This window comes from Phyllobates terribilis, unplaced genomic scaffold (assembly GCF_046119375.1).
Source record: "Phyllobates terribilis strain yellow unplaced genomic scaffold, ASM4611937v1 Scaffold_3__8_contigs__length_932513732, whole genome shotgun sequence".
NCBI lineage: Eukaryota > Metazoa > Chordata > Amphibia > Anura > Dendrobatidae > Phyllobates > Phyllobates terribilis.
The window spans coordinates 70,874,715-70,946,803 of NW_027362763.1; the positions used below are offsets into that span (position 1 = coordinate 70,874,715).

Here is a 72,089-nt window from a genome sequence, read left to right on the forward strand (position 1 = left end):
CGTCACCAAGCAGCCTCTTGAGCTGGTAGCTCTGGACCATGTCAAATTGGCTCCAAGCCGGTCGGGATACGTTTATGCCCTGACAATCGTGGACCACTATTCCCGATTTCTAGTGGTGGTCCCGGTAAAAGACTTGACAGCTCAAACAGCGGCCAGAGCCTTCCAGCAAAACTTCTGCTGCCCACACGGGTATCCGGAACAGGTCCTGAAAGACCAGGGTCCAGCGTTCGAGGCTGAAATCTTCCAAGAGTTCTGCAACCTCTATGGCTGTAAGAAGATTCGGACAACGCCTTACCACCAACAAACCAACGGGATGTGTGAGAAAATGAACAATATAGTCATTAATCTCCTGAAGACATTGCCCCGGGAGGAACACAGCCTGTGGCCAGAAAAACTGCCGGACCTGATAGACTTATACAACCATATCCCGGTGAATGCTACAAACTGCACCCCGGCTTACCTGATGCGAGCCAGACCAGGTAAGCTGCCCATAGACCTGGAGATGGGAGTCCTAACGCCCGAGGACACCTCCCCAGACGCAGACTGGGATACGGAAAGGCGACTGCAGTACAAGAAGGTACAGGAGAGTGTAGAGAAGAGCCTGGCCCAGGCGAGAGAAAAGCAAGAGAGGCTCTTCAACCAACACGCCCCTACTGGTCCCCTAGAACCTGGTGAGCAGGTCCTGAAGCGAAAGAGAAGGCTTCACAAGCTGGACGACCAGTGGGAAAGGGAACCCTACACAATACTGTGGTCTGATCACGACAACCCGAAGGTGTGCGTGGTCACTAAGGATGGAGGAGAAACCACTAGTACCATCTCCAGAGACCACCTAAAAAGGTGCCCCGAGCAACTACGGAATGCAGAAGAGGATCAAAGTGACCTTGAACAAGCAGAGGACAAAGAAGAAATGATCCGCACCATTCTCGGAGAGTTCCCCCGGACCTGGACTCGGATAAACGATGCCATAGTGGTACCCGTCCTGCATTTCCTGCAACCAACTCAGCAGCAACCTACACCAGAGCGGGAAAGTGGAGAGGAACAAGCAGTTCCAGAGGCAGAAGAGCCTGTACCAGCAGCCCAGGAGAGTCAACCCTCTGCTGACAGTGAGCCTGCCATGCCTGCGGTAAGCCAGAGGACCCGCAGACAGCTGCCTGCCCTGCCTGTGAACCCAGCTAGTAGCTGTACCCTTTATACTAGTGGGGAAAGCCAGGTTAGACCACCACCAGACAGTGGGTTACGGAGGTCAACCCGGAGCACTAGGGGGCAAATGCCAGCTCGCTGGATGATCTAAATGGATAACGTATATATTTAATGTGTTATGTTTGTTTGTTACCCTGGTTATTAATACTGTTTTTCCAGTTTTCTAGATACAATGGACTGACAGGTTATGGATGGTGAATAACCGGAACTACCATGTAGATAGTTGCACTTGGTGCCTCTTGCGAAGACGGTCACGGAAGAAAAACCTGTCTGGCATGGCCCCGTGTGGTCCAAAGTAGGCAGTTTCGCCTTGCAGCCACGCCCAGGGCAAACGTTTGGGGTTTGCTTTGGACAGGTCCCCACATCGCTCAAAGACTTCGCCTTGTTGAGTGAAATGGACACCTGGTCGCGGAAGCGCCGGGGCCTTAAGGACAAAATGCACTTGTACATAGGTTATGTTGTTGTTTATAACCTGTATTGGTACTTCCTGTTAGTCGCGGAGTACTAAGTTTTACTAGGGGGGAATGTGTCACCCTGGCCTGGATGCCACAAATGTATAATAAAGCTGTGTCTGAGAGCAAGGGGGAGGTTCTCTGGTCAGGGACCATTAGCATGCAGCACCTCCTGTCCCAGGCCAGTAGGAGGAGCAGGCTGCCCCTATAAAAGCTGGAACTGGGGGCAGGGTTAGAGAGTTCTTGACGACCTGTCTCTGGAGTGAGAGGTGTCCCAGAGAAGGGAGAGTCAGTTCAGCTGTAGCTGAGGAGGTCTTGTGGCAGCAGAGGAGCCACGAGCCAGGGACGGAAGGCGAGGGGAGCCTGTCGTGGCTGAGAGAGAAACTGAACTGCCGGACTTTGGTGTCCGAGGCTGTTAGGATTCCAAGTCCTACAGCAAATAACCAGTCCGCAGGGGATTGTATGTCCCTTGGCCTAAGAAGCCCGGAGGTTCCGCCACAGCAGAAGGGACCAGCAAAGCTGCACCAGGCCAAAAATAGAAAGGAACCCAAGTTGCAAGCCATACGGGCGAGAAGACAAGTCGAGCTCAGGAACGTGGGCTGTTACACCACCAGGAGGGAAATAGCCAGAAAGAGCGCAGAGAATACGGTAGGCCTTCACCCTCACCCTGACCAGGGCCAGCTTCCCACTTGTTCTCAGACATCCAGGCCCCCTCCTAGCCGGGACTGTTTTTGGGTCGTCTCACCTGTTCTAATAAAGACCCTGAACTGTTTAAGAGGCCTCCGTCTCCTGGCTATTGCGATCGGAATCATCCCCTCCACCATCCATCTATATACTGCCTTGGGGCCACACTCCTCCCGTGGGGAGTTATACTACTTAGTGCTGCACACCTAAATCTGCCCCAGCGGTCTGCACTGCAGCGGCGGTTAACCCTGACCGCAATCCACGGGTGGCGTAGTCGGACATTTAAAACCATACAAATAGACTGCCACAACGTTTGGTCTGACCACCCTGAGCCACGGACCGGGTTGCCACTACTACCCCCATTATTGCCCTGTTGCCCGGCTCCGAGTGCCCCACGGCCCATGCTTCATGGTTGGGACGCTGTTCTTGGGGTTGTACTCATCCTTTCTCTTTCTACAAGGACAGCGAGTGGAGTTGATACCAAAAAATTCTATTTTGGTCTCATCTGACCAGATGATCTTCTCCCATGCCTCCTCTGGATCATCTAGATGGCCATTGGTAAAATTCAAATGGGATGGCATGAGCAGGGGGACCTTGCGTGCCCTGCAGGATTTTAATCCAAGACGGTATAATGTATTACGAATGGTAATGTTTGAGACTGTATTCCCAGCTCTCTACAGGTCATTGACCAGCTCTTCCCATGTAGTTTTGGGCTGATCCTGACCTTTCTCAGAATCATCCTTACCCCATGAGTTGAGACCTTGCATGGAGCCCCAGACCGAAGAAGATTGTGTCTTGTGTTTCTTCCATTTTCTAATAATTGTGCCAACAGTTGTTGCCTTCTCACCAAGCTGCTTACCTATTGTCCTGTAGCCCCTCCCAGCCTTGCGCTGGTCTACAATTTTGTCCCTGGTATCCTTAGACAGCTCTTTGGTCTTGGCCATGGTGGAGAGGTTGGAGTGTGATCAATTGAGTGTGCGGACAGGTGTATATTATACAGGCAATGAGTTCAAACTGGTGCAATTAATACAGGTAATAAGTGCAGAGTAGGAGATCTTCTTAAAGAAAAACTAATAGGTCTGTGATAACCAGAATTCTTGCTGGTTGGTTGGTGATCTAATACTTATTTCATGCAATAAAATGCTATTTAATTATTTAAAAATCATACAATGTGATTTTCTAGATTTTTTTTAGATTCTGCCTCTCACAGGTGAAGTGTACCTAGGATAAAAATTACAGACTTCTCCATTCTTTGCATGTGTGAAAACTTGTAAAATCTGCAGTGTATCAAATACTTATTTTCCCTACTATATATTATAACGCGGTAAGGGCGTTGCAGGGCGGCATGGCAGTGACATAGATGGTAACTGTCCATATAAAGAAACATTAGGCTTTTATTTTCAGCCAAAATGCATCAAAACAACAAAGACTTGCCTGGCTAACTAACATACCATACTGCTTACTCATGCTACCAGGGATGTATGCAGTCTAGGATTTTCAGCAATTCAGAATATAACACATTAAATCACTGTGCATTACTCCCTCAGGAACACCTGTCAGTCTGTAGGCAGTCCCTCTAATGAAGTTTTTCCTTCAGCCTTTTCTGTGTCTCTAACGTGACAACCCCTCTCAGCTGAGCTGGCTAAGCCTCCAGTACTGACTGTACTGGAGCAGGAGTGGGAGTGATGAGTCCCACTGCCAAATCCTACGTCACGTTGCACCACAGACTGTCTAGAAGTTGGCGGATGCTTTAGTCCAGGTCTGGGAGGAGATCCCACAGGAGACCATCTGCAACCTCATCAGGAGCATGCCCAGGCGTTGTAGGGAGGTCATACAGGCACGTGGAGGCCATGCACAATACTGAGCCTCATCAGGAGCATGCCCAGGCGTTGTAGGGAGGTCATACAGGCACGTGGAGGCCACACACAATACTCAGCCTCATCAGGAGCATGCCCAGGCGTTGTAGGGAGGTCATACAGGCACGTGGAGGCCACACACAATACTCAGCCTCATCAGGAGCATGCCCAGGCATTGTAGGGAGGTCATACAGGCACGTGGAGGCCACACACAATACTGAGCCTCATTTTGACTTGTTTTAAGGACATTACATCAAAGTTGGATCAGCCTATAGTGTGTTTTTCCATTTTAATTTTGGGGGCGACTCCAAATCCAGGCCTCCATTGGTTAATAAATGTGATTTCCATTGATGATTTTTGTGTGATTTTGTTGTCAGTACATTCAGCTTTGTGCAGAACAAAGTATTCAATGAGAATATTTCATTCATTCAGATCTAAGATGTGTTATTTGAGTGTTCCCTTTATTTTTTTGAGCAGTGTGTATATATATATATATATATATATATTTATATATATATTTATATTTATATTATACACACTCTGACCAGTCTGATGTCATGCTGCTGTATTATCACTTTATTTTATATATAATAAGAGAGGACAGTGTGTACTAAGAAAAAACGCTATTCGTTATAAGGGAGGTTGTCTTACAAGCAAGAATATTACTCCTATCATGTCTCTGTGAGTTATGCAATGTAGAAACAGAATAAAACTTTACATCCAGTAACTTGCTGGTGACACCTCATCTGATATAGACATAATGAATCTATGTTGTGTCCTCTATACCACGCCCAATTCATTGTAAATCTTTGTTCTGTGTACGCCCTCCCTCCCCCAATTCATTATAAGTACCCATACAGTATCTTCTTTTCCAATTCCCCAAATTCATTATAAGACCACTTGCATTGTGTTCTTTTTCTCCTCATCATGTGAACGTAACCTTAAGGATTTGGTCATACTATCAGTATTTCACATCAGAATTTGTAAGCCAAAATCAGGAGTGGGTCAGAAATACAGAAGTAGTGACGTTATTTTGACGCGCCCCCTGGGCCGCGCAGGGAACCCGGAGCCGGGCCCTTCTGTGGAATGCTGTGGGTTGTAGTCACCGTGGCGGCGACCCGGTCCCGTGGCTCAGGGTGGTCAAACCAATGGCAGTCTATTTATGGGGTTTTTGTGGTTTAATGTCCGACTACGCCACCCGTGGATTGCGGTCAGTGCGAACCGCCGCTGCAAGGCAGACCGCTGGGGCTGAAGGTGTATGCAGCTGAGGTAGTGTAACTCCCCACGGGAAGAGTGCAGCCCCAGGGTAGTGTAGTAGATGATGGGGGTGATAGTGCACGGGCGTCCCAGCACTAGTAGTGCTGGTGCGGCAATGAAGCACAGAAACGTGGGGTTGCAGTTCAAGTTCTTTACTCACAGTTCTTTATATTCCCAGTCACTCCGCCGACAATGACTGCCCAAGCCGTGCTGCGTCCACCAGATGCGGGGGCTCGATCAACCCCCAGGCAACTCCAGAGTGTGTCACAGGACTCCCTTCTATTCCTTTCTCTGGCCATGCCCCACCAGTGACACTACGTCTGTCCAGCTCCCGCGGGCCTTCTCTTGGGAGGGCTTCGTGCTCACCTCCCTGACCCTAGGTGGTGTGCCTTTCTAGTAGGTGTAGTGAGGGGTCGTACAAAGATATGATCACGACCTCCGGTTCTTGGTTAAGGATTAGTCGCCTCTACCAACTTGGGATCCGGTACCCTGTTCTGCCAACCCGTCACCCGCAATCTCCTGGGCCTTTAGGGTTCCTTTTGCTTTCGTGTCTCTGGGCCTTTCTACACTTTGGGTGCTTCGCTTTCCTTTGCTGTTCCTTTCCGTTTCTGTTCCTTTCTGTTTCTGTTCCTCCTGGCCCTGGCCTTCACTCTAGGCCTGCCTCGTGGAGCTGGGCCCAGACTGAGCCACAGCTCCCTGTCAGCCCTCTTGGCTGAACTCCTTCTCTTCTCCTCCTGACTGAACTGACTGTCCCTCTAAGATGGTGCCCACCTTATATACCTCCCTCTCTGTGTATGAGCCGAGGTGACTTGCAACCAATGGGCTCCTACCTATGCCCAGAGACCTTCCCCTACATCGCTGAATTTTCCTCCCCCCTCCCCACTCCAGCCAGGGACAGAACCTGTCGTGCCTGCATTACTGTCTAATGGGAGCACCGTTGAGCTGTCCCCCGGAAATGGGGTGTGTGTGGTGCATGCAGCTAACGGAGCCCTGGTCCATACTCCATCCTTACCTGGGAGTGGAATATCACACCTCTGGTTGAGGTGCAATACCCCTGTAGCGGCCGAACCCTCGGGGCGCTACAATTTTATTATACTATTTCTTTGATTGTTCCTCATCTGATTTTGGCTTACAAAAACTGATGTAAAATACAGACCAAATACTGATAGTGTGAATGTAGCCTAAGTCTAAGTTCCCACAGTGAGTTTTTGACACTGTGTATTTTCATTGCATCAAAGACGCAGTGTTTTACAGTTCCAGCAAAGTGGAGGTGATTTATAGAAATCTCACACCCACTCTAATTTTTTTTCTTACTCAGTGTATACTGACCTGCAGCGCGCGTTTGAAATCCAAAACATGACAATTTCTCTTGTGAGTGCGCTGAGTTTTATGTGCATATTTTTCTCATATACTTAGATTGGATGCAGAAAATCTGCAAGTAAAAAAAAGCATGCTATAGGGGTTTTTAGTGCTTTTCCATGGTGTAAACGCATAAAAAATGCAGATGATTAGAGCATGATTATAGCAAGGGGTAACTTTTCTCCTGGCAGAGAGTGACATATTAAGCATGTCAAGATGAGGAGACTTTTTAAGCCACAATGCTCCTTCAGATTGTCTCTTCAGAGAGGAAGAGAACTAGAACTCTAGTGTCACCTACAGGAAGTAGCAATCCTAAAAGTCAATATTGACCATTTAACAAGCCTTGTCACATGACTTAGGTTAAATGCCAGAACCAGAAACTCAATTTTCAGACACTGTGTTTCGGGGTACGGGCCCTCGTCAGTGCAAAGTGTGAGTTCTGGTTTGGCTGGGTAAGTCACGTAATAAGGCTCGTTACAGAGTCAGTATTGACTTTTAGGATTGCAAATTTTCTAATCCAGGTGTCACTAGAGTTCTAGTTCTCTTCCTTTCTGAAGAGACAATTTGATTATAGCAATAAAGTTTAGTCAAAGAGAAATAAAGCAGCTTTAAGACATGACATGCCAAAAAGAGATAAAAACGCGATAAAAGCACATGTAAAAAATGCACTAAAAAACACCATGAAAAAATTTGAATAACTTAATGTACCTAAGAAGGGCAGAAATGATGCAGGAAACCTGTAACATTAAAAGCTCATCATATGCACGTAGCATAAAGGGCTCATGATGAGTTCAATACAGCACTGATGTTACAGGCAGATGCCAGCCGTGGTACAGACTTCATGCAATATTGTATTATCTTTAAATGATTAGACAATGGAGTGCTTATCAAAATGTGTAAATGTAAGAGATGGAATCATTTGTGTAGAAATATATATAAAGATGTAACAAATATAATATTACAACTGTTCACTTTTCACTTATTAAAATATGTCATGTAATGGTTGTCCTGTAGAAAGATCTGAAAATGCAGAAATAATGCAACCCCAGAGAGTTAACTAAAAATTGTAGCTCTTCTATATCTGCTGTCTTCCGTGACAAATTCTTATTACGCAAGATGGGAATGAATCAGGATTATTCTCAGCCTTAATTTCTCCATTGTTGCAGTCAAGGCATTGCTAATTATTTTGATGGCAGTCATGATGGGTGAAGAATGGACGTGGAATGTACAAGAGAAAATCCCTTAATCCCACAATTGTTCTGAAGCTTAAAAAACATTGAGCTCAGATAGGGTGATCACCGTGGTAAGGCCTTTACCTACAGTAGTGTTAAGGAGGCATTGAAACATAAAAGGCAGTTTGTGATCATGTTGATGGGGTGACAAAGGCAGCGCCATTTCGCTGTCTAACTGTTTAGATACTGAAGTCACTTTTGACCTCAGTATCTGAAGGGGATGAACTACCAGGATCAGAATTAGCTCTAGTTTTGGCTATTCCTGCAGAATATTAGCTGTATTACACCATGACATTTAGTAATGGGAGGTATAAGCGACGCGCCCCCTGGGCCAATGTTGTTTGGGGGATACCCGGAGCCGGATCAGATGGGGGTTGTAGTCTCCGAGTGGCGGTGACCCGGTCCGTGCCCAGGGTGTCAAGCTCAGTGTGTGGCAGTCCTACAGATGTTACTGGATGTTCTTTAGTGTCGAATACGCCACCCGTTGATTTGCGGTCAATACGGCCGCCGCTGCAGCAGGGTCCGCTGAGGCTGGTGGTGTGTGTGCAGCTTCTGGTAGTATAACCCCCAACGGGAGGGGTATAGCCTCAGGGGGTCAGTTGTAGAGGGTGGTGGTTGTGGTGGTGCAGTGAGGATGGTATTAAGACTCAGAGTCGGGCTGTGCAGTTCAGGGTTTTTACTTACTGCTGTTGTTCTGGTCACTCCGGCCTTGAGTGACCGCCCGAGCCGCGCTGCGTCCACCAGGTCCTGGACTCGGCCAACCCCCAGGTGATTCTGGAGCGTGTTCCTGAGCTCCCTTTCTGACTTGTCCTTCTCTCTGGCCTTCCCCACCAGGGATCCACCTAAGTCCGGCTCCCTCGGGCCTCTTGTTGGTAAAACCCTTGTCTCTGGGTTCCCTGACCCTATTCTTGGTTTGCCTTCCGGGTGGATTTAGTGGGTGGTCGTGGCAGATCCTGCCCACGACCTCCGGTCTCTGGCTAAGGATTAGTGCCCTCCACCAGCTTGGGATCCGGTACCCTTGTGCCAACTCTTCACCCTCTGGTCTAATCCTGGGTTCTTGGAGTTCCCTCTTCTCCCCCTCTGGGTCCTTCTTCTCTCCTCTCTCTCACTCTCTTGGCCTTGGAGCTGGCTGAGCTGCTCTGCTTGTCTGACCAAACCTCTACAAAAGACCCTGTTCTAAGATGGTTCCCACCTTATATACTCCCTCTATGTGTGAGCTCAGGTGACCAGCACCCAATGAGCTCCTAGCATTACCCAGACTGCTCCCCCTATCTGCCCCTACACTACTGGGATGTTCCACCCCCCTCCCACTCCAGCCAGGGACAGACGCTGTCGTACCTGCACATAAACTGGTGGGAGTACCATTGGTCTGTCCCCCGGAAATGGGATGTATGTAGTGTATGCAGCCTACTGAGCTCAGTTCCACACTCCATCCTTACCCGGGAGTGGAATACCACACCTCTGGCTTGAGGTGTAATACCCCTGTAGCAGCCGAATCCTCAGGGTGCTACATAAGCACACAGGTCCCTATATACAGTATGTGCCCACACAGATCCCTATATGCATGAGCCTCCCCTATACTGTATTCGCTCACTCACAGGTCTCCTCCTATATACAGTATGATCCCACACACAGGCCCCTATATACATCATGAACCAAAGCAGGTTCCTATATACAGCATAAGCCTCTCTTATATACAGTATGGGTGCACTCACATGTCTCCTCCTATATACAGTATGATCCCACACACATGCCCCTATGTACAGCATAAGCCCCCACAAAGACACCCTATGTACAGCATGAGCCCCCACAAAGACACCCTATGTACAGCATGAGCCCCCACAAAGACTCCCTATATACAGTATGAGCCCACTCCCAGGTTCAGCCCAATATACAGTAGAAGCCCCATATATTCTCACACATTAAAAAAAAACAAAAATCACATATCTTGTTATTTCCTCAGCACTCTTCTCTGGTCTTTGCCGCATGCACTGACACTCCGCACAGCAGATGCGCTATAGTGACGTCATTGCGTCTGCTGTCTCAGTCACACATGCTGAATGGTGCAAGAAGGAGCAGACAGCTGCCTCCTCCACCATCGTACTCAGTGCCATCTGCATCCTTCAGCTTTCTCGGTCCTCCAGAGGGCCGGATGTGGCTCATGGTTTGCACTTTTTCCACGTCTGGATTAAAGGCATTTTATTATATAAACAGTTATTTCTATGATCATTACAACAACAGGCACCTGCTACTTAATTGTAGACTTTAATGTCTGACTCATGGAACTTATCACTTGATATTGTTAAAGTAGTTCTCTGTGATGGGTAAATAAACTCCAGAAAAGGACTGTCCAAGTTAAACTGAACGCAAGGTCTTTTGCTTCTAGATCCAAAAATCGGAAAGTCGAAAATCAAAAGGAAAGTCACTTAGCTAAAGAGAAGCTACAAATTAATTTCAATGAGCGTCAACTAATGCTTCATTTTCTCAGTAGAAAGGAAATTTGTTTTTTTTCCCCTTGGAAGCTAAAAATTATAAATTTTTAGTTTCCAAGGAAAAAAAAAATGTTTAATTTTTCTTTCAACTGGGAAAACAAAGCTGTAGTTGACGCACATTGAAATTTGTAGCTTTTCTTTAGCTAAGTGACTTTCCTCTATTATTGCTCTAAATAGGGTCTTTGAACTTTAGTCTTCTAAATCAGACAACTTTTTTAGCTGCTTCTGAACTATTCAAGTCCTAATTGCACGCACCATGTCCCACACATTCCTCACTGTAATTGTACTTTATTCTGCATTGTGTTCCCTTATGGAATTTGCAGGTAATTGATTATTTCAGTCATAAACTGTCTAGAATAGAATAAAGGGGGGGGGGGGGAGGGTATGAAAAAAGGGGAAAAAAGGGGGGAAGGGGGGGGAAGGGGAAAAAAGAGGGGGGGAAAGGGGGGGAAAGGGGGAAAAAAGGGGGGGGGGAAAAAGGGAAAAAAAAATGCGGTCCTATTTTCACAGACAGACTGAATGGAGAAGATTGAGAATTTCATTTTTCTTATTCTCTTCATCAGGGATAATCAGAGCACACTACGATCAATCTCTGAGCAAAGTGTGATTAGCATAAGCAGACAGATTTTCTGAATGAGAGAAAATCAAAACGTGTGACCCTAGCCTTAGTGTCACCTCGAATGCTGAAACTCTGGAGGTGGAGATGACAAAGTTTATTTATAGCCTGGTTTCCCCCAATTTTGTATCAGTTGCAAAGGGAATGGGAAGAGGGTAGGAGCTATGCTGCCTGTTAGAGCCTGCAACTTGTAAATAGGAAGTGGTGTGTCATCCCAGGTTACAGAGGAGAGATTACATCTGTGACTGTCCCAGGCAGAAGAAGCCATGTCAGCATGTATGGAAAAGAGGAAACAAGCACTCAGAGTGTGAGCATGAGGAGCATAGTGAGGATGCCGCTTGTAGTAAACTTACATCTCAGGTGAGGGACCCATGTGCTGTATCACCCAATAGGTCTGTGTGTTCATGGATGGTGAAACACAAACAGTAAGGAGTTTGCCACTAAGGCATTTTGACTGAGTGAGTGTGAGAACCTAATAAAAAAAGATTGAGGGAGAGAAGTTAACAGTCATCAGAAAAAACAGCCTGAAGTGTGAGGTCTAAAGAACTGGACAGTGGCAAGTGTGAGTGTGTGAGTCCTGTTGTAGTGAAGTGGTCAGAAGACACCTGTTTGGGAAATGTGTCTACAAAGAAAATGTAAATTTGCTGTGACTGTAAAATTTGAGCAAACATCTCATCAGAGTAAACATTTCACTGTTAAAAAGACTCATGTCCAAGCTTCCTCACCACCCCAATAAAAACACTACTAACCTGCAGATATGGGGTTAATCTGTAGATAAATAGCATTGTGAACCTGCGTGGCATTTAGACCCACACTGTCGGGACCAAATAAACTTTATTCCTTCCTGCAGCCTTCGGGTCCCAGTCAAAGGAGAGGCTCCTGTGTATGGAGAGCAGTGGCTGTAACATCACCCCCGGCACTGACTGACAGCAGCTCAGCATTAGACCCGGCTGTCAGTCAGTGCCGGGGGCGCAGAAAGAGGCACCATTCTCTATACACAGAGTAGTGACTGAACCCGCTTTGGTGCCACCCCTATGACTGGAACCTAAACGCTGCCTGCAGGATAAGGTTAATTTCCTTCCGGTAGCATGGGTCTAAATACCGGCACCGAACAGGTTCACAACACTATTAACCCCATATCTGCAGGTTAATAACATTTTTTTCAGGTGACAGATTCACTTTAATGCCTGAACATGCTGTATCTTCAAGGCTCAAAAACAGCATTATATCTTTTGTATTTTCTAGAGCCATAACATTTTGACCCTCTCCTGACACAGCCAGTTTTTGTTTTTCTTTCAGTACGATTACGGTAATAATAAATAACGGGACTGCTGTCAATCATTGCTGCAGCGCGGTGGGATCATGCCCAGAACACATAACATAATAGTTGGGGATTTGATACTGATTTTACATTGAGGTTCAGAGGTTTTAAATGGGGCCTCTGCCTTATAAATATATTTGAAGAATAATTGATATGTAACAATGTGAATATGAAAAAAGCAGCAGTTTGAGCATCTGATAAAACAGAACGTGAATTTCAGACGACCATAGGCACTGTACCTTGCAGCCGAGCTTGAGTCACCTAATAAGAAATACTGAAAAGATTTACGTATTCACTTCAAATATGTAATTATAATGTTCCTAAACATTCAATTTATTATCATAAACTGTGTTTATGATCACTAGCTCAGATCTGGACTATGGAAGGTCTCCAACCTTGGTTCTCTAGTTGGGTTAGAACTTTCAGTCTCTGCTTGCCTGGAGAACATTGGTCTACAATACATATATTTATCACACAAGCTACTTCACTAGATCATCATCTCTGTCTTCATCTGTTCCTCGGCATTGATTGCTTTATTACAGACATGTCCTTAAGAACGAGGTATGGCCTGAATCAAATAGGTCATAGGGGGTGTTGTGAACCCAAGAGCTGGTGTAAGGTCCAATTCAGCACCAGGGGGAGCCTGAAATGTGAAGTTCTGAAGCAATCTTGTAAAGAAGAGGAACAACTCCATTTTTGCCAAGTTCTCCCCGGCACAACTTCTCTTTCCTGAGAAAAGAAAATGACGCCACAGTAGAAATGTGTGAATTATTGACTCATATATATTATTATTGTACTTCTGATACATATCGACAAAGGGTAATATGCTAAAAGGCTTCTCTTCACCACAGTTCTGCCTTATCCTTACCGGAAGTACAAGAAAAAATTACAAGTGAGCTGTAAACTACTATAATGAGGAAGAGTAGGGGGAATGCATGGTGGGATTTCAAAGCATTTTGGTGGGCTTTAGTTGTCACCTTGTGGCCATTATGGCAGAAACTTGTGGTTCACTTTAGAGGGCTCACTGTGGTTAACACCAAATGGCGATTACACTGGGATGTGATTGCGGATGACACTAGTGGGCATTGTGACAGGTTTATGGGAAAACTGACTTAAATTGTATAAGGGCACACTGCGGTTAGCAGTTTATGGGGTCACACAATTGCTTTACACTTTAAATCTTCTTCTTGAAAGTGATATCTTCATCATATAGTGTTATTAAGTAAGCGAAAGAGTTTATATAAGGAGTAGTTGTCTGGCTGGCTCTTAATGTAATGGACAGGGTCAAAGAAACCTCTGACCCCAGCCGTTTAACATTATGTCATCTAAGGAGGTAGAGGGAGAAAGCTCCCTCAGTCACCTCATCATTTCCCTTGCTCATGTAAGTAGTGCGTGCTTACATGTTATCCCCATAAGGATACCGCTATTTTGGGCCTTAAGGACACAGTATATTTTTCTCCATTTTTTTTTTTTTTTTTTTTTTATATACACACTATAGTCTTCAGAGTCAGAACGGTTTACTTTTTCAATTGATGTGGCCAAATGAGAACTTGTTTTTAGAGAAATGAAAGCACGACTAATTTGTCAAAATATTGTGTTGAAAATATTTTTTTTTTCGAGGGAGGAAATGGTAAAATAACCGCAGTTGTTCTGCAATCTGGAGAGATTCTATATTACGCATTTTGTTCATGGTGCTGTGCCTACCAGTACACAAGCCCAGAATAATCCTCTAGCAAAAATTGGGTAGTATGAATTTATTTGAAACAAGCATTGCCTCTAATGTTTTTGTCTAGTTTTTTTGCCTTTTTGTTTGCAGCCAATTCATTATTCTACTTGTGCCTTTTTTTAAGCCCATTTTACATATAGTTGCCTGTTTTTTTTTTTGTTTTCAGCTTTGTTGGCGTAGTTCAATGATTCCAAATATTTTCGCCTAATTCACCAATTGCAACTTTCTTAAAAGTATCAAAAGTTTGACGTAACTTCACTCTAGTCCTCACCAACCCCTTGTATAATTTTGAGTGCACCAAAAATTTGGCACAATTTCTCCAATTTTTGGCTTTAAGTGTGACTTTTTGGCATAAAAAAGTTGCAAAAACAGTTTGTAAGGTGGCTAATGGTCAGGTAGTCAATGAGAGGTATGTGTCACACAGATGGCTGGTCTCTCTGATGTAACCTGGAGTGTTTCTCTAGTGCACATAAGCACTAAGAGGATCGTTTGGTGCACCTGAGAGCCAGGTTACGGGTAGCTAGGAGAGAATGGGCGGGTCCAGCTACCCACATACCTCACCTCTGGGTGTGGTTAACAGTCAAAAAATGGAGGCTGCCATTTAGCACATGGTCTGTGTTTGGAGGGAGCAGGCCTCCTGTGTGTGTTGTCTCTAGACTGAGCTGTGTGCTGGATGCTTACCAGCCTGCATGGCCACAGGTCCGGTTTACCAACGACTTTGCTTAAAGGACTGTTTTCTTTTGCTTTTGCCTGCCCTAAAGTCTGTTTGTTTGCATTTTAACTTTCTGACTGGTTTATGAAGCCAATAAACCGCTATGAACATTTAAGGTAACATGCCTCCTGTTTGCCTCACACCGCACCTGAGTGAGTACAATCCCTACAAGTTCAAGGCAGGAAAACAAACTTTTTTGAGTTAATGAATCGCGTGTGCCATTTTGATGAATTTGACGACAGAAAGTGCAACTAATACCACAAGAGAAAAAAGGAAAGTGACTTAAGGAATCGTGGCAATCCGTGTCAATAAAGGTATGCAACCTTATAGTATACACAGTGTACATCCATGTATGTACTAAAGCTTCTTAGCTTACCTGCTGAAAATGGCAAAAATGCTTCTTTCTTTACAAAATTCCCTTTGGAGTCAAGAAAATGCCCAGGGTGAAACTCATTTGGTTTCTCAAAATGGGCCTCATCTCGAAGCACGGAAATCAATAAGGGCATAACGTATGTGCCCTGTAAAAAGAACATATTTAGATAAAAACTGGAATGACAATGAGAGCAGTAGGGTCTTAGCCATATTACAAAGGAAAGAGTAAAATGGGATTTGTTCACCTGGGAGGGTTGTTAAAGTCACAACCCTTTTATTAGTTTTTAAGCAAAAATGGCTGCTGCAGCCCCCCCAAAACAGATGGTAAGCAAATTTGGAGATGAAAGTGGATATAAAACCCGGGCTGCCAAGGATCCAATATACGATCGGAAGCCAGATGTGGTATGGATGCAGTTGTCAACGCGTTTCAAGATGATCTTACATCTTCATGAGGACTTAATGAAGAGGTATGATCACCTCAAAACGAGTTGACAACTGCAACCATACCACATCTGGCTTCCGATCATGTATTGGATCCTCAGCAGCGCCTGTAAAAAGAATGCTCATCAAGATTGTAACCCACATACATGTTGTAAAATTATACACACTTACTGTATATCTAGAGTTGAGCAAACAAAAGATTCACAGAAGTCTGGTTCAGTGGCCAAGTACCCAGACCAGAGCCCTGCGAACATCCTACTACCTGCAAGCAGTTCTAGCTCTGCACTTGGGTTTCACTAACAATGGGGGGGGAAACTGTTGCAGGAGATTGTTTTGAAAAGCAGAGCACTTAGAGGAGTCAGGAGCTGACCAATCACTTCCATCATCTGTACTCCAAATGAATACGTTCTGATATTGAGGCAACTGAAGCCAGGCATACAGCTTAGTGAAAAGCAGAGGTTTGAAAGTCATATATGATTTTTTTTTATATAGGAATACAGATAGATATCCGAATACATTTTTAAAAAAAGTTTCATAACTTTCCATTCTGGAAATTTTTTTTTTAAAAAGTTAAGTTACCCTTTATCAGACCATTTTCTAATCAATAATTTTGACTACAACTTATAAGTAGTTAAAACATAGTTAACTCACTTTTGGTATGAAATACCCTTTAAATGTGACATCCTGGGCAGTGGCGTGGGGGAGATTAGTTGGAATGATGTTGGCGAATCTTTGCACCTCATGGATGACGGCATCTGTATATGGCATTAACTTCCGGTGCTCCGATTGAGGTTCAGATGACCCAATAACTTTTTCTATTTCATTTTGTACATTTTCTGGGGGGAAAAAAAAAGTGTCAATTTTTTATTTTATTCATTTTCACTAGAATTGTTATTATATCTAGAAATGAGCGAATTTTTTGAAATATAAAATTCGTCAGACTTGCAAAGTTTTTCCATGAGATTTGTGTCGCTAAAAATCAAAAGTACTTCAAAGTTTCTAATTGCCCTAAAAAAACTGTGACACCATTCTCTTTTTTTTTCACATATTAATCTTCTTCACTGCTGTGCTGTCACACTCTTGGTCTCTACTGTTCTTCAGTGTTTTACAGCTTTAATCACCCTATCCATATGGCTAAGCTGGGAGCTGTGTGGTCCTCTCACTGTCTAGATCGGCGAGTAAATGGCCACTGCATTCCCTGCCTCTGCTTTCATACAGGCTGTGATAGTTAATCTTAGTTGGTTGTGCTATAGCATTAGATGTGATAGCTGTAATGAATTTTGGGAAGTCCACTTCAATCCACACTACAGCCAATGATTGGCCACATATTGACAGATATAGCATAGACATATTATTTATTTTTAGAGCACCGTTGATTTCTGTACATAAGGAGTTACATACAAGTTACAAATATAGAATACGGTTAGAAAACTAACAATGACAGAATGGTACAGAAAGGAGAGGGCCCTGCCCTTGTGGGCTTACAGTCTACTGGATAATGGTGGAGAAGACAGTAGGGTAGGGGGTTGCAGAATATACTGACAAAGTATTGCAAAATCATGGGGTTTATTTTTCAAAGCTGGTAATCTCATACCATTCTTTTCAAGAATTGTGAAGCTGAAAGCAAAGGTTAATGTCAGTTTACCTAGACTGACCGGTGGCACGATACAGCCGCCAATCGGTAAACTTTTACCCATGGGAGGTCGTTTGAATGCATACCAAAGTAATAGATGCATACTAGGCAATTTATACTAGATCGCTCAGTGCACATAGGCTATGTAGCCCTTGGTAGAGCAAGTACTCTTTAAACAGAATGAAGTACGGTGATCTTTTGTGCTGCACAAAAGATTATTTCACCATATGAACAAGCGATTTGCTAGTTCAGGTGATCGGCAGGTTGTTTACATAGAAAAATAACTGTGAAACAAGCGATTTTAACAACGCTTGTTCTCAATTATCTTACAGTATAAAAGCCCCTTAAAAGAAGTGACTGCCTAAATGGCCTTCAGGGTCCTCAGCATAAACTCAAAAGGAATCTCTTTAAAAATGTATTATTTATTTTACTCACTTATTTAGAGTCATCATTTTCCACAGCTCCTATAGACTTAATCCTAGCTGTTCCCATTGGGGCTCATAATCCAAGTTCCCTTCTCAGCATGTCTTTGGAGTGTGCGAGGAAACCAGAAGAAACCCATGCAAACACTGGGAGAACATACAAACTCCCTTGGTGGGATTTAAACCCATGACCCAAACATTGCAAAGCAAGAGTACTAACCATTGTGCGGTCCATAAACATTATTTTTTATCATCAAATGGCTAAAAGTTATGTTCACCATTAAGATCTAATTTAGGTAAGATAGAATTGTTTTTTTTTTAACCAGAACTAATTGTAGGATTGTTTGAATAGTTTCTTACTTTGTATCTCTGGATATTTCATCATTAGAAGAAGACCCCAACGTAGAGTGGTCGAAGTGGTCTCCATCCCAGCAGCAAACAGGTTGCTGACGAGCATTACTAAATTTTCATTGTGAAAATATGATGCAAAGTCAGATTTTTCCTAAAGCAATTGCAAAAACATGTGGATCATAATAGTAGTAAACAGATATTACGCAATGGGAATATCAAAATCTTCAATAGAATCCTCAAATAGGAAACATTGTGGAATATTTAAGACTACACTTGTGGGAAAAAAAAAAACTTTTGACATCTTTTGGAGACATGTCTGAATTTGGATTGGTGGATGTACGGGTACTGAAACCCTTCAGATTGCTAAAATAAAAGGAGCAAAAATGCATGGCCGAGCATTGGTCTTCTTTGACACTTAAGGTTTGTGTATCATCAAAAAAATGTGATGTATTAATGCTTACATTTAAAAAAAAGTGAAAAAAATCATGGTACAAAGTATGAAAAATTATTAAAAGCTAGAAATATATATATTTTTAAAACACTAAAAGGGAGCAGCTTCCACATTTAACATGAAAACCAAGTGTACTTACAATATGGCTACAGTAAAAGTGGGCAGGATCTGCTCTCATGTAGCTGATATTACTCCTCTTTGCAACAGGAGGGGTGTGGGATAAAGTTTAGGATCACAGTGCAGAACCATTTTATTGATGACTGCAATGTGATACAGAGATGTGGACAGTTTCACTTAGGAACGCTGGTGCTAAAGCAAAAATTAAAATGGCGCCCCTCCCCAACAGTGCAGAATAAACGTGTAATGAATAGATGCAATTCCTCCATTGTTTTATGGGTTTTGCTTTTACAGTGTTCATTACACGCTAAAAATTACCTGGTAGTTTGATTCTCCAGGTCAGTACAATTGCAGTAATACCAAACTGTTTTGTTTTTTTTTTACTGCGAAGTTAAAAAAAAAAAAAAAAAAAAAAGAAAAATCATAAGGTTGTTAGGTTTTTTATTTTTCCATCGATGAAGATTTGTGAGTGCTTGTTTTTTGATATCTTGATAGACCGAATGTATTGATACCAGTTAGATTTGTTTTTTTATTCTTTGCTTTTTATTGGTTGGAATATTGAGGGTTTAATTTAATTTTTTCCTTAGCGGCGAGTGGCAACCACGGCTGGCTCTGGATGGGATGGGGCGCAACTCGTAAAACCACCATGTAATGCCTTTTCTATTGTTATTAGGTTCTTCAGTTGCTGTAAGTTGTATGTGTTAGTGGGAAAGTTGGGTCCTTGGGGAATCTGTTCCTTGGAAAACATGCCATCAAGCTTTTCCAGTAATAGTAATAACTAACAGCGACTGAAGAATCTATCTATCTATTCCTGGTGGTTGGCAAGCTTTCCCAGAAACAGCTAGGTCCTTCAGCCACTGTCTGTGGTATCTGGTCTTGGAAAACCTGTTTCTTGGAAAGATCATCACCCACAGCATTCAAAGATCCTAATAACATAAGACAGAGGTGTTAGAGGGGAAGCATATCCTCAGCCCTGGTCATTGCTCAGTGGTCCATAAAAGTGATCAAAGTGGAGCAGTCATATAATTTCCAACTGCAGCACTCTGATCACAGTACTTACCGGTGTGCATTGAGCACAGGTCAGGGTATTAACGCTGCGCCGGTAACTTCAGCTAGTGACTTATCCTTACTACTGTCTGAAGTTACTACTGCAGTTCTGGTTCTTGGACATTTGATCACCTCATACCTGTAATTACTGTGATCCAAGTGTTGAGAACCACAGTAAGTAGTGGTGGCAGAGAGAAATTGTAATTCAGAGCACGGCGCTGGGCTACAATAACCTGATAGTAAACAACTAGCCGTAGCCGTTCGTAGCATCAATGTTTCATCAATGATTTTCTCGCATGCAAAAATTCAAAAAAAATTGCAAAGCTTCTTCTAGCCACCCATGTGCTGTCTGTGATTTTTATGGACATATAGACTTGAATGTGCGATTTTGATGTGTGTCTCCAATTTTAGGCTGACATGTCTCCAGGATTTTTTCGCGAACATACAGACCCATATACTACAATGGGCGCATGTTCTATTCATGAAAAATATGGCTAGAACCTGTACATGAAAACAGAAGTCTGAAGGAGTCTTTAAGAATGTTCTATGTACAATACCTCTTGTTGCTTGACAAGAAACGTGTCTATCAGAGTCCTTTGATCGTTTACGTCTAACTGCGCCTTGTGCTTTGTGAAGGTCTCTGTAATAAACTTTTGGGTTTCGACAGCATTTTGATTGACTTTTCTGTGACCTCCCGGTAACCAGCGAATCAGAGATGTAAAAGTATTATACAACTGTATTGGACAAACAAAATGAAGCCGTTATTTTCCATGAATCCCATCAATCATTTCCCATAATTGTTATACCTTGTTTTGGTGAGACATTAGAGATTAGCAAATCTCTTGAAACTTATTTCAGTCTGGTCCATTCTAATCAACTAGCCGATAGATTAGAGTCAGTCTTAATACTTTTGGTTTGAACTAAGAGTGCCAGGAAGGGTTTAAAAATAATAAAAGATTACACTCACCTATCTTAGTCCTGCCTCCCACCTGTCCTGCAGTGACAGCTCCTCACTTGGTACACTTGTCACTCCCTCGTCTCATCCTTGAATTGGTAATGTCTTCCAGTGTTGACTAGGCCTGACATCATTGATATGCTGGCTACTAGTGTTGAGCGAGTATGTTCTATTAACCCTTTCGCCAAGTATGCTCGAGCCGAGCTCCGAGTGTTTACAGCTGCTCGGTGATTAGGTTAAATTGCTCTCATGTGCATGATTTGCAACTGTTTGACAGCTTTATTACATGGGAGGAATGTCTATTTCTTACACATTCCTCACATGTAATAAATCTGTCAAACAGTTGCAAATCATGCACACGGGAGATATTTAACCTCATCACCGAGCAGCTGTAAATACTCGGAACTCGGCTCGAGCATACTCGGACAGAACATAATCACTCAACCATACTGGCTACACAACTGGCTGCCATTTTGCTTGAGTCGTACAAATCAAAGCCTAAAAATTTGGGATTCAGGCAAATTTTTACAACAAATTTAATTCTTTACAAATTGATTTACTTATCTGTACTAGCGGTCACAAACATTGTCCAACAACAAGTTTAGTATGAAGCAGTTAACAATTTGGGGAATGCTTAGGCTGCATATACATATGGTAGAAGTCTAAAATTCCCATAAAGATGCAGACTTGGATTCATCCAGCATGTATGATTACTTAAGAAGGGAGGAAGAAGGATCAGCCATTTTGAAATCTAACATCTTTTCTTTCTCAAGTGGGCTGACGTTATTGAAATATTGAAGTACTTGATGGGACAGAATTGGTGGTTTGTGATCTTGCGGTGACAATAAGGCACTTTACTGGCCTAGGAAAGAGAACTAAATCTTTGGTCCACTAGAAGGCTGGCCTGAAATCTTTACCATTACATTGTTGATCAATCCTGAAAAAATTGATGGGTTTGACCAACATTTCAACAATGAATATGAGCAATTAATCTCCTATGTAACAAGTTATCTCTCGTTGATCTTCCAGTATTGTTTGTGTAACAATAAAGCTGGCCATTCACACTAGATAACAGTCGGTCCAACAATGCTTTGGTCAATCATTCGGCCGACAGCCATCTCAGTCAACTTTACTGTAAACAGTAACGCTTGGTCAGCTGAGCACTCCTGTATCCTCTATGAGAAAGCAGCTGGCTGACACATCGGACAGCGCCTTATTCCCAGTAGAACAAAGTGTTCTGCAGTCCAGAATTGGACATCTCTTCCAACTATCAGTCACCTCCATACACATTATACTGTTGTCCAAACCCTTTGATGTTGGAAAGTTTGGCTGACATTACTCTAATGTGTATGAGGAGCTTAACACTTTAACTCTGAAGAATTCTCAAGTTTGAAAGCTCAACTGGAATAGGATAAAGATGAAATAAATATGTATGATTGGTAAACTAAAGTGTCAAATAATGAAAGAATTACACAGTAGGGCGACCTTTCAGTTTACAATTCACCAATTGAACGATATAATTTGGCAATTTACAAGAACTTACCATGACCATTGGGGTTCCCGCCAGCCTTATGTTCTCATTTATATAACTCATTAGCCTTAAAAACACTGGATCGTCATAGTCAAAACGATGACCCAGTAATATGGAGACAATGATATTGGCGACTGCTGCATTCATTATCATTGTGTTCTCAAATGGTTTTCCTGGAAATTGTAGAAAGAGAAAGTATCAAGTATAGCATACTATGAATTATGTCCACAGATGAAAAATACTCTTTACATATCATTCAAAGTATTTTTGGCGTTAAAGCCTGTAGATCCTTAAACCACTAGCCCCTCTCTCCAGGGAGAGCCAAGTAGAGGTGGAACAAGGGTCATCTAAGCACTTGTGCCCTCTTGCTTGAGGAATCAGACAGGGTCTGTGCCCCAGTCCCAATCAATCAAAACTTCCACTATGTGATTATTTTGGTCTCTGATCTGCAAGCAGGATGTTATAAAGCAGGAGTAGCTGATCAGATTGATACACATTTTTCTGGGAAAAGATGCAGAAAAATGTAATTGTTTGCATTGCAGTGCATTCTCTGTATGACTTGTCATGCAGAGATAGTTGTCAATCAATGAGTAGGACCACCCACTAGACTCATATGCACTGAGGATTTCAATGAATGAATTATAATTTATACTGAATCTTTTCCAACAAATCTATATATCATTCTGCTCAGTTTCTCCTTCTTTATACCATGCTGTCCACAGTTTGTACAACAGGTCAAGTTTTATTAAAAATTGATAGATACATTCCTCTGGAAGGTATTGTCTAGAAAACTAAGTTTAAAGGAACTTGAGTGAAGAGCAGGTCCCTACATTGAGACTTTAATTAGCAGAGTAGACAGAAATGGCAAAAGACAATCATACATAAGCATTATTAGACAGCCAAGCAGTCATTCTGCAGTCCGCCAACTCTTCCTAATCTCGGCATACACATGAATATTCAACTCCGCCAGACGTTCAAATACCTTCAAAGGAGAATCAGAGGAAGCCACTATCAGAGCTGTCTAGAAGAACCCAAGTCTTCTTTAGGTCATTAAAATTCACACTTTCTGACCCTTATCATCCCTACCATTATCTGTCAGGGGAGAGTCAGGGCCCCCATGCACCTTCGACTAAAGGGCCGATCCACCAGATAATGATGAGTTTAGGCTTGAGAGAGTGTCTCTTTCTTGCTCTCTCAGAGCCCTGGAATACCAAAGCATTTTTTTTTTTTTTTTTTTTTTTTTTAATGTTCGAGATCATGCTCTCTACCAAGTATGCTAAAAAAAAAAAAAAAAAAAAAAAAAAAAAAGACAAAATGGAGCCAAAAAAAGTTCCCTAGAAAACGGTCAGTCGTGGTCTTTCTCCAATGGGAGAAAGGCTTCCAAAGACCATTCCACCTCCCTCCAAGCCAGAAGGCCAGTGAAGGTCCGGGACTAAAGCAAAAATGGAAAGTAAGGAACAGGAGTTTAAGTTGGTATACATTCAACGTGTAGGAGCATGTTCACACTGGTCATTAAACCGACAAAACTAAGATAGAAAATAAAATAACATATGCCCTGCTGTAAGTAATAAGCAATAGTGCGTATAAATAGCATAGGGTACTTCGTGAACACTTTTGATTAAAAAAAAGTAAAAAAAAAATATCACACCAGCGCTAAAGGTGTACCCAGTTGCAACGGTCCTAACCTCTAGAATTAAAGCCTTACCATGTGTCAAAATGACATCAATGTGAATAAGGGCAGGGCAGGACTGGGGACTGACTATGGACATCCAGCTTTGGCAAGCTATATAGATGTAATGTTCAGCCCATAGAAAGGGAGGCCATACTCTTGCGTGCACGGAGTGCAAGAAACTAAAGCAAAATGGAAAAAAGATGAATTGGATTTTTTTTTTTTTTTACACATGACAATGGCTTTAGTGGGTTAGGCATTAGGGGAGTATACGATGTTTTTAATTTTTAAATAAATGACTCAAATCATGTGGACTTTCACTTCAAGTAAAGGATTTTTTTCTGGCCGTGTGTATATTTTCAAACCTTTACTATTGGGTTAGTAATGAGGGAGACTTATAGACACGTCTCCATTACTAACCTGGGCTTCATGTCAGCTGCCAATACAAGGCTAACATGAACCCCAACCCTATTACCCCACTTGCTACCACACCAGGACAAGTGGGAAGAGCAAAGCTAAGCACCAGATTTGGAGCATCTTATGGATGTGTGGCGCCCCTGAGAGTTCGACTGCCACAGGGATGCTGCACTTCTTTAATGGAGTGTAGTGTTCCTCCTCTGAGGTAAGAGCAGTGTGATAGTCGTGACCCAACCTCTTGCATCCAACACCACACTTCTCCACCAGAGGGAGCTAGTATGCATTAGGTGCTGCTCCCCTGGTTACAGGGAGACTGGGGAACCCAAAGTGGTAGGAACCAGTTAGTGGGTGAGGGTGGAGGACTTACAAGTTAGTTACAATTTAAAATTTTAGATTTAATTCAAAGCCATCTTTGATCTGGGTCTTGGTTGCTGTCAACTACTGTGTGTAATGTGACCTCCCTCCGGGGGCGCAGATCCTGTGTGGGCCTGCACCGGCAAGGGACACAGCCCTCGTACCCTGGCCTTGGAATGAGAGGTAGGTTGTAGACCAGGAATGTCTCAAGCCGGCCAAGGACCAGGATCAAGAAGGCCCGGAGCTTAAGAGTTTGGCTCCACAGCAAATGGATCCCTGGCAGGATGCAGACGGAGCGGTGTACGCCACCTGTCCTCGCCAACCTGATATATTCAGAGGGACTCCGGCTGCAAATGGGGTACCGGCCCCCGACACCCGACCTTGCAACTCTATGTCCTGGACGGGAAAGCCCGGTAGGCTCAGAGGATCCCACCGGGTATCGGACGGAGCGGAGCTGCCACCCGTGCCCTAGTTCTGAGAGGAGCTCAGAGGGAGACCCGGCCTTTCTACACACGCTCAGACGGGAAAGGGTGAAGTCTGTAGTGCAGGAACACTCTGGTGAGGGGACGCGACTGAATGCTTGACTTCCTCGGAGGTAGTCGGACCCCCGTCCCTGGTGGCCGCAGGACTCCACGGGGAGCAGGGAGTCGCCTTCCCGCTGTCATCTCTAAGTGAGTAAAGCCTTGGAAGTTCACCCCTATGGCCTCCGGACTGTTCATTATGCGCCATACCACGCGACACGGTGCCCGTACTCCCCGCACTACTACTCCCCCCCCCCCCCCCCCTTCATCCTGTCTGCCTGCCCCGAGTCCTTGCTCTGCCTGTGGGGAGCAGCGAGAACTTTGGCCGCCATGACACCGGGCCTCGGCGGACTGCAGCGGCGCTGGTGACCCTTCACCAGGCACCACAGCTGGCATAGTCGTTAAATAAGCACTTCCTTTTCATGTGACGGCCCTGAGCACGGGTCGGGTCTGGGCCACGGCTGCACTCCATCTCGGGACCCGACACCGAGTCCCTCATCACCCAGGGTAAACTCAAAAACTAAAAGGGCTCTTTCGAGAATGAGGACGTCACAGATGCACCATTTCTGGGGCCACTGAGGGCTTATATTATTAGCCTCGAAGGGGGCCAGAATCCATAGCCCCTTCCATGGATATGAATATCAGTTCGCGGCTGTCTGTTTAGCCTTTGCTGGTTAGATTTTATAGAGGGACCCTATGTCAACTTATTTTCTGGGGTCCCCCTGTAATCTAGCCATTAAAGGCTAAGCAAACAGCTATGAGCTATTAATAGCCAGGGAACATTTTTGGCTAATGTTCTCTTCCCTGGCTAGCAATAATCAGCCCACAGCGGTTGGCTTTCCCTCTGCTGGTTATGAAAATGCAGGAGTCCAAGCCATTTTTCTTATTTAATTCTTCATTTTATTAAATTTATAAGAAATACCATGCCAATGCGCTTGTTTTTGACGCTACGTAAACTCACCCGCAGCATATCAATTTCTGTAGCTGAGACGCAAGTCTCTGGTGCAGATTTTGACCAACTGAAATGTCATTACATGCGGTGGATCCACATGTACTGACAAAACAAGTGCCACATTAGAATGCAGCGTTTTGGACGCAGTGAAAAATACTTGGTAATTTTGGTAATCCAAGGGTTAAAGCGATGTCCCATGTTTATTTTTTCAAATATCTTTATTTAGCTCCAAAAAGCATTCATTGCTGTACAAAAACACATGCAAAAAATGCACCAAAAACTCTGCAGAAAAGTGAGTAAGAAATCTGAAGTGTCATGCACACGTTTCTCATTCACGTCACCTCCGATCATAGCCCCTATTTCCCGCACTGTCACGCAGATGACAGCGTGGAAAACCAGGGATGTTCGTGTTCGGGCTGACTTTTGCGCAAAATTCTCGGCAATACAGACACGAATCCGAATGAGCAACATTCATGCCGAATTTGAAAAAAAAACTAATGAAGTTTTCTGAAACTTCACAAACCACATCACAGTCTGGGTGGCTAATTATATCCTCATATAGCATAAGCATCTCCTGGCAGAGTATCCAAAAATCGATTTTAATATTATCACCTTTTTAGGATGGAAAAATAGAGAATGCAACTACTAACCTCCATATGATTTAAATGTCTTTACTAAGAAATCACATTCTTCATTTATCTGATTTTCTATAGTTTTCCTCCCCATCCCCAGATCTCTTAGAGTTGAAATTGTAAATCTTCTCATCACTTTCCAGTTCTCACCATGAGAAAAAAGAACACCTGGAAAGAAACTTAACAAATAAAAGAAAAAAAAAAAAGTTAAAATTACTAATTTGATTATTACCAATGCAAAGAAAAACAAAAAAATAAATTTTTTGGTGACATGTTATACTGAGTATTTGCATATCTACACATATTTTCATGAAATATTAGATTTTTTGTGGCATGCTGTTGGATTAGCCAAGAAGCTTTTCAATATAGTAAAACTGGGTATACAGGTATAACTTCAAGACATTATCAGATTACTCTTGGTTCAACCTATACCTCTGCAACATTAAGAAAAAAAATATATACCCTAAAGATCATCAAAGAAAGTCGAATGGCATAAAGGAAAAAGCAGGATGCAGATATATATATGGCTGCAGGGGTCTCTTATGCCTCTTGTATATTATCTTACTCAGTTCTTCAGTAATTGTTTTTATGGGTGTCCATAAATCCTCAGGCTTACTTTCATCCATATCCAGACTAGAGATGAGCGGTGCTCGACTAGAACTGTTCGCCAATCTCAAATTCGAGCTGTTTTGGGCGGTGTTCGAGCCGTTCGACGAACGCGAACAATTTGCAAAAAATTCTGCTGTTCGAGGTTATGTTCGATAACTGTTCGTGCACCAAAATCATAACTGGATTTTTTCACATCATGCAGGGATTGTCTACCACTCACTGTAATGCCACAGCCATGGTGGTTGTGGCATTACAGTGGTTGCCCAAATCGATAGGAACAATGCTCACAGTGAAACATGAAAAGCCGGCAATTCAGCAGCGGCATACACAGGTACTCGACAATTTAGAACTGAAAGAATAGAGTATCACACATAGATTAGATATAAACATGTCAGTCACATATATAATAAGTAAAGTGATAGTGTTGATTACTGTACTTGTCATTTAGTGTTAAAATAAAGGATTTATTAAAAAAAAAAAAAATTGGTGTGGGGTTCCCAGATTTTCTGCTGCGATCCAGCCTGTCATGTGAATGTAGCAGAGCTGGAGCCATCCTGGGAACCATGGAAAGGTAAGGATGAGGTTGGTTTATTATTTTACTTTTATTGCAGGAGATCGTTGACTTCAGCTGGAATGGGCGTGACTGCAAGTATGGTTTAATTTAGAACAATAAAGAATTGTGTGTTTATTTCAATTAAAGGACTTTATTCTGGGCGTTTGTGTTTTTTTTAACTTTGACTATGGGGTTAGTAATGGGGGGTGTCTTATAGACGCCTCTCCATTACTAACCTGGGCTTGATGTCAGCTGGCATTATAAGTGGACATCAACCCCAGCACTATTACCCCAATGCCACAGCTACAGGGCAGTGGGAAGAGCGAGGCTTAGTGCCAGAATTGGCGCATCCTATGGATGCGCCATTTCTGGGGCGGCTGACGGCTGGTGTTTCTAGCCTGGGAGGGGGGCCAATATTCATGGCACCCTTCCTGGGCTATTAATATCAGCCGCCAGCTGTCTGCCTAGCCTTTGCTAGCTATTAAAATATGGGGGACCCCACGTCATTTTTTTTGGGTCCACCCATTTTAATAGCTAGTAAAGGCTAGATATTCAGCTGGGGGCTGATATTAGTAGCCTGGGAAGCTCCATGGGTATTACCCACTTCCCAGGCTTCAAACATCTTCCCCAGCCATCTGCTTAACCTCTGCTAGAGACTAAAATTACGGGGAACCCCACGCCAATTTATTTTTTTTTTATAAATCATTTATTTTAACACTAAATGACAAGTACAGTAATCAACACTGTCACTGTACTTCTTATATATATGTGACTGACATGTTTCTTTCTATCAAATCTATGTGTGATGCTCTTTTCTCTCTGCTCTAAATTGTTGGGTACCGATGAAGAATTGTCGGCCGGCTTTTTTAAAGAGAGTGTCTTCTGAGCAGTTTGTCAGCTTTTGGACACCTTTGAAAGTGTTTTCTATGTGTTTTCGTTTGCCTGCCATTGGTTTTAACAGTGTTCGACTGTGTTCGACTGAGTTCTAAGGTGTTCAACGAACAGTTCCACGAACATCCCGGTGTTCGACGAACCGAACCAAACCTGAACACTACGGGGGTGGCTCAACACTAATCCAGACCCTTCCAAAAAACTTATGGTATGTTGGTCAAATCTAGTTTGAGACGGACTGTGGTGGATACTAATATTTGAAGAAAGACGAATGGTAGGATGCAGACATCAGTAAAAAGACTAAAGAGCCATTCGAACAGACAAAGAAATTTATTACGAAAAGATATGTACAGAGAAGATTTGAGGGGCAAGACCAGGAAGGAATAGCGAAAGATCAAAGAAATACAATGAAAATTTCAACCATGAGCGGTCATGTTGAAAAATGCCAATGGGAAGAAACTAACTGAGGTAGATAAAGGAAAGATGGAAAGAATACAAGAGCACCTCGACTACGGGAAGAAACAGAGACTGGAAATGATAGAAAGAAGAACATCCTGAAAGACAATGTCATTGCTGCAATAATGCTGTCAAACAGCAAAGCTCCTGAATGTGACTATATTCCAATAGAGCTAATAAAGTCTTCTGAAGCTGCAGTAGATGTCATTACACACCTGTGTGAACAGATATGGACAACTAGGAAATGTTCCAAGGACTGGACAAGATCAGTGTTTATGCCTATTCTGAAGAAGGGAGATACTACGGAGTGTGGAAACCATCAGACTCATACCTCATGCCAGCAATATACTACCAAAAGGTGCAACAAAGATGGTTACAGCCTTACTTTGACAAAGAGCTGTCAGAGGAATAAGCAGTATTCAGAAAAGGCAGAGGAACAAAAAATGTAATTGCTAACAATAGATGTGTTGTTTTTTTCCATTATCCAAGAAGGAGATCTATTTTTGCTTCGACTACAGCAAAGCCTTTGACTGGTTAAAACACCAGAAACTTGGGAATACCATGATATATTTGTGAAAAGCCATCTGTTCAGCCTCATTAGGAACATTTACATTGATTAAGAAGCAACAACCCAAATGAAACACGGCATGGCTTATTTTAGGGCAAGGCGTCAGATAAGGCTGCATCATGTCACCATTTTTCTTCAATCTATATGCAGAAGCTATTTTCAGGAAGGCTGGACCTGCCAAAAAGTAGATGGAATCAAAATTGCTCAATGAATCATCAATAGTGATGAGCAAGCACTAAAATGTTTGGGTACTCGTTGAGCGGGTCGAGCAAATTGGAATGCTCAAGGGCTCGGTCTGAGTAACGAGCCCAATGTAAGTCTATGGGAAACATGAGCATTTTTCCGGCGGCTTCCCCCGGCGGTCTGCAGAGGGCCTAAAAATTGCCCAAAATTGATGGGAACAGTGATCAAATTACAAGGGAACAGCATGGGGAAGACCTCTGGAAGCATTTCTAACTCCCAGGTCACTGCTGTCAACAACGTTGTCAGAGGTATTGCGCCACTTTTACGGACTCACAATAAAACATACAAAAAGAAAACCAAAATGGATTTTCCTGGGAAATATGTTAAGGAACTTCCTTTCCAGGGTAATGACTTGTATATAAGGCAAAATAAATGATCAAAAACAAAAATGCTCCTCCACACCTTGGGCTTTGTTCACAAGTAGCATTTTTGCACTTTTTCATTGCTTTCAACCCAGACAAATGCATTCACTGGGAAATGTCATTCTAACATTTCATAACCTTATCTGGCCATGTGGTGTGTGACACATCAGACACATGCATACAGTGCTGAAAATACTTGGGAACAGCATGGGAAAGACCCCTGGAAGCATCTCTGACTCCCAGGTCACTGCCTAAAAGTGTGCCCATTATAAGTGATACTTGGGGCATGCAAAGATGCCTCCCGCCATGTACCTGTCAATGCAGACTTGCAACAATCACCTTCCACGTCCTTGTGCCAGCGCAGCGTTCAGTTGTCCCTACTCCATTCCTTGCAGTGCAAGTGCAAGTATGCAGCCAGTCAACCACAGGCTGCAATACTATACTGCCAAATTTTTGACAGCTGCTTGCACTTGAAATGTGGCCTTTTAGGCTCATGGAGGGGGAAGCTGTCCACAACCTCATGGCGGCGGCAGACACATGTCTATACTATGTCCCCAGCCGCCACTATTTCTCCCAGTGTCGTCTCTGCCTTCCACATTACCCATGCCCTCCCCAGTGCACTTACTGGGATAGACTGCCTAACCACAAACACGTGGTTAAGTGAATGTGGCCAGTGATGGTACAGAGCCAGTCCACAGCTTTTTTTCTGAGAGTTATATGTCATCACAGCCATATTCTTTAGCTTGGTGAAAGACTTGGGTAACCGTATCTACTCTAGCTATCATTTCTCAGTCACCAGGTTCTACCCATTGTCACACACGACCATGCCTGGCTGTATGTTCAGTGGTGAGAACAGGCTGCTGTGTTAAAGCTTCCAACAACTCTGCAGCGCTGGGTGGATTGTCACCTAAGCATGTTATCTTCAGCACTCCCTGTTGCTTCTTCGTCAAGGCAGTGCTGCAGTGCTTTCAGCATGTGACTGATGTGGTCATTTCAGAGATGGAGGTGCAGGAGCTAAACAATGTGATTACATTGAGGTTACATTGGCCACTGGTTTTTGTACTAAAGAAAGATCCTACTGTGTTTTTTTTTTTTTTTACGTTATTTTTTAAGGCAAATGCACTCACCTGGAAATGTCATTTTAACATTTTACAACCTTATCTGGCCATGTGGTGTGTGACACATCATCAGACACATCCTGTAACATTTATGATGGCAGGACTCTGAAAGTCACAAAGCCTATTTTTATTGGGCCATCAGGTGGCCCTATCTATTGTTTGAGAGGCATCAGCCGGCGATGCTTTGTTGTTTCCATTATTAACGAGTGGGTCTCCAATTCTGTTTTTGCTTATGTAGTGACTGCAAGGGCTGCCAAAAATTTGGAGGAACTCCAATGTCCCTTGCAGGAGACGGAGATATGTTGATATGATATATATGGTGGTGGAGGATGAGGATGCGGTGAAGGAGGAGGACAAGAGCAAATAGGAGGAATGAGGAAGCGTATACCCATGTCTAAGTGTGAAGACAGAGGTGCATGGGAATAGAGTTAGACCTCCCAATAAAAGACACTGTTTTTGAGTATATGTTTCACTGCTATCATTCAATGGTGTTGAGAAGTCTGGCCCAATCCAGCCCTTGTTTTTTTTTATAGGAGTCAGCCTGTCAGCATTTTCAGTTGACAGGCAAATGCGCCTATTGGTTAGAATTCCACCGGCAGCACTAAAAACTCACTCTGACAAAACGCTAGCGGTAGGGCAGACAAGGACCTCCAAGGCGTAGAGAGCCAGTTCATGCCACATGCCCAGCTTGGATACCCAATAATTATAAGGCACAGAGGAATCACGGAGGACGTTGGTACGGTCGGCAAGTTACTCCCTCACCATCTTCCGAATCTTTCACTCCTTGTGAGAGTACCCCACGCCTCAGGGCCTGTGAAAACTGTCCCAGAACTTTGACAGTGTTCCCCTGCCTCTGCTGGATTGCATTTGTGGCTCTCTGGCCTGTACTCCTTGGTTGTCCAACAAAACGTGACCTTAATCACCAGCGTTTTGGAGGATGGTACAGATGTCTGACATCCATGTCCAATCCTGGAGGTCTTATGTGTGGTGTCTGACCTGAATACCTATGACCTTGTTGATGCTGATCGTCAACAACTGCCCTCTTCTGCTCACAAATCCTTCCCAACATCAGCAATGTAGAGTTCCAACGTGTGGGGACAACACACACACCAGTCTGTGAGCCGGAAGCTGCAAACGCTGCTGAAACACGGCAAGAGCAGAGGAAGATGGAGATGACTTTTCTAAAATGGGCACACAGGCGGCGTACTTTGACAAGCAGATCCGACAGATCCGGGTAGGTTTTGAGAACCGCTGAACCACGAGGTTAAATCACATGGGCCAGGCATGGTACGTGTGTGAGCCCGCCTTGCCTCAGAGCCGCCACCAGGTTCCGGTCTTTGTTACACATGACCATGCCTGGCTGTAGGTTTAGTGGTGTCAGCCACAGATCTGCCTGCTCTTTCAGAGCTGTCCACAACTCTTCAGCGTTGTGTGGTTTGTCACCTAAGCATATTAGCTTCAGCACCGCCTGTTGCCGCTTGGCCGAGGCAGCGCTGCAATGCTTCTAGCTTGCGACTGATGTGGTCATTTCGGAGAAGGATGCTGAAGAGGAGTATGAGGTGCAGGAGCTTTAGAATGTGGGGGCAACCCCGACTGACCCAGGGCCCGTAATCCTCGGTGTCGGGAGGACGTGTTCCGTCCCAATTTCCAACTAGGTCCCGGCTTCCATTATATTAACCCAGTGTGTCGTCACCAAGATGTACCGTCCCTGCCCACAAGCACTTGTCCACATGTCCGTGGTTAGATGGACTTTCCCAGTAACTCCGTTGTTGAGGGCACGGTTAATGTTGTGGGACACGTGCTTGTGGTATTTGGGGATGGCACACTGGAAGAAATAGTGGCGGCTGGGGACGAGTACCGAGGGACGGCCCCCGCCATCAGGACTTCGGAAAGCTTCCATCTCCACGAGCCTAAAAGCAAACATTTCGAGTGCAAGCATTCGCAAAATGTGTGAATTTAGTAGTGTGGCCTGTGGGGCATTAGCTGCATATTTTTTGCTTGTGTTCCAAGGACTGGGGTAGGGACAACTGAACTCTGCACTGGGACAAGGACGTGGACGTGCTTGCCGATAGTGCTAGTTGAGTGTGTTCTACAACAGATGCAGGGCGGGAGGCATATTGCATGCGCCATGGACAGGGGATTGGCATTCACGCACAACAGCAAAACAAGCTGAGGTGTCACCCACCGACACTGTTGCTGGACCCTGGCATTCGGCCCACTTAGTTAGGTGTATTGCTGCCATGTGCCTGATCATGCTGGTGGTCAGCCTACTAGTTTTGCTACCACTGCTGATGCTGGCCTGGCAGGTGGTGCAAATGGCCTTTTTGGGGTTATCAGCAGAGTCTTTAAAAAACAACCAGACTCTGGAAGACCTAACAGTTGTACTGGCAACTTCCGTCGTGCTAATGCTACGGGGAACGATTGCCCGTCTTCTGTCTGCGGCCACCACACTGCTTGTTCATGCCTGTTGTAGTGATACGCCTCCTTCCCCCTGTGTGCTGCTGTCCTTGCTCTGCATGTCACTTTGCCAGGTTGGGTCAGTGACTTCATCGTCCACCACCTCATCTTTCACTTCCGCACCCTGGTACTCCTCTTGAATTTCTGGCAATTGTGTCTCATCATCATCCACCTCTTGTGACAGTTTCCCACTGTCGCCTTCGTGTGGCTGCTCAGATGTTTGGGCATCGCTACATGCCATCTCCTCTTGCCCAGTCTGCATGCGATCTCCTCTTGGCCTGAATCTATAAATGGAAAAGTGAACAGCTCTTTGGAGTGGTCTCTGGGCACTCGGCATGGTGGGAGGAAGGAGGATCATTGTGAGGAATATGCAGTCCAGACTCACGGCTACTGAGACTTGACTGTGTGGAAGACAGAGTGGTGGTAGTGATGGCTAAGTGACTGGACGCATTATCTGCTATCCAGCCAATAACCTTTTCACACTGCTCTGTGTTCAATAGTGGTGTTCTGCGGTCCCCTATTAATTGGGACAGGAAGGTCAAGCGAGTAGATGTGGGTGTTTGTTGTGGCACAATTTCTGCTTGCCCACGGCCTCATCCTCTGCATGCACCATCGCATCCACTTCTCTGTCCCTTGCCCATTTTAAATGGAGGACAATATTTTCCACGTTCACTACAAATGGCTGGATTTGAACCGCAGTGATGATATTTGATACACAAGACGGAATACCACAGTTTTAAATAGCTGGCCTGTAGGTTACTATTTTTTACAGCGACCTGGTGTCAATAACTTCACTGACATACTGCAACAAAATTTAAATAGAGGCCAATATTTTCCATGTTTACTACAAATTTATGAATTTTTATTGCTGTAATATGGAAAGAGTCTGGCTGTATTCGGCTGTGGCAACAAACAAATTGAGCAGAAAAACGGTGTTCTCTGGATTGCTTTTTAACCAAATAATCAGGATTAAGATAAAAAAAATAATTATCCCTGGCCCCTGATACCTGGGGCTATTTGTAGAAATATCTGTAACAGCAGACAGAACTGGAATGGAACCTCTTTTGCTGAATGCACTGCAGTCTGCCACATACACTGCCTGCCTAATTCCTGCTATCACCACTGATTATATGCAGCTGGATTAGTCCTCAGAAGGACTGTTCGTTCAGATTGATATTATAGATATATGTTGTGGAATACCTATACCAACTCTAAACAAGCAAATCTCTCCCTGACGCATCAGCACCTCTCCGTACTCTGCCTGATTCCGGGGTAGACTGTGACGAGCATGGCGGCGCCCCGTCTTATATAGACCTGATGATGCTGTGCGGCCAGCCAATCATTGTAATGCCACAACCAACATGGCTACGGCATTAGTGTGTGGCAGGCAATCCCTGCATGTTCATTGGCTCTCTAAAGAGCACCAAACATGCAGAGAGGGGACCCGAACATCCGCCCGAGCAACCAGGAAATACTTAGAGCACCAAGCATCTCGAGCAGCGAGATGCTCGGGCGAGTAACGAGCAGTGGCAAGAACGTTCGCTCATCAATAATCATCACTCTTAAAAACGAAGACGAAACATTGATAGCAACAAAAGTAGATGGAATGAGCATAGGACTGCTACTTGACACAGACAAAAAAAATTGACTCCTGACAGATGCCACCAGAACACATTTAAGATGGACGGCAACGAAATGGATGTTCCAAAGGACTTCAACGTACTTTGATCAATGATCACTCAAGATGCAGAAATTACACCAGAAGTCAAGAGGAGAACAGCTATGGGTGGGCAAATCACCAACAAAGTCACTGCACAATGTATGAAAATTTCACTAGTGATGAAGATATGGCTCGTATGGCTTGGTTTGTTCTGTGGAACATACGGAAGCGAAACTTAGACAATAAAGAAACAAGACAGGCGAAGAATCGACACAGTCGCCATGGCTCAAGATTTTTTTTTATAGTAGCGTGTGTTAAAAGACTTTCCAAGCCATATTCATGTCATTAATATTTATTTTTTGTATAATGCCATGTGTAATCTTATGCGTTCATAAATCCCCTTTTCAACAAAAATGTTGCTGTAAATTAGTGTTTCTGCAGTGCATCAATGGAAATCATTCACATATGGACATGATAATACCTCAGATCAAGGAAACGTCTCTTCAAGTTTTCTACTGTACCGGTTCATGAATTCTCAGGTCATGGAAATAAAAATAATTAAAATAATGTTATTTTCTGTTATTCTGCTCATATAGAAAAATATCCTCATTAACCAATATCACAAAAGATTTATGCAATAGAAAGCGGTATTGGATTAGACAAACTAACATTCATGACATTTTTAATGCATTCCAGCATCTGGGATAAGATCATGGACCATGGTTGTTGGCAGAGCATACTATAAGGTAAATAATGCCCCAAGCAGTACCTTCTGTAGGCTTGTTCTGCGAATATAGCATATGTTATATAGAGTACAAATAACCACACCATACAGTACCTAATCATATGGTGCCCCAATATGTTGACTGTTACATTTGAATACAGTTGCCTATATAAGAAATTTGGTATATTTAAGCCTCTCTTGGAAACACCCAAGAATCCATCCAAAACACTTAGGGCTCATTGACACACGAACGAGTGCAATCCATTTTTTTTTCCACTAAAAGCACTTGTACCTATGATAGTCTTTTAGGCATTTCACATGTCAGAGTTTTTCCTCAGATTTAGTGGTCCGCTCAAAATCACAGACGCGTCCAATATTGATCCGAGCGTTGGATCAAAAACGGCAATGCAATTCTATGGGTCGGTGAAAAAAAATTGGACCACACTTAGGTGCCATCTGTGTTGTCCATTTTTTCACTGACTGATAGGAGAAACTTTTTTTTTTTTTTTAAACTGATGAGAAAAAGAAAAAAAAAAAAAACAACACATTAACACCTTGTCCATTTTTCTCGTATAATAATAATAATAAAAAAAATGGCATCTGAATGAACCATACTGCTACTCACCTGTCCCAGCTCATACTTTGGCCCTTGTTTCCCTCCCCATGATTCATTCATTGTGCTAGGCCACACCTGGCAAACATCTCTGACATAATCACTCAAGGCCTTTTAAAGTGACTGTCAGCACAGAATGACTGTTAAAACTAAGTCCCACTGCTCAGTGCTTCATGGTGGGGCCAATCACTTAAATAGACCTACCCAGCTTCTTGTTTTCCCTCTATTGCAACTGCCCTCTTTGATTGACAGCTCTGGCTTCATAGAGCTAGAGAAAGGATGGAGATACATGGAAACCAAGCAGGTGGGAAGGTGTATTTAAATGATTGGCCCCCCACCGTGAAACAACGAGCACCTGTACTTGGTGTTAACAGTTATTCTGTGCTGATAAAGTCCCTTTAAAGGTTGGCTTAGGCAGTCACATGCTGTATAAGTTTTGAGACAGCTTTGCTCTCAAAAACCATGCGTTTGTCAGGTACTGCTTCAGCTTTCATTTAGCTCAAGCTCTGACTATGTGCCTAGTTTTCTCCTGCTGCTCCTGACTTCCATTTAACTACCACCATTTATTTCCTCAGTTTAGCTAAGGCCCTCTTCAATAGTCCATATTTCCAGTACGTGTGGTATCGTTTTTTTTCACGGATACCACATGTACCCATTATAACCTATGCTGCTTTGCACATGTCCATGTTTTTACACGGACAGTGGGTCCATGCAAAACACATGGAGACATGTCTCTTTTCCCGCTGCACAGATGACCAGGGCCAAACAAAGTCTATGGGTCCTTTTAATGCCAGTAATTTCATGTCCATGATGCTGTGATCAGGGATACAAAAATGTTTGGCCACACAATAAAAGAAAAAAGAATAGATCTACCTGTGGCCAAATATTTTTGTATCACATATCACAGCATCATGGACATGAAATTACTGGTATTAAAAGGTCATTTAAAATCTCAGAGAGATAGAAGAATCTGGGAATACAAACTAATAACGACCTTTGACACCTTCAGAGCAGGAATGAATGTGTCACATGGATTCATGTCATTCTACATCAACTAAGGAATGTGCTCCTCAGACCTGGGGGGGGGGGGGCATCACAACCCTGGACCAGACTTTAATCACAGAACAATAAAGCTTTCACACAATTTTTGAACTGGTCTAATATTTACAGCCACAACTCTTTATTCCTCTCCCCTAATGATAGTTCTGCTTTACGTCACTTGTCTCATCTATTGCATTTTTTATGTGTCTTATTGTATATAAATATGTAACTCTGAAGATTTTGTGTTATACTATGCCTGATGAAGAGACCCGAGTAGTCTCAAAAGCTTACAATTTATTACCATATTTTCAGTTAGCCATTAAAAGTTATCAACCACTGAGGACTTTCATATCTAAATATTTTTCTAAGAGAAGCTTTGTAATTTAATTCTTTATTTAACCACAACAGAGAAACGCTGATGACACAATGATGGAAAACACTGATGACACCAGCACTGTTTTTTCATGCACATGTTTAAACATGGATGTGTGAAAAAGGCCTTATCGTAGTGTAGTCCACACCCATCTCTGCCAATAAAGTTTCCAGATTACGAACTGTTTTCTGCACTGTTAATAGCTCAGTCACCACAATCAAAGTAACATCACAGGAAGCTAGTATTTAGTTTTCCTATATATTTCTGCAATTTATTTGTGTACCTCATCTCTGCCCATAAGAATCAGTTGCAATTACTTTACTACATTACCCTTTCAATGTAATGCAGTGGATTCATGGTGATGGTAAATTAGTAAGTTTGCATTTTAAGTGCATGGCATGTAGGTTGGTAAATTTAGATTGTTGAACAAAGCAGAAAATAAAAATTACCATATCCCTTTGTTATGTCTTGGAATATTGGAATATGGGGTCGTTCAGAGAATTCTTCTGCGTAGTTTACAAGAGCATCCTTCACAGTCTCATATCCACAAAGTATAACTATCTTCTCACTTCCAATCTGTACACTGAACACTGGGCCATATTTCTTGGAGAGCTGTGAATAGAATGGGAATGTACTCGTTACCATTTCCCACCATAGCCAATTTTCATTTTTTGCATTTTAATTTTTTTCCATCCCACCCTACCAAGAGACATCATTTTTATACTTTTTTGTCCTCAAAGTATGAGGACTTGATTTTTGGGAAGAGTTGCAGTTTCTAATTCATTTTACCACTCATTGTACTGGAGAAATGGGAGAAAAAACTCCAAATGGAATAAAATTACGAAACCAATGCAATTTCGACATTGTTTTTTAGCATTTCTTTTTACAGTGCACATTGCATGGTAAAAATAACATGAGAACATAATTTGCCAGCTCAGTAAGATTACAATACCAAACATGTCCAGTATTTTATAGTTTCAGTGGTGAAAACAAAGTGAAATTTGTGAAAAAAAATGCATTTTTGTTTGCATCATTATTTTCTGAGACTTGCAACCTTCTTCATTTGACTGTCAACTGATCTGTGTGAGGGCTTGTTTTTTTGAGGAGCTAACGTTTTTATTGATATTAGACTTGAGTGGATTGTTTGAAATTCAAATTCACCAGTTTTACCCCAAATTTTCATTTTTGGCTAATTTACTTGCATTTTAATTAAATTGCAACAACGAAAAGCCTTTAATTAACCTGAAAATGTCTAACACTCGGAGAACTCCCAGGACTGTATTGAACCTGTTGTGATCTCTGTAAGACAAACAATACCTTATTAATGTCCAAGTGATCTCAACTTTTTTGGGTAGAATAACCCGGATGATAATCAGTGACAAACAGTTGTGTTGGGGTTGCGTGTATGGGACCAATATTAGACGATTACAGCAAAGAAAATGTGGAAAAAAAACCCTTGAAAAATATACTCTATTGGTGGGTTCTGAGATAGTCATTTTAAAAATATAGTATTAAAGATTTTTTTTTTAGTTTTAAAAAAAATGCAATGAAGCACATTTTGTCTGATGCAAAAGCCTTGGATTCAAGATTTGGTTTTAGCAATGAGGGGTTTAATACTACCCCTTCTTGTTTAACATGTGTGAAGAAAAAAAAAAATGCAGCCACTAAAGGTCCTGTTACTGCAACATATCACAAATCAGTCAATTCACAGAAACGCCGAGTGACTATACAGTTATACTTCCCTTTCACTTGAATCTTTTGGAATAATATTCACAGAATGAGACTACCACTACCAATCTGCTTCAGAACTGCGGTAGATTAGATTAGGCATTTTTTCTATCCCTACGTGAAATGAGTTGTGCGCTCTGACCTCCTCTCCCTACACTGTAAACACCCCAAATTACATAGTTTAATTCTCTTCTTTTATACTGGTGGTAATAGTCTACCCCAATAGGCTGGGCTGGATTATATGATGGAATAGCTGCTGGGCATTATAACACAGCCCACTTGGCCACGCTTGATGTCATCAGCCCGCTGAGAATTCAGCAGTGTGTGAAACTCTGCCTGACATTTTTTTGCCAATACTAGAGAATAGAGTCAGAGTGTTCAAATTCACTTGGACCTGAAAATTTTAGAAAGTTTGACTTAAAGTCGATCCTACATGGATAGATAAGCTCATCTCTAATTAATAGAAAATTGCAATGTTTTGATCACTTTTTGTTGCATTTTTTTTTTTTTAACAGATGTCACAAATAAGAAAACAGCAATTGTGTGTTTTTTGGTTATGTAGTTTACTATAAGGTTTAAATATTTTAATATTTTGAAGATGTTAATTTTTTTTTTTTTACTTTATAATGAAGGAAAAGAGGAATGGTTTGAATTTTTCTTTTTAACATTTTTTTTTTTTTATAGTTCCAAAAAACGTTATTTTTTCCTCTTAAGGGACGTGACCCTACAGGTACACCAGTTCACGTAGGGGGGCTTTTTGTAGACCCCTGACTGCTGTGACAACCCAAAGACATCCTAGGATCATGAAGGAAAGGGATGGGGTGATGGCTGCCATGAAATGGTATGATCCAAGATTGTGGTCCATGAATCTCGCTGCCAGAGGTTGTCTGAATTGTACTGGCTTCATAAATTGGGACCTGACATGCACCTTACATATATAGTGGATGTCAGGAAGGAGTTAAAAAGACCATCAGTACCACTGGGATAGGAGAGGGAATATTTTAGTAAACCAAGTAGTTACATATTCACAGAACATATAGTTACATAGTAAGTAGTAGTATGGTTCACAAGTCCGTCAGGCTCAGACATGGGATGGGACAGGAGATAACTATAAAATACATTTACAAAATATTCAGTAAAAATTTTGAAATATACACGGAAACCTTCAGAACCATACAGAGATCTAATTTTTATGAAACCTCTAGTCTTCAGTCCAAACTTTTTCTGCTATGTTTGTTTAATATACTTTTACATATACAGTCCATATTAATGTTATAATACCTCTATGAAAGTCTTGTACGGTCTCTTCAGGTTTAGGATGTGTAGGTTACCAATTATCGGCAAGGGTTTGGGTCCAGGTGGGAAGTTCTTGTAAATATTGCCTTTCGACCCTTTGAACATCTTTATTAAAAATAGACCAACAAAAATCCCTACAAGAACCGCGAACGGGTCAATAGAGAACATGATTGCATCAGTCCTGAAAGAGAAAAAAAGAAATATTAATCAATTCATAATGTCTCCAATAGAGATGAACGGATCACTTTGCGCAACCCTGATCCATGTTAGTGGTCTGTGGATATAGACAGGAGCGTTACAGAAGTCCTTTGGCTTCCAGGTTCCCCGGCGTCTGATTTGCCGGCCTGGCATGAGGTCATCCATTCGGCACGCAGGTGACGTCTCTCCAGCCCAGCTAATCATAAGCCGAGCCAGAAATCCTGGAAGGTAAGGAAATTTTCCTGTCCACGGCCAGAGAGCACTGATCTGGATCATGGACTGGGGCTGCGTAAAGCGATCTGCTCATTTTTATTCTTCACTTAAAACTATTGTGGTGCCCTTGTGAAAAAAAAAAAAAAAAAAAAAAAAAAAAAGTGTTATTAAAAAACAAATAAATATATGACATATCTTTTAAGAACAGCACTGCAACTCTCCATATACTGGGGACAAACCAGTTCTCAGCAGTCATTATATAGATTACAACGATACTAAGAATACTGTACAATTAAATCTAGTGATGACTTTTCTGTTCGGAATCCTTAACTTTTCCTCTGCTCTCCATCCAACCCAGACCACTAGAACAATTTCTCCAAAACACAACTTATCTCTGCAGTTGGTTGCTCAGACATCTTTAACCCCTCCACCCCCGGGCAATTTTCCCTTTTTCATTTTCATCTCCCTTTTTTCCCCCAAGAGCCATAAACTTTGTTTTTTTAATCATCAATATAGCCATATGAGGGCTTGTTTTTGTGCAGGACAAGGTGTCATTTTAAATGATACTATTCATTTTATCATGCGATGCACTGGAAAGTATGAAAAACATTCCAAGCGTGTTGAAATTGCAAAAAATGTGCAATTTCACTTTTTTTTTTTTTATTTACCATGGTCTCTCTATACAGTAAACCTGACCTGGCAATATGATTCTCTAGGTCAGTAAGATTATACAGATACCAAAACAATCATAAGTTTAAAAAAAAAAATTATGTCATGAAAAAAAAAAAAAATTCAGAAATTCATAGAAAAAAAAAAAAAAAAAAAAAAAACACACCTTTTCTTGTGTCAGCATTTTTTCCCAAGACCCATAACACTTTAATTTTTGGAGGATATGGGGTTGGGTGAGAGCTTATTTTTTACCGATATAATTTTTGGGTAGATACAATGTTTTGATCACCTCTTATTCTTGCATTTTGATTATATTTCTCATTACGCCGTTTACCGATCGGAGTCATTTATTTTATATTATGATAGATTGAACTGTAAACAATATAGTAAATGCAGAATTTAATTTCTCCGTATCCTCCACACCTGTGCTGCTATTTTCTCATGCGAGAGGATCAGAGCACAGTAGCATGACACACGGCTCACCCTCGCAGCAGTGTCCTTTGCACATACGCTATTGTGACCCCAGCCTTAGGACACATGATGGCTGATTAAATCAGCTGGGAAAGATGTCGGCTTGTCGTGTGAGCCCACATCAATGTCAGGGACCAGGAATATGACAAACCAGTATGTCATATGTCGGTAAGGAGTTAACTCCTAACCTTTCCACCTCTCCACAGGTGAAGCTGCACTACTGATAGAAAAATAGTGTTACACAGATAGTACCTGTAAAATAGTAGTGGCATGCAGATAAAACCCACACGGTGATAGCGCCCCTTTTATCACTCCCACAATAATAGTATAAAACCCCCTTTGTGCAACACACAGTAACAGCGTCAATGTTCTCTCCACAATATTATTATTCCCCATATCTTCCCCACAAAGCACTAATGCCCACCTTATGCCTCTCACAATAGTGATGCCCCTTTAGGCTCCAAAAACACAGCAAAAATACATAAAGATTTTAAAAAAAAAAAAGCATAGCAGGAAAAAGGCCACCGCATTTACCAACACTGGTCAGAAAACAAATGCACTCAGAGGATCCAGCAGATAAAGGCGGAGGCCACACAGGTGCAAAATACTGATGAATCAGCCACTCACAACCTACCAATCAATTGGGGGACGGGGTCCTAGTATTAGGCTGTGTGCCCACGTAGCATTTTTCAAGCGTATATGCTGCGGAATTTCCGCAGCGTAAACGCTTGAAAAACGCATGTATATCCGCACCCCATGTTCCCCAATGGGATTCCGCAAGTTCTATGCACATGCTGCGGATTTTTCCCCAGCGTTTATGCCGCGTTCAAAAATCCGCAGCATGTCATTTAATTTTGCGTTTCCGCAAGCGGAATTGCCTTTGTCCAATGCATAAAAAACGCAAGGCAATTCCGCATGTGGAAAACGCGTGATAAACGCGCAAAAAATGCGCGATAAACGCGTGCGGAATTCCGCATGCGTTTTTCCGGGAGAGGACTTGCATTTATGCAGCAGAAATTTTCTGCTTCATAAATGCAACGTGGGCACATAGCCTTAGAATTGCATATGGGTGAGTCTTGTATAGGGCGCCAGTCACACACATGTAGTGTACAGTGTCTAGCTTACAGCCTATCAGTGGTGCCCATATTAATAGATCAGGCGGGCTGCAAGCTCTATATCAGGGCACCCACAGGACAGTCACCCTAGTGGTTGTATCATCAGTATTTTGCCTCTGCCTTTATCAAGGGGGGCTGCCACATACTGTGAGTACATTCGTTTTTTGACCTCTGTTAGTTTATGCGGCGGCCTTTTTTCTGCTATGTTTTTTAAATTTTTTATGTCCTTTTACTGTGTTTTTGCTCCTGATTTTAATGTAGGGACTCGCTAGACAATGAGGACCCTTGACGTGAGCTGTGCGCTTGCATACTGTATTTTGGATAAAATCCCTCATGCATATTATTTTTATTTTACTGCATATTTTATCGTTTTTATTCAGGATGCAGTCAATCCCATCAATGTTGGTAGTGTAAACTAGGGTGCCTGTCCTGGTGGGGTGCACTTATTTAGTGCTGGGCAGCCCACCTAACCTAATATGTATGGGCGTCACTAATAGTCTGTAAGTCAGACACTATGCACTACATCTGTGTGACTGCCGCCCTATACAAGCCTTATCCGTGTGCAATTCTCATGCTAGACGACCACCCCCTCCGTGAATTGGTAGGTGTATGAGTGGCTTTCATCAATATTTTACCCCTGTGTTGCCTCCATTTTATCAACTACTACATCATGTAAGTGCATTAGTGTTCTGATCTGTGTAGGTAAATATGGCTGCCCTTTTTTTCTGATATACATATATTTTTATGTACTTTGATTTTAGTGTAGGGGCAAGGAGGACCCTTTCAGCTCCACAACAATAACAGTGCCCACCTTTTAGATCTACAAATAATAATCAAGTTTTTTTTTTGTGTTGAACATAGTACTAGTATGACTGTCAGAAGACGGACCTGTGCAAGAAAAGTATATGGGCTCTATGCTTTGGAGCTGGATGTGGCCCCTTGTATCTCTTTGGCTATCTCTATATCCGCCACTGACTAGCACCCCCCATACAGTATATACTTGCCAACATTGCTATTCACAAAATAGGGACGTTTAAGTCTATCCACAGTTTTTCCTAGAAATGCCCCCCCACCACAGTACCCTCCCCCATTAGAATCTTCCAATACAGTAATAATTTGATTAGTTTTTTTTTTTTTTGCACATTTTTATTTCTGCAATGTTGCAAAAAAATGCTTCACCAACAAAATGGAACAAATAAAAATGAAAAACAGACTAATTGTAAAAGAATTGTAAAAGAAAAATAAAATTCCTGCTACTGCATCTGTATTTATCTTCAGCGAAGTGTGAATAGACCCCTGGGCAGTCGCGTAGTAGACCTGAGTTGGTCTAACAGCTCAGCTCAGTTTAAGTCATTTGGGACAAATCGAGGGTCATAAACTTTATGATCTTATCTGAGATATTACTGTGCATTCATTGTAGTGCTACTGACACCATGGCAAACACAGCTCTGCAACATTTAACATCCGAGCCTAGAAGTCCATGTTACAGATGAAGAACTCATCCTGTTCCTCTGACGCAGTCACTTACCCGCTCTCTATCAATGAATTCCTGCTCCTCACTGTAGGTCGATCCGCAGCCTGTTTCCAGCACTTTGCTCTGTGTGTATAAAAGTTATGCAGCTCCACCCTGGCTCTCATGTTACAGAATAATGTACAATACACTACAGGGGAATGTTGAAACTCGAGTTATGAGGCACCTGTTCCCTAACACTAAGGTGATTCCAAAGTCTTTTTTCTGTAAACTGGTTTGCGCATTGACAGGGTTGGATAATGAAAAATGAGAACAGGGCAAAATGCAAGTGGTTATGGATGCACTGGTGATACACTGAATTAAAAAAAAAACACTCCTCTGAGCAGTTTAGGAGAAAACCTTAAGGAAACTATTGTTTAGGTCTCCACTAGGGGGAGCTATAGTTATTAGGATAAATGGGAGATGTATAAACCCTTGTTCAGATAGCTCCCTCTACTGGTGGTAGCCGGCAGCAGAATTATCTAAATTTAAAGGGAACCTGCCACCAGGTTTCTCCCATGTAAAGTATGGCCAGCATCTGTAAGCCTTCATAAACAGTATACTAGAATGCTGTGTGTAAGTCACCAATCCCCTTGCAAGGCACAAAAAAGAGCTTCTATTATGCTCCCCTATGATGCGGTCCTGTCCGATGGACATCTCTGGTCTTGATCTGGTCCTTCCTCTCTTCCGACCATCGTTCTCCTTCCCTGCTTCTTGTGGATGACTCATCCTACATCATCCACAGAGTATCCCCCATTGCGTTCCTGCACAGGCACAAATCTCTCTGCCCTGTAGAGGTTAGAGCAAAGCACTGTAGTGTGCATGTGCTGGCTTTACCCATCATTCGTGCTCTGTGTGGATGATGTAGGATTTTTAGCAGGACTGTTCCAATTTGGGGGACCTGTCACTCTGTCCCGGAAGGTCAGTGATATGTTCTGACTTTCACGCACTATGTCTAGGATGTCTCATGCAGGCTCCACTCACACCCTGCACTACTCTGTGTTCATTGCTGTGTAGTTCCTGCTTCTGCCCCCCATTGGTGTGGGGCCGGCAACTCTTTGCTCTGTTTATACTTACTTTAATTTAAAGGGAAACTGTCATATAATAAAAGCTATTAGCCTGCAGATAGCTTGTTAATCTGGAGGTTAATAGCATTCTAATGCCGAGCGGCCGCTGCCTTGAGAGTCCTGCTGCTGGGAGGAAATTCAATTTATTCTTCCCAGCAGCCTCAGGCTTTCAGTCATAGAGGTGCAGCTGGTGTGGTTTCAGTCACCACTCTGTGAATAGTGAGTGGGGTTATAACCATGCATCTGGTACTGACTGATAGTCAGCTCGGTCCTGATGCACTGGTGGGCTTGCTGTCAGTCAGTGCCGGGGACGTGGTTACAGCCACCCCTCATTATGCACTGGGTGGTGACTGAAGCCATGCCGGCCATGCCTCTGTGACTGAAAGCCCAAAGCTTCCGGGAAGAATAAAGTTGATTTCCTCCCGGCAGCGGGGCATTCAGTGTGGAGGACGTCCAGTGTCAAAATTCTAGTAACCTAGTATATCTGGGACCTGCCGCTGCCTGCTGCTGAACTCGCTGGGGTAAGATGAATATATGATGTTTATATTTTTTTTATTTTGTGATATGTGTTGAGGTTACTAAGGGGGCCTGCATAAATAGCGGGGGCCATCATAAATAGTGGGGACTACTAAGAAGGTATCTCATACATGGGGGTGCTACTAAGGGGGGACTATCATATATAGAGTGCTACTAAGGGAGTCATCATAGTGTGGTGACTACTATGGGTGCCTTGATATAGAGTGGAGGCTATGATGCAATGCGTGGGTTACTGAAAGGGCAATCATACATTGTTGGGACTACTGTGGAAGCCATCAGATAGTGAGGGGGTCAACATACCATGTGAGAGCTAATTTGGGACCATTGTACTGCGTGGTGGCATGATACAGTGTGGTGGCTACTGTGGGTGCAATTGTATAGTGTGAGGGCTACAGTGGGGGCCATCAGTGTGGGAGCATCATACCGTTTGGGGGCATTATACTGTGCATAGGGACACATCGTACTATTGTGCAAAAGAAACCATGGTAAAAAAAAGATTTTTATTTGGTGAAAAATAGTTTTATTGAAACATATATAAATATCAGTTAGCCAGTAGATGGCACCATATAAAAGCATTAGGGAAACAATACTATTAACTAGTGATCCCATAGAGCACTTATAATATCCCATGTAACTGTAAGAAAGTGTATATAGATATGTTTGTTGGTGAATAGTGATGAGCGAGCATGCTCACTACTGCTCAGTGCTAGCCCAAGCACCTCACTACTCGAAATGCTCGGCGCTCGCCGAGTATTTCCGGGGTTGTTCGGCGGGAGCTCGGTTCCCCTCCCTGCATGTTTGGCACTCTTTAGAGCTCCAATCAACATGCAGGGATTGCCTGCCACACACTGTAATGCCGTAGCCTAATTGAGGACTAACTACTCCATCTGCAGAGATATCAGGCAGGCAGTGTATATAGGCAGGCAGGTTATAAAGCAGACTGCAGTGCATATAGCACAAGAGGCTCCATTCCAATTCTGCCTTCTGCTGCTGTTAGATATTTCTATACAAAGGCCCAGGTCTCAGGGGCCAGGAATACTTTTCTTTGGATCTTAATCCTCATTATTTGCTTAAAAAGCAATCCAGAGAACACCATTTTTCTGGCCATTTGCTTGTTGGCACTGCAGAATACAGCCAGGTCCTTTCCATATTACAGCGCTAGAAATCCAGCTATATAAAACTGTTTTCTCCGTCAAACGGATCACCTATAAGGTTGTCAGAAAATATTGCCATTTCTGGCCTCCATTAAAAATTTCTTTCTCAATACACCTTCCACGACAGCATTGGAGGATGTTGTCCACACCCTATTGGGGGACAGGAACATAGAGAGTTTAAAAGCCCCTCCCCACCGTCAATCCCCAGTGTTTTCCTGTCCCCCTTGGGGCATGAAGAGATCCTGCAGTGCTGTCGGGCCAGCAGGGCAGCGCTGTATTTTTACCTTTATTTGCAGGGCACTGGTCGGTCGGGGTGCGCCCTCCTCCCTCTATGCTGCTCCCTTTGGGACCATCCTGGCTCCCTGCGCCCCACAGAGGGTAAAGCAAGCCAGGGAATCGTTCATGCTGGAGGCTGCTCCTGCTCTCCGGCATCTCCTTTTTCCTGGCGGGCTTGGGAGCGCGGACGTGGCCATGCGCACGGTGCATCCCCGCGCACGCTCCGGAAGTGGCGTCGCCGTGGGCCCTTGTTACAGGTCAGGGTGGTGGAACCTCTGTGCCACTGTGCAAGGAGGTACCCAGAGGGGCGTAAATAGGTATCAACTCAGACCGACCCTGGTCATACGGCGGCTAACGTCTCCGTGACCAGGGAGGGACCGAGCTGAGGGACCAGGTGCTACTCTGTGGGCGACCTTGTAAGAGAGCAGGTGGCTCCCACGGGTCAGAAGACTGGGACTGACCGGTATAGCGGATGGGCACAGCAAGCAGGCAGAAGTCTCTGGGTTAGCTGACGGGTGGTCACGGCACGTGACGCAGAGTGGGCTGAAGTCTCTAGGTTAGCAGACAGGTGGTCACGGCAAGTGACGGCAGGAGCCTCCAGGTAGGTTATCAGGTGGTCACGGCAAGTGATGGCAGGAACCTCCAGGTAGGCTAACAGGTGCTCACGGCAAGTGACGGCCAAGCAGGCTGAAGTCTCTTGGTTAGCAGGCAGGTGGTCACGGCAAGTGACGGCAGAGTCTCCAGGGAGGCTATCAGGTGGTCACGGCAAGTGACGGCAGGAGCCTTCAGGTAGGCTAGCAGTTAACATGCAGGTAACTGGCAGGTGCTTCCTGGTAAGCAGGTGGGCTTGCCCATAGACAGACTGGGGGTAGAGCGGAAGGCAGACTGTCAGGCTGGACAGTAGTCAGGCTGGCGGACTGGAACAGTAGTCAGGCTGGCAACGGGACCTGAGGGCTGAAGCAGAGGTAATATACTGTGCAACAACTTTTGCTTGGGCACCTCCATTTTGGAGGAGGTGCCTTATATATAGTAGGTCCTCCGGCTATTGGTCGGGGACTCCTTAGGACGGCGCGCGCGGTCCCTTTAAGAGAGAGGGAGTGCGTGCACGCCCTAAGCACAATTCCCGGGAAGCTGCACGCGCTGGCAGCAGCAGGAAGAGGAGCGCAGTAGGACGCCGCGGGGAGCTGGGAGGTGAGAGGGACTGCGTCTCTGCCTGGCAGGGGGCAGAGACGCCGATGCTACAGTACCCCCCCCCCCTTTACGCCCCCTCTTTTTTAGGCCAGAAAGAAATTTTTCAAGGAGAAGCGGGGCATGGATGTTCTCCCTGGGTTCCCAAGTTCTCTCTTCTGGGCCAAACCCCTTCCAATCCACCAAAAAAAAGTTACCCTTTTGGTGGCCAGAATATTCTCTACCTCAAAAACGTCCTCGGAGGAAACCGGAGCAGGGGAAAACCTGGATTATTGGAAAAAGAATTAAAAACCACTGGTTTGAGGAGAGATACGTGGAAGGAGTTGGGAATCCGTTAGGTGGCTGGGAGTTTCAACTTGTAGGCCATTGGATTGATTTGTTAAAGGACATCGAAAGGACCGATGAACCGAGGACCCAACTTGTAGGAGGGTATTTTGAGCAGAATGTGTTTGGAGGAGAGCCAAACCTTGTCTCCCGGATGGAATTGAGGCGAATCCAGACGTCTCTTGTCAGCATGTCTCTTCATCCGCTCAGAGGACTGAAGAAGTGCAGACCTAGTTTTCTCGCAAATGGTGGAAAACTCGCTGACCAGAGACTCCGGGGCAGGGTTGTCCACAGAAGCAGAGACGGGAAACGGAATCTGGGGATGTTGACCATAGACTATAAAGAACGGAGACTTGGAAGACGATTCGCTCTCATGGTTGTTGTAAGAGAATTCGGCCCATGGCAGGAGATCCACCCAATCAGAATGGTGAGCATTAACAAAGTGCTGGAGGTAGCTGGAAAGGATCTGGTTGATCCGCTCTACTTGACCATTGGACTGTGGATGGTAAGCGGAGGAGATATCCAGGGTGACATCCAGCAGCTTACACGTAGCTCTCCAGAAACATGAAGTGAACTGAACCCCTCGATCTGACACAATGTGGAGGGGTAGGCCATGGAGACAGAAAATGTGAAGGAAGAAGTCCTTAGCTAGCTCAGATGCAGATGGGAGACCAGGCAGAGGGATGAAGTGGGCCATTTTAGAGAAGCGGTCGGCGACCACCCAAATGACTGTACAACCGGCAGAGACAGGGAGGTCTGTGATAAAGTCCATAGCAAAGTGTTGCCATGGGGCATCAGGTACGGGAAGAGGCAGGAGATGACCGGCTGGTAGATGTCTGGGAACTTTGTTGCGGGCACAGGACGAACAGGCTGAAATGAAGTCTACCACATCCTTGCGCAGGGTAGGCCACCAGTAATGCCGGGTGATGAGCAGGAAGGTCTTCTTTTGGCCAGCATGGCCGGCTAGTTTAGATGAATGACCCCAGCGAAGAACCTTCTCACGATCAGGTACTGCTACAAACGTCTTACCAGGTGGAAGACGAGTCAGATCCAAGGGGGCCACCTTCATCACCTTGGAGGGATCGATTATGTGCATAGGCTCCTCCTCTTGATCGGAGGACAGGAAGGATCGGGACAAGGCGCCGGCTTTGACATTCTTGTCCGCCTGGCAGAAATGTAGAACGATATTAGTTGGCGAAGCCCAGGAATCGCTGAATCGCCTTGAACCCCTCCGGACGGGGCCACTTTAGGACAGCAGAGAGCTTCTCGGGATCCATTCGTAAGCCTGTCTGGGAGATAATGTGACACAAGCCCTGCCCTGGGAAGATGGGGTACTCGGAGCCGGGTCAGACGTTGAGAAGGGGGATGCAGTCATGGCCTTGACCCGTTCCATGGCCAGGGCCGTCACATTAAAAATGATGTTAGGGCTATCCGGTTTGAGTGGTAATTGTCGACTACGCCACCTGTGGTGTCTGGTGATGCGCCACCAGCGCCGCTAGCAGTCCGCTGAGGCCCGATGTCATGGCGGCTAAAGTTCTCGCTGCTCCCCACAGGCGGAGCGCGGCCTCAGGGCAGGTAAGGCGGGATGAAGGGGGGTAGTAGTGTGGGAGTAGGGCACCGTGTCGCGTGGTATGGCGCGTAATGAACAGTCCGGAGGCCATAGGGATGAATTTCCGAGGCTTTACTCACAGTTCTAATAAGCAGCGCAAGGCTTCTCCCTGCTCCTCGCGGAGCCCTGTGGCCACCAGGGACGGGGGTGGCAACCTCCGAGAAAGTCCAGTGTTTGGCAGCGTCCCTACACCAGAGTGTTCCTGCACTACAGACTTTACCCCTTCCCGTCTGTGCGTGTGTGGATAGGCCGGGTCTCCCTCTGAGCTCCTCTCAGGTGTACGGGTGGCAATTCCTCTCGATCTGAAGCCCGGCGGGATCCTCAGGGCCTAACCGGGCTTTCCCGTCCTGGACATAGAGTACGAGGTCGGGTGTCGGGGGCCGGTACCCCTCTTGCAGCCGGAATCCCTCTGAATAGATCAGGTAGAAGAGGACAGGTGGCGGACTCCGCTCCGTCTGCATCCTCCCTGGGACCCATTTGCTAGGGAGCCACACTCTAAAGCTCCCGGGCCTTCTTGATCCTGGTCCTTGGCCGGGTTGAGACATTCTTTGTCTGCAACCTCCCTCTCGTCCCATAGATCGGGGTACGAGGGCTGTGTCCCATACCGGTGCAGGCCCACACAGGATCTGCGCTCCCGAAGGGAAGTCACTTTACACGCAATATTTTGACTGCACAGTACGACCACTTGACAGACACACTGTCAGAGACCACACAGGTCAGATGGACTAACTCAGAACCACCGAAGAACAAGAGACCAAGATCAAAGATGGCATTCTATTAAATATTAAATTAGAAGTGTAACAAACTAACTGTTCCTCCACCCACACCCACTAAATAGTTCCTACCACTTTGAGTTTCCCCGTTCTCCCTGTAACCAGGGGAGCAGCACCTAGTGCATACTAGCTCCCTCTGGTGGAAATGTGGTGTTGGATGCAAAAAGCTAGGTAACTACCATCGCACCGGACTTATCTCAGAGGAGGAACACCACACTCCATTAAAGAAGTGCAGCATTCCTATGGCGGCCGAACCCTCAGGGGCGCCACAATAACGTAGCCCAGGAATGGAAGAGAGGTCTGCTCGAAGAGGCACTTCTCGTATTTTGCATAGAGGTGGTACTGCCTGAGCCTAAGCAGGACCTGATGAACATCCCTCCGGTGTGTAGGAAGATCCGGAGAGAAGACCAAGATATCGTCCAAGTATACCACCGCGCATGAGTAAAGAAGATCACGGAAGATGTCGTTGACCAATTCTTGAAAGACAGCGGGAGCATTGCAGAGACCGAAAGGCATCACACGGTATTGATAGTGACCGTCCCGGGTATTGAATGCCGTCTTCCACTTGTCTCCTTGACGGATACAGACCAGGTTATACGCTCAACGTAGATCCAACTTGGAGAAGATCCTGGCGCCCTTAAGGCGATCAAACAACTCGGAGATGAGCGGCAGGGGATATTTGTTTTTTACCGTAATCTGATTGAGTCCTCTATAATCAATACAGGGGCATAGCGAGTAGAGATGAGCGGTGTTCGACTAGAACTGTTCGCCAATCTCAAATTCGAGCTGTTTTGGGCGGTGTTCGAGTTGTTCGAGGAACCCGAACGATTTGCAAAAAATTCGGCTGTTCGAGGTTATGTTCGATAACTGTTCGTGCACCAAAAGCGTGTCCTGCATGTCTGGCGCTATTTAGAGCACCAATCATGCAGGGATTGTCTGCCACTCACTGTAATGCCACAGCCATGGTGGTTGTGGCATTACAGTGATTGCCCAAATCGATGGGAACAGTGCCAACAGTGAAACATGAAAAGCCGGCAATTCAGCAGTGGCATACACCGGTACCCGACAATTTAGAACCGAAAGAATAGAGCATCACACATAGATTAGATAGATAGAAACATGTCAGCCACATATATACGAAGTACAGTGACAGTGCTGCTTACTGTACTTGTCATTTAGCGTAAAGGATTTATCAAAAAAAATAATAGTGTTTTCATGCACCGTCTCTTTAAAAAAGCCGGCCGGCAATTCAGCAGCGGTACCCGACAATTTAGAATAGAAAGAATAGAGAATCACACATAGATTAGATAGATAGAAACATGTCAGTCACATATATATGAAGTACAGTGACAGTGCTGCTTACTGTACTTGTCATTTAGCGTAAAGGATTTATCAAAAAAAATAATAGTGTTTTCATGCACCGTCTCTTTAAAAAAGCCGGCCGGCAATTCAGCAGCGGTACCCGACAATTTATAACAGACAGAATAGAGCTTCACACATAGATTAGATAGATAGAAACATGTCAGTCACATATATATGAAGTACAGTGATAGTGTTGGTTACTGTACTTGTCATTTAGTATTAAAATAAAGGATTTATTATTAAAAAAATTGGCGTGGGGTTCCCCTTAATTTTAGGCTCTAGCGGAGGTTAAGCAGACGGCTGGGGCAGATGTTTGAAGCCTGGGAAGGGGGTAATACCCACGGAGCTTCCCAGGCTACTAATATCAGCCCCCAGCTGAATACATAGCCTTTACTAGCTATTAAAATGGGGGACCCCCCAAAAAAAATGACGTGGGGTCCCCCCTAATTTAATAGCTAGCAAAGGCTAGGCAGACAGCTGGGGGCTGATATTAATAGCCCAGGAAGGGAGCCATGAATATTGGCCCCCTCCCAGGCTAGAAACACCAGCCGTCAGCCGCCCCAGAAATGGCGCATTCATAGGATGCGCCAATTCTGGCACTTAGCCTCGCTCTTCCACGCTGCCCTGGTGCGGTGGCAGGGGGTAATAGGGTTGGGGTTGATGTCAGCTTATAATGCCAGCTGACATCAAGCCCAGGTTAGTAATGGAGAGGCGTCTATAAGACACCCCCATTACTAACCCCATAGTCAAAGTTAAAAAAAACACAAACACCCAGAATAAAGTCCTTTAATTGAAATAAAGACACAATCCTTTATTGTTCTAAATTAAACCATACTTACCGTCACGCCCATTCCAGCTGAAGCCAACGATCTCCTGCAATAAAATAAAAATAATAAAGCAACCTCATCCTTACCTTTCCATGGTTCCCACGACAGCTTCAGCTCTGCTACATCGAGATGACAGGCTGGACCGCAGCAGAACGCTGCCATCCAGCCTCTCATCCCGCAGACACTGAGAAGCGCAGGCTTGCTTGCGCTGCTCAGCGTCTCTCTGTGACGACATACAGATGAGCCGAGTTCATGTCCAATGAACTCGGCTCACCTCATGCACGTCACTGACAGCGTGGGAAAATTGTCACGCTGAAGCGGTGAGTGCAGGAGAATTCTCCCACGCTGTCAGTGACGTGCATAAGGTGAGCTCATGTCCAATGAACTGAGCTCACCTCCTGCACGTCACTGACAGCGTGGGAGAATTCTCCTGCACTCAGCACTTCAGCGTGAGAATTCTCCCACGCTGAAGCGCTGAGTGCAGGAGAATTTTCCCACGCTGTCAGTGACGTGCATAAGGTGAGCTCATGTCCAATGAACTCAGCTCACCTCCTGCACGTCACTGACAGCGTGGGAGAATTCTCCTGCACTCAGCGCTTCAGTGTGAGAATTCTCCCACGCTGAAGCGCTGAGTGCAGGAGAATTTTCCCACGCTGTCAGTGACGTGCATGAGGTGAGCCGAGTTCATTGGACATTAACTCGGCTCATCTGGATGCCCTCACAGAGAGACACTGTGGAGCGCAAGCAAGCCTGCGCTTCTCAGTGTCTGCGGGATGACAGGCTGGATGGCAGCGTTCTGCTGCGGTCCAGCCTGTCATCTCGATGTAGCAGAGCTGAAGCTGTCATGGGAACCATGGAAAGGTAAGGATGATGTTGCTTTATTATTTTTCTTTTATTTCAGGAGATCGTTGGCTTCAGCTGGAATGGGCGTGATGGTAAGTATGGTTTAATTTAGAACAATAAAGAATTGTGTGTTTATTTCAATTAAAGGACTTTTTTCTGGGTGTTGTGTTTTTTTTAAATACTTTACTAGAAATTCATGGTGGTCATGTCTAATATTGGCGTGACCCCATGAATTTCGGACTTAGGGCCAGCTGATAATGCCAAGCTGGCCCTAACCCCTTTATTACCCAGTGAGCCACCGCATCAGGGCCCTGGATGAGTTGGGTACAGCGCCAGAAGATGGCGCTTCTATGAACGCGCCATTTTCCGGGGTGGCTGCGGACTGCAATTTGCAGCGGGGGTGGCCCAGAAAGCTTGGGCCTCCCTGCGCTGCGGATTCCAGCCCCCAGCTGCCTAGTTGTACCTGGCTGGACACAAAAACAGGGCGAAGCCCCACGTCAATTTTTTTTAAATTATTTCATGAATTTCCTGAAATAATTTAAAAAAATTGAAGTGGGGCTTCGCACTATATTTGTGTCCAGCCAGGTACAGCAGGCAGGAACGGGCTGCCCCCAACCACCAGCTGCCTATTTGTACCTGGCCGGACACAACAATATAGGGAAGCCCTTTTTTTCTTAATTATTTCATGAATTTCATGAAATAATTAAAAAAAAAGTACGTGGGGCTTCGCCCTATTTTTGTGTCCAGCCAGGTACAACTAGGCAGCTGGGGGCTGGAATCTGCAGCGCAGGGAGGCCCAAGCTTTCTGGGCCCCCCCCCGCTACAAATTGCAGTCCGCAGCCACCCCGGAAAATGGCGCGTTCATAGAAGCGCCATCTTCTGGCGCTGTACCCAACTCATCCAGGGCCCTGGTGCGGTGGCTCACTGGGTAATAAAGGGGTTAGGGCCAGCTTGGTATTATCAGCTGGCCCCAAGCCCAAAATTCATGGGGTCACGCCAGTATGAGACATGACCGCCATGAATTTCTAGTAAAGTATTTAAAAAAAACACAACACCCAGAATAAAGTCCCTTAATTGAAATAAACACACAATTCTTTATTGTTCTAAATTAAACCATACTTACCATCACACCCATTCCAGCTGAAGCCAACGATCTCCTGCAATAAAAGAAAAATAATAAACCAACCTCATCCTTACCTTTCCATGGTTCCCACGGCAGCTTCAGCTCTGCTACATCGAGATGACTGGCTGGACCGCAGCAGAACGCTGCCATCCAGTCTGTCATCCCGCAGACACTGAGAAGCGCAGGCATGCTTGCGCTCCTCACTGTCTCGCTGTGACGGCATCCAGATGAGCCGAGGTCATGTCCAATGAACTCGGCTCACCTCATGCACGTCACTGACAGCGTGGGAAAATTCTCACGCTGAAGTGCTGAGTGCAGGAGAATTCTCCCACGCTGTCAGTGATGTGCATGAGGTGAGCTCATGTCCAATGAACTCAGCTCACCTCCTGCACGTCACTGACAGCGTGGGAAAATTTTCCTGCAATCAGCGCTTCAGCGTGAGAATTTTCCCACGCTGTCAGTGACGTGCATGAGGTGAGCCGAGTTCATTGGACATGAACTCGGCTCATCTGGATGTCGTCACAGAGAGACGCTGAGCAGCGCAAGCAAGCCTGCGCTTCTCAGTGTCTGCGGGATGACAGGCTGGATGGCAGCGTTCTGCTGCGGTCCAGCCTGTCATCTCGATGTAGCAGAGCTGAAGCTGTCGTGGGAACCATGGAAAGGTAAGGATGAGGTTGCTTTATTATTTTTCTTTTATTGCAGGAGATCGTTGGCTTCAGCTGGAATGGGCGTGATGGTAAGTATGGTTTAATTTAGAACAATAAAGGATTGTGTCTTTATTTCAATTAAAGGACTTTATTCTGGGTGTTTGTGTTTTTTTTAACTTTGACTATGGGGTTAGTAATGGGGGTGTCTTATAGACGCCTCTCCATTACTAACCTGGGCTTGATGTCAGCTGGCATTATAAGCTGACATCAACCCCAACCCTATTACCCCCTGCCACCGCACCAGGGCAGCGTGGAAGAGCGAGGCTAAGTGCCAGAATTGGCGCATCCTATGAATGCGCCATTTCTGGGGCGGCTGACGGCTGGTGTTTCTAGCCTGGGAGGGGGCCAATATTCATGGCTCCCTTCCTGGGCTATTAATATCAGCCCCCAGCTGTCTGCCTAGCCTTTGCTAGCTATTAAATTAGGGGGGACCCCACGTCATTTTTTTGGGGGGGTCCCCCATTTTAATAGCTAGTAAAGGCTATGTATTCAGCTGGGGGCTGATATTAGTAGCCTGGGAAGCTCCGTGGGTATTACCCCCTTCCCAGGCTTCAAACATCTGCCCCAGCCGTCTGCTTAACCTCCGCTAGAGCCTAAAATTAAGGGGAACCCCACGCCAATTTTTTTAATAATAAATCCTTTATTTTAATACTAAATGACAAGTACAGTAACCAACACTATCACTGTACTTCATATATATGTGACTGACATGTTTCTATCTATCTAATCTATGTGTGATGCTCTATCTTTCTGTTCTAAATTGTCGGGTACCGCTGCTGAATTGCCGGCCGGCTTTTTTAAAGAGACAGTGCATGAAAACACTATTATTTTTTTAAATAAATCCTTTACACTAAATGACAAGTACAGTAAGCAACACTATCACTGTACTTATTATATATGTGACTGACATGTTTCTATCTATCTAATCTATGTGTGAAGCTCTATTCTTTCTGTTCTAAATTGTCGGGTACAGATGCTGAATTGCCGGCCGGCTTTTTTAAAGAGACGGTGCATGAAAACACTAATATTTTTTTTAATAAATCCTTTACACTAAATGACAAGTGCAGTAACCAACACTGTCACTGTGCTTCTTATATGTGTGACTGACATGTTTCTATCTATCTAATCTATGTGTGATGCTCTATTCCTTCTTGTCTAAATTGTCGGGTACCGGTGTATGCCGCTGCTGAATTTGCCGGCCGGCTTTTTTAAAGAGAGTGTCTTCTGAGCAGTTTGTCAGCTTTTGGACACCTTTGCAGGTGTTTTCTATGTGTTTCTATGTGTTTTTGTTTGCCTGCCATTGGTTTTAACGGTGTTTGACGGTGTTCTAAGGTGTTCGACGAACCGAACCGAACCCGAACACTACGGGGGTGGCTCAACACTAATAGCGAGCCATCCTTCTTGTTGGCAAAGAAGAATCCGGCTCCAGCTGGGGAGGTAGATTTCCAGGTGAATCCCCTAGCCAGATTCTCCTCTATGTACTCAGACATGGCCTAAAAAAACCTAAAAAAGTCATAACTCCTCCCTTCATCAAGAAGGAAATTCCTTGGTGTATTGCTGGACTCCAACAAACAGATGTCCTTTCTACCATTGGAGCATCAGACAGCTCTCAGATCCAAAATCTCAAATTTCAGACACCAAGAGAATCCAACGTTGAGAGCGACAATGTCTGTATTGGGGTCTATGACAGCCTGTATCCAGTCGGTGTCGTGGGCCCAGGCCCACTCAAGGCCCCTCCAGGTTCATATCCTAAGATCCTGAAACATACAAAGGGACTCACTAAACAAACGGTTCAGGACCCCAGGTCAGATAAAAGCTTCTCTTTCTTGGTGGCTAAGCTCCCGAAATCTTCAGAGGGGGATTTCTTGGACCCAGGACCCTCTAATTACAGTGACTACCGATGCCAGTTTACGAGGCTGGGGAGCTATGGTTGCCCAGATTCCCTTTCAAGGCAGACGGAGTCCCGAGATCAGTGCCAGATCCTCCAACTTCAGGGAGCTGATGGCAGTAGAAAAAATGCTCAGAGCGGCAGTCAACCTAATCCAGGGTTCTCACATCAAGATCCTCTCGGACAACGTGACTACAGTTGCCTTCCTTCGTCATCAAGGAGGTACAAAGGTACACAGCCTAAAACAGATTGCAGGCTGAATATTTTTTGGGGCAGAACAACATCTCATATCACTTTCAGCAATCCACCTGAAAGGCTCAAACAACGTTCAAGCAGACTTTCTAAGCAGGGAAGATATGGAAGATATCCAGCCAGGAGAATGGAGCCTGAATCCTCAGATATTCCAGTCACTGGTAGCAAAATGGGTTCTCCCCGAAGTAGATCTCTTTGCCAGTCGGTTAAATGCAAAACTTCCCCTCTTCTTTTCAATGGACAGACGAGACAATGCCATGAATTTGGACGCACTAGCCCATTACTGGCATTTCAAGCTAGTCTATGCGTTTCCTCCAATACCGCTAATAGCAGGAACCATCCAGAAAGTCAGGTTAGAGAGAGTGGCAACAATTCTAGTGGCCCCTCTGTGGGTCAAAAGGCCTTGGTTCGGGGCCATCACAGAACTTTGCCTAGAAGGTCCGGTGATACTACCACAGGTCAACAACCTTCTCTCTAAAGGTCCCCTGTTCCATCCTAATCCTCAATGGCTAAACCTGGCAGCCTGGTTACTGAAGCCAAGATCTTAAGATCCAAAGGTCTCTCGGAAGAAGTTATAAAAACTCTTCAACAGAGTAGGAAGCCAGTAACCAATGCGATATACGGCAAAATATGGAAAAAATTCCTATCATGGTACGCCCCAGATATTCCTGATTCCTCACATCCCAACATTGCTCAGATCCTTGATTTTCTACAGAGTGGTTTGGAGTTGGGTCTCAAACCCAGCACTCTTAAGGTGCAGATTTCAGCCCTAAGTTCCATATTCGACCAAGATTTGGCCTCTCACAGATGGATCAAGAGATTCATGACTTTGGCACTCAGACTTCACCCAAGAATTCAGTCTCAGGTCCCATTCTGGGATCTAAATGTGGTACTCAAGGGTTTAACCCTCTATCCCTTTGAGCCTCTATCCTCTAGCACAATACAGACTCTCTCTCATAAGATTACCTTCTTAGTAGCCATCACTTCTGCATGGAGAGTAGGAGAACTACAGGCCCTTTCCATCAGAGAACCTTACATGAATGTGACCGAAGATAGAATTACACTTTGCCTGGACCCTTCCTTTCTCCCAAAGGTAGTTACAGATTTCCATTGTTCCCAGGAAATCATCCTTCCCTCCTTCTGCCAGAAACCTTCCAATTCAAAGGAAGCAGAGTTCCATCTCCTAGATGTCCGCAGAGCTGTCCTTTATTATCTTCAACAAACTGAGGCTTGGAGATTGGATGGGAACCTATTTATCCAGCACTCAGGGCAGAACAGAGAAAGGAAGGCAGCTAAATCCACTATAGCAAACTGGATCAAAAAGGCAATTGGGGAAGCCTACATCAACCAACAGATGGATCTACCGATTGCCTTAAAGGCTCATTCTACCAGATCCACATCAACTTCATGGGCCGAAAGAGCGGGTTTTTCTACTGAACAGATTTGCAGGCAGCTACATGGTCTTCCCTTCATACATTTTCTAAACATTATAGATTAGACTTATCATCCACTAGGGATTTAGCCTTTGGTAGGAAAGTCCTACAAGCTATTGTTGCTCTATAATAAAATATCGTTGGTATTCCTCCAAAGCTGTCGTGGAAGGCGTATTGAGAAAATAGAATTAGTCAGCACAAATTTCCCTCCCTATGGATTCCATATAACTGTCAGGTAACCATTTTTCCAGGTGATCTTGGTAAACACTGGGGATTTACAGTGTGGAGGGGCTTTTAAACACTCTATGTTCCTGTCCCCAATAGGGCGTGGACAACATCCTCCAATGCTGTCGTGGAAGGCTTCTAGAAACAAAATTACCGGTAAGGACTAATTCTATTTTCAGTGTGTCAGTGAAGCAATTCACACCAGTTTGCTGTTCAAACTACTTACCTACAGGACAGGTATTTAAAACTCTGTTTTCTCCATCACAGGGATCACATATAAGTTCGCTCCAAACTGAGTCATTTGTAGTGAGCGTGGAAGATACTGTCCTCCATTAAAAATGGGCAAGGCATGTAGCGAGGGACAGGGGAACTGGACGTGATAGTAATGGTGCATACAGAGGCCGAGGACAAGGCCGTGGGCAAGCTGAAATTGTCCCACAACAAACACCCACATCTTCTAGCCTGACCTTCCTGTCCCAATTTCTAGGGGACCGCAGCACACCACTATTGAACCCAGAGCAGTGTCAAAAGGTTATTGGTTGGATAGCGGATACTACTTCCAGTCACTTAGCCACCACCACCCTGTCTTTCACACAGTCAAGTCTCAGTAGCCGTGAGTCTGGACCGCATATTCCTCACCCTGATCCTCCTTCCTCCCACCATGCTGAGTACCCAGAGACAACTGATCCAACACTTGGACACTCTGAAGAGCTGTTCACTTTTCCATTTATAGATTCGGGCCTCTAGCCCGGTCCACTTGAAGAGGGGCAAGAGGAGATTGCGTGTAGCGATGCCCAAATATTTGAGCAGCCACGGTCAAATGAAGGCAACGGTGGGAAAGTGTCACAAGAGGTGGACGATGATGAGACGTAATTGCCAGAAAGTCAAGAGGAGGACCAGGGTGCGGAAGTGGAAGACGAGGTGGTGGATGAAATAGTAACTGACCCAACCTGGCAGGAGGACATGCAGAGCGAGGACAACAGCACACAGTGGGGGGGGAGGCAGAGCACCCCAACAGGCAGAAAGCCAGGCAACTGTTCCCCGTAACACCAGCACTAAGAAAGTTGCCAGTACAACTGTTAGGTCTTCCTGAGTCTGGTCGCTTTTTAAAGACTCTGCCGATAACCCCAAAAAGGCCATTTGCACCACCTACCAGGCCAGCATCAGCAGGGGTGGCAAAACGAACAGCCTGACCACCACCAGCATGATCAGGCACATGGCAGCAAAGCACCCGACTTTGTGGGCTGAACCCCAGGGTCCAGGAACAGTGTCTGCATGTGGCACCATTGCTTCTTCCCATGTTGTGCATGCAAGCCAATCCCCTGTCCATGGTGCATGCGAAGATGCCTCCTGCCCTGCACCTGTCGTTGCACACTCTCAAGTAGCAGCATCAGGAAGAATGTCCATGTCCTTGTCCGAGCGCAGCGTTCAGTTGTCCATACCCCAGTCCTTGGAACGCAAGCGCAAATATGCTGCCAACGACCCACAGGCCACGCTACTAGATTCTCACATTTCACGACTGCTTGCACTCGAAATGTTGCCTTTTAAGCTCGTGGAGACGGAAGCATTCCGCAACCTGATGCCGGCGGCCATCCCTCGGTACTCGGTCCCCAGCCGCCACTATTTCTCCCGGTGTGCCGTCCCCGCATTACACAAGCACGTCTCCCAAAACATTAGCCGTGCCCTCAACAACGCAGTTTCTGGGAAAGTCCACCTAACCACGGACACGTGGACGAGTGCTTGTGGGCAGGGATGGTACATCTCGCTGACGGCACACTGGGTTAACATAGTGGAAGCCGGGACCCAGTTGGTCCTTGGGATGGAACACGTCCTCCCGATGCCAAGGATTGAGGACCCTAGGTCAATCAGGGTTGCCCCCACGGTCTACAGCTCCTGCACCTCATCCTCCTCAGCCTCCTCCTCCTTTTCAGCCTCCATCTCTGAAATGACCACATCAGTCACAAGCTGGAAGCACTGCAGCACTGTCTTGGCCAAGCGGCAACAGGTTGTGCTGAAGCTAATATGCTTAGGTGACAATTCGCACAATGCTGAAGAGTTGTGGACAGCTCTGAAAGACAAGGCAGATCTGTGTCTCACACCGCTGAACCTACAGCCATGCATGGTCGTGTGTGACAATGGCCGGAGCCTGTTGGCGGCTCTGAGGTGAGGCGAGCTCACACAAGTACCATGCCTGGCCCATGTGCTTGACCTCGTCGTTCAGCGGTTTCTCAAATCCTACCCGGAGCTGCCGGATCTGGTTATTAAAGTATGCCGCCTGTGTGCCCATTTTAGAAAGTCAGCTACAGCTTCCGCCGCCCTTGCAGTGTTTCAGCAGCGTTTGCAGCCTCCGGCTTACAGACTGCTGTGTGATGTCCCCACGCATTGCAACTCTACACTGCAGATGTTGGGAAGGATTTGTGAGCAGAAGAGGGCAGTTGTTGAGTATCAGCATCAACAAGGCCGTCGGTATTCAGTTCAGACTCCACACATAAGACCTCAGGAGTGGACATGGATGTCAGACATATGTACCATCCTCCAAAACTTTGAGGACTCCACCCAGATGGTGAGCGGTGATGATGCCATAATTAGCGTCACCATCTCGCTTCGCTGTCTTCTGAAACGCTCTCTGATCACAAACAAAGAGGATGCATTCCAGGCGGAGCACAGTGAGATGGAGCAAGGAGCCATACAGGGTGACTACACACAGCCAAGCCTCATCTCATCCCAACGTGAATTGGGTGACAATGAGGAACAGGAGGATGAGGAGGAGGAAGGACAGGAGCTAGATTCATGCACTATAGACGGTACTACCTGCACAGCTGTCATACCGTCTGTTCAGCATGGATGGCCAGAGGACAGAGAGGAGGAGGAGGAGGAGAGCCTCATCAATCATCTTCTTGGTGAAGACACGGAAGTCTTGCCTGTTAGTAGTCTGGTACGCATTGCTGAGTTTATGTTACACTGTCTTTCCCATGACCCTCGCGTTCTCAAAATTTTAGGTAACAGTCATTACTGGTTGGTGACACTTCTAGACCCACGCTACAAGGAGAACTTTATATCTCTTATTCTTGAGGTGGACAGGTCTACAAAAATGAGTCTGTACCAGAAGGCCCTTGTTGCGGAACTATTAAAAAAATTCCCATCTCAAAACGCTGGCGGCAGAGGGCACACTTCGCTGGACAACCAAGGAGTACAGACGAGAGAGACACAACTTCAATCCAGCAGAGGCAGGGTAACACTGTCAAAGTTCTGGGAGTTTTCTCAGACCCTCCCATCGCACAGGCCCTGAGGGACGGGATACCTTCACAAGGAGTGCAAAGTTTGGGAACATGCTGAGGGAGTACCTTGCTGACCGTACCTGTTATGTTCTGCTACCAGAGCTAAGGAAAGAGAGGAGATCTGTCCCTACGATAGAACTCAGCTTGATCCCTACGATGTAACAGGGAACCTGATCCTGCGATCAGACCTGCTAAAGTGCTCAGCTAGTCTGTACGGAGACCAATAGATGTGGGGAAGGAATCCCTACAAGTACTAGGGACTGGAAGCAAAATGGACACCTCCTAACAGAAATAATAGCAGAAAGACATACAAACAAATAATATAGAACACAGAGGTCCGAAGACCAAGCAAACTAACAGAGTAAGATACTGAGCACAGGCTAGCTAAAGAGTAGTAATACAATGAAGTCCAGCAAAGCCAGAAGGGCGGAGCAGGACTAAATAGGCCAACAAGGTCATGTGACCAGCAATAGAAAAAACCTAAGAGCAAGGTTCTAACAGTACCCCCCCTTCTAAGAGGATCCTCCGGATCCCCTAGGCCCAGGCTTATCAGGAAACCTCCTGTGAAACGCTCTGATAAGTCTGGACGCGGAAACATCATCTGACCTCACCCATGAGTTATCCTCGGGTCCGAAACCTTTCCAGGCCACGAGATACTGCAAACTACCTCTATACCGTCTAGAATTAAGGATGCGAGAGATTTCATATTCCCCGTCCTCCACCACCGGAGGAACAGAGGCAGAGGCGTCACCATCCGACACAACAGCTTTATTTAACAGAGAGACATGAAACACCGGATTAATTCTCCAGGAGGTAGGAACCTCCAACCTAACAGCAGATTGGTTGACAACCTGAAGCACCTTAAAGGGCCCTACAAACTTGGGACCCAATTTCTTAGAAGGAATCCTCAACCGCAGATTCCTAGAGGACAACGAAACCATGTCACCAACAGCGAACAAAACCTCCTGTCGTTTCCTATCAAAGTAGTCTTTAGATTTTCTGTTAGCCTCCAGAAGATTACCACGCACATCCGTCCAAACTCTCTCTAAATCGCCGGAAAAATTCTCCTCCTCAGGCACGGCAGATACCAACTTGGAGAACGACCCAAACGACGGATGTCTCCCAGAACAACAAAAAAAAGGCGAACAACCAGCAGAAGAAGATGTATGATTGTTCAGAGCAAATTCAGCAAGTGGCAGAAACTCAGACCACCCCTCTTGATTGTCTGCCACAAAACAACGCAAGAACTGCTCAACATCCTGGTTTTTCCTTTCTGTCTGGCCATTAGATTCAGGATGATATCCGGATGAGAACGACAAATGAACTCCCAACCTGTCACAAAAGGCACGCCAAAAACGAGCCACGAACTGAGGTCCCCTATCAGAAACCATGTCAGTAGGAACGCCATGAAGTCTGACAATTTCCTTGACAAAGGCCTTAGCGAGAGTCTTAGCGCAGGGCAGTTTGACGAAGGGAACCAAGTGACACATCTTGCTAAAACGGTCCACGACCACCCAGATGACAGTGAAACCCTCAGAGGGGGGAAGGTCAGTTATAAAATCCATAGCCAAGGAGCACTAGGAACCTCCAGAGGGCAAAGCAACCCCGCAGCAGGAGCATGCGAAGACTTGGATCTTGCACACACAGTACATTGGCGCACCCACTTAATGACTTCCTTCTGCCATCCAGGCCACCAAAAACTGCGACCCACCAGTCTCTTGGTCTCCAGGATGACCTGCCAACCGAGATTCGTGACACTCAACAAACAAATCTCTCCTAAAGGTCCCAGGCACAAACAACCTCCCATGGGGAGTGTTAGATGGGGCATTCTCCTGTGCTTTTAGAATCTCATCTTCCAAAACGGAGTCCAAAGCAGCTATCACAACACCTTCTTGTAAAATGTTCTCCTCTTTCTCAGCACCGACTATGGGAGAAAAGCTGCGAGACAAGGCATCCGCCTAAACATTCTTAGTACCTGGGATGTAAGTAACGGAAAAATTAAACCGCGAGAAAAACAGTGCCCACCTAGCCTGACGGTCATTCAGGCGCTTGGCAGCATCAAGATATATCAGATTTTTATGATCTGTAAAAACCTGAACGGGAAATTCAGCACCTTCCAAGAGGTGGCGCCAATGTTCAAATGCGAGTTTAATAGCCAATAATTCCCGATTACCAATATCGTAATTCAGTTCAGTCTCCGAAAATTTTTTTGAAAAAAAGGCACAGGGATGTACTCCATCCCCGTTATCCTGAGACAATACTGCGCCAACCCCCACAGAGGAAGCATCAACCTCAACCAAAAATGGTTTAGTCACATCAGGCTGTATAAGGATGGGAGCAGAGCTGAACCTCTCCTTGAGATACACAAAGGCTTCAATGGCCTCAGAAGACCACTGAACCGCATCAGCACCTTTCCTGGTGAGATCGGTCAGAGGTTTGACAATAATAGAAAAATTTTTAATGAATTTTCTATAATAATTGGCGAAACCCAAAAACCTCTGTATCGATTTCAAACCAATAGGCCTAGGCCATTCCTGCACAGCTTGAACTTTCACTGGGTCCATCTCAAAACCTTCGCTGGAGATAATGTAGCCCAAAAAACTAATTCTCTGTACCGCGAACTCACATTTCTCCAGCTTAGCAAAAAGCGAATTGTCAATTAATAACTGTAATACCTCACGTACTCTCCGCCAATGAGACTGCAGATCCGGCGAATAAATCAAAATGTCATCCAAATACACAACCACATTTTTGCCGATCAAAGGTCTAAGGATGTCATTAATAAGATTCTGAAAAAATGCAGGAGCATTGGTGAGACCAAAAGGCATAACCAGATTCTCAAAATGACCCACAGGAGTGTTAAAAGCAGTCTTCCATTCGTCACCCTCCTTCATGCGCAACAGATTGTATGCCCCCCGAAGGTCAATTTTAGAGAACCACTTGGCCCCCACTAACTGGTTAAACAGATCAGGAATCAATGGCAGTGGGTAAGGATTGCGTACAGTAATTTTGTTAATCTCACGAAAATCCAGACAAGGACGTAAACCGCCGTCTTTTTTTTTTACAAAAAAAAATCCAACCGCCACAGGAGACTTAGAAGGCCTAATGTGACCGGCGGCCAAGCTTGTCTGTATGTATTCCTCCAAAGCCTTTCTCTCAGGAATAGTAAGGTTAAATAAACGACTTTTAGGAAGAGTCGCTCCAGGGACAAATTCAATAGTACAATCATAGTCTCTATGGGGAGGCAAAACCTGCGATTCCTTCTCAGAAAAAACTCTCCAAAAATCCTGAATAGGCACAGGCAATTCCCCACTATCCACAGCTGCAATACGCCCGTTACAACACTTGTCATAACATTTATGGCTCCAGGATTTAATTTCATTGGTAGACCAATCCAGTACAGGATTGTGCAATTTTAACCAGGGCAATCCCAACACCACCGGAGAAGGCAAGTTATTCAAAACTACCAAATCCAAATTCTCATGGTGAATACCATTAATAGTGAGGGGAAATTCACAGACCTTGTGAGTAACACTCTTCAAGGGAGAGCCATCGACAGAAACCACAGCAATAGGGGATGACAAAGTTTTAGGTTCTAATCTAAGTTTTTCCAAGAATCCCCCATCAATCACATTCAGAGTAGATCCACAATCCGCAAATACCCGAAATTCAATTAACTCATCCTGAGCAGCAGTAGTGGCAGATAGGAATACTCCCTTAGAATTTAAACAGGCAATACGGGCATGACTGACCATTTTTTTTCTTTCTTCATACGAAGCACACAGCTTTTAATAAAATGACCAGAATTTCCGCAATAGAAACACAAGCCTTCAGAAAATCTGCGGTCTTTTTCTTGAGAGCGAGGTGCCATCACTCCAATCTCCATCGGCTCTCCACTGTTAGTGCACACATTCTCATGACCAGAAACTGACATTACAGAGCATTTACTCTCATTAACCCTTGCACGTAGTCTCCTATCCACCCGTATAGCTAATTGCATAGCCTGTTGCAAATCTTCAGGTGTGGGATAAGCAATTAGCAGATCTTTAACCCTCTCACTAAGCCCTGCAAGAAACAGACTCTTCAGAGCAGAATAGTTCCACCCTATTTGAGTAGACCACCGACGGAAATGAGTACAATATTTTTCCACATTACCTGATCCCTGTCTCAAACGTCTCAACTCAGTCTCCGCTGATGAGACACGGTCAGGATCATCATATAATAGCCCCAAAGCAGAAAAAAAACTATCCACTGATCTAAAGCATGAATCACTAGGTTGTAAAGAAAAGGCCCACTCCTGAGGTGCTTTGCGCAAAAGTGACATTATGAACCCTATGCGCTGGGATTCATCCCCAGAGGACCTGGGTCTCAAACGAAAATACAATAAGCAAGCATTTTTAAATGAAAAAAATTCTTGGTGTTCACCAAAAAATAAATCAGGCAAACGTACCTTCGGCTCCAAGAAATGCGCTCCAGAACAGTTACTCACGTGCTGACGGAGCTCGGCCACCTCCAGAGAGAGTCCCTGCAGGCGTTGAGCCAAATCCTGAACCGACACCATGATGGAACAGAAAATCTTTCCTTAGAGAATTTGCGGGCTGGACTTACTGTTATGTTCTGCTACCAGAGCTAAGGAAATAGAGGAGATCTGTCCCTACGATAGAACTCAGCTTGATCCCTACGATGTAACAGGGAACCTGATCCTGCGATCAGACCTGCTAAAGTCCTCAGCTAGTCTGTACGGAGACCTATAGATGTGGGGAAGGAATCCCTACAAGTACTAGGGACTGGAAGCAAAATGGACACCTCCTAACAGAAATAGTAGCAGAAAGACATACAAACAAATAATATAGAACACAGAGGTCCGAAGACCAAGCAAACTAACAGAGTAAGATACTGAGCACAGGCTAGCTAAAGAGTAGCAAAGCCAGAAGGGCGGAGCAGGACTAAATAGGCCAACAAGGTCATGTGACCAGCAATAGAAAAAACCTAAGAGCAAGGTTCTAACAGTATCAACGTCCTCCGTGATTCCGCTCTGCCTTATAATTGTTGGGTAACCAAGCTGGATACGTGGAATGAACTGGCTCTCTATGCTTTGGAGGTCCTGGCCTGCCCTGCCACCAGCATTTTATCAGAGCGTGTTTTTAGTGCCGCTGGTGGAATTATAACTGATAAGCACATCCGCCTGTCAACTGAAAATGCTGACAGGCTGACTCTTATAAACATGTACAAGTGCAGGATTGGGTCAGACTTGTCAACACCACCGAATAATAGCAGCGTAATAAACTCAAATCCAGTGTCTTTTCTTGGGAGGTGTATTCCCATGCACCTTTTCACACCCACACATTGGTATACACTTCCTGATTTTGGCTATTTGCTCTAGTCCTCCTCCTTCTCCTCATACTCCACCACCATATCACCAGGGTGACCGTGGTCCGTGATGCAACACCCATATAATTTTTTTAAAGGGTGTTTATGATGCCCGTAAAAAAAATATATATATACAGTATGTTCATGTATACCCCCCAGGGGTAAATATTTGTCAGCCCATACACTTAGTGCATGGGTATTACAAGTATAGGAGGCCTGCTCCTTTCTAATGAGAAAATTTTTTCATGAGACCCTCCTCCACGTCACTTCTAAGGGGCATTGAAGAGTCTCCAAATTTTTGGTAGCCCTTGCATTCACTGCATAGGCCAACACTATGGGAGACTCTCTCCTTTCTATTGGGAATTTGTCATTACTGTGGTCCTGCTCTGTGTCTTTAAATTCTTAGTGGGGTTTTTCCTAAAATTGGTCAGCCATTGGACTCACTGCATACCATATAACTATATAGCAGACCCTATCCTTTCTAATGGGAACATGTCGTACTTGTTACTGTGGCCCTGCTCTGTGTGTCTTTAAATTCTTAGTGGGGTTTTTCCTTAAATTGGTCAGCCGTTGGACTTACTGCATATCCTATAACTGTATAGCAGACTCTCTCCTTTCTTATGCGTATTTGTGGTTACTGTGGCCCTGCTCTATGTGTCTTTAAATTCTTAGTGGGATTTTTCCCAAATTTTGGCAGCCCTTGCAGTCACAGCATGGGCAGTACCACTATAGGAGACCCGCTCCTTTATAATTGGAACATTTTTTTTACTGAGACCTTCCTCTATGTCTCTTCAAAGGGGTATTGGGTTGTGTCAAAATTTATGGCAGCCCTTTCAATCACTGGATATGCAATAACAGTATAGGAGACCCACTTGTTAATAATGGGAACAACGAAGCATAGCCGGCTGATGGCTCTCTAACAATAGCGAGGGCCGACTGATGGCCTTTTAAGAATAGTAAGGGCCGTCTGATGGCCCTATAAAAATAGGTTTTATGACTTTCAGAGTCCCTCCATCATAAATAAAACAGGATGTGTCTGATGATGTGTCACACACTAAATTGCCAGATAAGGTTGTAAAATGTTAAAATTACATTTCCCTGTGAATGCATTTGTCTTAAAAAATAACGTAAAAAAAACAAAACAATAGGATCTTTCTTTAGTATAAAAAACAGCGTCACCAATTTAACCTCAATGTAATCACATTGTTCAGCTCCTGCACCTCCTCCTCCATCTCCGAAATGACCACATCAGTCACAAGCTGACAGCACTGCAGCACTGCCTTGGCCAAGTGGCAACAGGCTGTGCTGAAGATAACATGCTTAATTGACAAACCACCCAGCGCTGCAGAGTTGTTGAAAGCTGTAACACAGCAGCCTGATCTGTGGCTCTCACCGCTGAACATACAGCCAGGCATGGTCGTGTGTGACAATGGGCGGAACCTGGTGACGGAGAATTGACACCCAGAGTAGATACGGTTTCCCTCTATGCCAGTCCTTTCACCGAGGTAAATACAACTCTCATCAAAAAAAGCTTTGGACTGGCTCTGTACCGTACATGGCCACATTCACCTGTCCATGTGTTTGTGGGTAGGCGATCCTTCCCAGTAAGTGCACTGGGGAGAGCACGAGTAATGTTGTGGGACCCATGCTTGTGGAAGGCGGGGACGATACCGGAAAAAATAATGGCAGCTGGGGACCGAGTATGGACACCAGGCCACCGCCGGCATGAGATTGTGAAAAGCTTCCGCCTCCACGAGCCTAAAAGGCCACATTTCAAGTGAATGCAGCTTTAGAGGACTTCCTGGGAGAAATGTCAGCTGGGTAGATATGGTTTCCCAAGTCCTTTCACCAAGCTAAAGAATATGGCTGTGTTGAAATACATCTCAGCAAAAAAAGCTGTATACTGGCTCCGTACCGTCCCTGGCCACATTCACCTGTCCACGTGTTTGTGGTTAGGTGGTCCTTCCCAGTAAGTGCACTGAGGAGGGCACGGGTAATGTTGTGGGACCCATGCTTGTGGAAGGCGGAGACGACACCGGGAGAAACAGTGGCGGCTGGGGACCGAGTATGGACACCCGGCCGCCACCGGCATGAGGTTTCGAAAAGCTTCTGCCTCCACATGCCTAAAAGGCCTTATTTCAAGTGCAAGCAGCTGCCCATAAATCTGGCAGCTTAGTGTTGCGGCCTGTGGGTGAGTAGGGGGCTGGCTGCAT

The 72,089-nt window shown here is 44.7% G+C and overlaps 1 protein-coding gene across 1 annotated transcript; it reads right to left on the reverse strand.

Moving 5' to 3' along the window:
* Positions 1 to 12,817: 12,817 nt before the first annotated feature.
* Positions 12,818 to 45,875, reverse strand: LOC141258842 (cytochrome P450 2K1-like). The gene is made up of 10 exons (XM_073674012.1): positions 45,659 to 45,875; positions 41,450 to 41,645; positions 38,890 to 39,052; positions 26,791 to 26,940; positions 22,240 to 22,400; positions 20,299 to 20,475; positions 18,136 to 18,277; positions 16,372 to 16,556; positions 15,284 to 15,425; positions 12,818 to 13,198 (listed from the first exon to the last, which is right to left on the reverse strand). Exons 1-10 carry the CDS (start codon positions 45,766 to 45,768, stop codon positions 13,020 to 13,022), a joined length of 1,605 nt encoding a protein of 534 aa, XP_073530113.1. The 5' UTR covers positions 45,769 to 45,875; the 3' UTR covers positions 12,818 to 13,019.
* Between the last annotated feature and the right edge of the window lie 26,214 nt (positions 45,876 to 72,089).

What these genes read in the sequence shown, in the direction of transcription:
- LOC141258842 (XM_073674012.1), bottom strand. Translation starts at nt 45,768, where the DNA reads ATGAGAGCCAGGGTGGAGCTGCATAACTTTTATACACACAGAGCAAAG. An exon ending in CGGGAACCCCAATGGTCATG is followed by an intron (nt 20,476 to 22,239) that starts GTAAGTTCTTGT and finishes TGTCCAATACAG; the next exon opens with TTGTATAATACTTTTACATC. An exon ending in ATTTTTGCCATTTTCAGCAG is followed by an intron (nt 13,199 to 15,283) that starts GTAAGCTAAGAA and finishes TTCTTTTCTCAG; the next exon opens with GAAAGAGAAGTTGTGCCGGG.